The sequence below is a fragment of the Cyprinodon tularosa genome, unplaced genomic scaffold, assembly GCF_016077235.1.
Source record: "Cyprinodon tularosa strain WSP-4 unplaced genomic scaffold, ASM1607723v1 ctg166, whole genome shotgun sequence".
NCBI lineage: Eukaryota > Metazoa > Chordata > Actinopteri > Cyprinodontiformes > Cyprinodontidae > Cyprinodon > Cyprinodon tularosa.
Window position 1 is genome coordinate 1,052,036 of NW_024038493.1, and position 57,006 is coordinate 1,109,041.

General features: G+C 39.5%; 1 protein-coding gene across 1 annotated transcript; it reads right to left on the minus strand.

Annotated features, from left to right (window-relative positions):
• Positions 1-15,104: 15,104 nt before the first annotated feature.
• Positions 15,105-48,298, minus strand: LOC119780786 (sodium/potassium-transporting ATPase subunit alpha-1). The gene is made up of 22 exons (XM_038280934.1): positions 48,072-48,298; positions 28,618-28,731; positions 28,207-28,266; positions 23,853-23,954; positions 23,675-23,776; positions 23,035-23,148; positions 22,808-22,942; positions 20,806-20,923; positions 20,463-20,731; positions 20,076-20,384; positions 19,796-19,930; positions 19,220-19,591; positions 19,004-19,140; positions 18,699-18,849; positions 18,360-18,528; positions 18,121-18,275; positions 17,908-18,031; positions 17,176-17,321; positions 16,963-17,093; positions 16,777-16,878; positions 15,566-15,657; positions 15,105-15,474 (listed from the first exon to the last, which is right to left on the minus strand). Exons 1-22 carry the CDS (start codon positions 48,081-48,083, stop codon positions 15,446-15,448), a joined length of 3,078 nt encoding a protein of 1,025 aa, XP_038136862.1. The 5' UTR covers positions 48,084-48,298; the 3' UTR covers positions 15,105-15,445.
• Positions 48,299-57,006: the final 8,708 nt, after the last annotated feature.

Here is a 57,006-nt window from a genome sequence, read left to right on the forward strand (position 1 = left end):
TTACGGTTGTTTATCCTGATTGTATGAATATTTTTCTGGGTCATGAGTGCAACTATTTCTACTGCCTTTTGGCCACTAGGGGTGCCAGACCTGTAACTGCCTGTATTTTCTTTTACTGACCATTTGTCATTGTCCCATGTTTTCTGACCCACATGCAAAACACACCAAGGAGACAGGTAGGGCAGATTTAAGATTGTTTAATTAGAAAAAAAAAAAAGGCAGGACGACACGCAGAGTTTCTTCAGGACGTCTGGAAACGAAGAGAGAGTAAGGCAAACTGCAACAGTGAGCGAGAGTTAATTGGAGTCTGGTACGATGAGAATGAGAGCACTAAAAAGCTTACTGCGTGAGACGTGAACGATCGGGGGGAGCTGCGGGGCTGTGGAAGTCCAAAGGTGGGAAATGCAGAAGCTTGCAAAGAGGAAGATGGCTGCCGGGGGGGAGGCTGGTCGATGGAGCGCTAGGCAGGACTTATCCGATCGGTCAGCAGTCAGGGTGGCAGCAGGGGACAGTCAGCTGGACATCGCACTTGAGTGCTGGCATGATAGCTTGAATCACCGAGAGGCTGCGGAGCGAATCAGAGGCTGATTGGCTTGGCAGAGATCTTGACTTGTGGAAGGTGCTCCGAATTGGGATTCAGAATCAAGTTTATTATTACTAAGTAGGAAGTGGGCTTGCACTTACAAGGAATTTGACTTGGTGTTGGCGGTGCAGACAAATTAGATATATATGCAGAATACATAATCTATATCTATATACAATATGCTATATACAATATATAGTGTATAGCTATATACTATCCTGTCTGGTCCGCCATTTAATACACTGACTATATGTAGGAAGTTAAGGAATGAGGTTTCCTTTGTTAAGGTCACAAAGGGTAATAACTAAAGAGTCCACGTTGCTTCGCTCCACACTCAGTATCTGGTCTCCGAGTGTGCTGTGTGAGAGCTGCACATTTGCATGTGGCACAATGTAGCCTCCGACCATAATGAATGATGCAAACTCGCGGGGTTAATAAGACGGGCAAAAACAACAGTGCACCAACACACCGAGGCAGCCATCGGAGGGCGCCATTTTGGTTGATGGCCTAACAACCATGTATGGCTAACAGGAGAAAGACAAAGACTGCGCCGGCACTGAAAGCACCCTGACATCATCAAAAATAACAACAAAGATATATGACTGTATACTAGGAGCAAAGTGTTAACTTACCAGTCTAATAATACATTTCAGAAAAGAGAATCGGTTTTACATCAGGCTTCTTCTTTCAGCCTGGGTCAACAATAAACTCCTTTCCATGTTTGACTCTTGTTTTTCCTCAGGCTAGATCCCTTTTATATTTTCTCTTTCAAGCCTATTCAGAAGGTTTATAATTTTTCCTTGCCTCAGCCATGACCAGTAGTCAAGCAGGCGGAGAAATAGTAGAGCAAAAGCCTTAGCTCCATGACGATATACGAGCTCGTGGCCATAAAGCGATATGTTCTTCCAGGTCACATGACCTTGCCAATGATGGTCCGTCATCTCCAAGCTTACATAGTCGGTATTTCAAGCTTGTACTTGCACCATTGATAGTGTCAAGTGCTGTATATCGGCCTGAGGAATGATTTACAACAACTCATATGCGTCAACTCTTTAGGTCACAAAGAAATCTCTACTTTCTGTTATATAACTTTATGCTAGGTAAGATCTAGAACAAAACAGGAACTTTTCTTTACACAGTTGCTTCTATTTATTTTCCTCAATAGACATTTATTTCAGTCAGGCTGAGACCTTGACCTGGGTAAGTCAATAGAAAGGCTTAATTCTTCTCCCTATTTAACCTTATTTAGAGATCGAGTCACTGAACTGGACAAGAACTCATCCATCTATTTCATGACAAATATACCTTGTAATACACAAAACGAAACAAGGAAAAGTGTCTCTCTCTTTGCTTTAGGACACATTTTCTGGCTCATTGGGTCCTTTAGAGAAGAGTTCGCCTGCAGTTAGAACAACAAAGAGGCCAATAAACCCATAAAAAGTCTTTACAGGCACAGTTGTACAGGTTTTTATCTAGTTGTGCTTTTGTATTGGGTCACTGGGCACCATATGATATTTCTGTAGCAAGTAGGAAAATGTTGATTTTTGTTTTCCCAAATAACCTCCTTGTTCAACATTTGGCAATGTCGAAAAAATCACAAAGGGTCAGCTGAAATGTAGGAGGAACCATTAAGGTTAATTCAGGTTGAAACCTTAAGGATTACATTATCCTCAATGGTCATGTTTTCCAGCCGTTTAATGTATTACTGCCAGGCTAATATCATAATTTACACATAATGCCCCAAGCCTGCAGGACTTAAGTAAGTTTCTCCTCTGTGAGATCAATAAAACAATAAATCAAACAATTCTCTTATCACCAAACAACTGGAACAGGACATGAAAGAGGACCATTAACTATGTCAACTTTGTAGGGTCACATCTTCGAGAGTTTAAACCCAACAAACAACTTTAAGATTATTAATATTGAATATCTTTACACTTATATTTTAGATTCCTACACAAACCACGTAAATCAACCATTTTAAGTTAGACTTCGATGCAGGCAAGTAAACCCAAATCACCTAAGCCGATGTCTGTGTCCGAACGTCTACCATAACCCCTAAATCCCTCCTTCATTATATAGAGCCGGGACTATATTGTTGACTTTATAGTAATCTCAGTTAACTTACCATTCAGACAGAAGATCACTATTTTTTGCTCCCCGTTGGTAACGTAACTCTGCCTCCCCGCATGCAATCTTTGTTATTAGTCTCTGCTGCAACAAATCCCATGGTGTTTTACGAGGAGTGCTCTTGCATAGCATTCCGGGATATACACTATATTGCCAAAAGTATTTGCTCACCCATCCAAATTATTGGAATCAGGTGTTCCAATCACTTCCATGGCCACAGGTGTATAAATTCAAGCACCTAGGCATGCAGACTGTTTTTACAAACATTTGTGAAAGAATGGGTCGCTCTCAGGAGCTCAGTGAATTCCAGCGTGGAACTGTGATAGGATGCCACCTGTGCAACAAATCCAGTCGTGAAATTTCCTCGCTCCTAAATATTCCACAGTCAACTGTCAGCTGTATTATAAGAAAATGGAAGTGTTTGGGAACGACAGCAACTCAGCCACGAAGTGGTAGGCCACGTAAACTGACGGAGCGGGGTCAGCGGATGCTGAAGCGCATAGTGCGAAGAGGTCGCCAACTTTCTGCAGAGTCAATCACTACAGACCTCCAAACTTCATGTGGCCTTCAGATTAGCTCAAGAACAGTGCGCAGAGAGCTTCATGGAATGGGTTTCCATGGTCGAGCAGCTGCATCCAAGCCATACATCACCAAGTGCAATGCAAAGCGTCGGATGCGGTGGTGTAAAGCACGCCGCCACTGGACTCTAGAGCAGTGGAGACGCGTTCTCTGGAGTGACGAATCGCGCTTCTCCATCTGGCAATCTGATGGACGGGTCTGGGTTTGGCGGTTGCCAGGAGAACGGTACTTGTCTGACTGCATTGTGCCAAGTGTAAAGTTTGGTGGAGGGGGGATTATGGTGTGGGGTTGTTTTTCAGGAGCTGGGCTTGGCTTAGTTCCAGTGAAAGGAACTCTGAATGCTTCAGCATACCAAGACATTTTGGACAATTCCATGCTCCCAACTTTGTGGGAACAGTTTGGAGCTGGCCCCTTCCTCTTCCAACATGACTGTGCACCAGTGCACAAAGCAAGGTCCATAAAGACATGGATGACAGAGTCTGGTGTGGATGAACTTGACTGGCCTGCACAGAGTCCTGACCTCAACCCGATAGAACACCTTTGGGATGAATTAGAGCGGAGACTGAGAGCCAGGCCTTCTCGTCCAACATCAGTGTGCGACCTCACAAATGCGCTTCTGGAAGAATGGTCAAAAATTCCCATAAACACACTCCTAAACCTTGTGGACAGCCTTCCCAGAAGAGTTGAAGCTGTTCTAGCTGCAAAGGGTGGACCGACGTCATATTGAACCCTATGGATTAGGAACGGGATGTCACTTAAGCTCATATGTGAGTCAAGGCAGGTGAGCAAATACTTTTGGCAATATAGTGTATTTGCTCATCTACTGACCATGGATGATCACTACTTTTCAAGGTGCATTGTGGAAAATTTCAAGATCACTATTGACTTCAGACTCTCATCTAAGCCTAAGCACTATATAGTGCCCTAGATAATGATTAGGGCGGAGGATCAGACACAGGCAATGTCTAAGCCTAACTGGAAAAAGTGTATATTGACCAGATTAAATTTAAATTTCTCTTCGAAAATGTTGATGATTAATGGAAAAAGTCACAGTTTTTTTCTAGATCTTAACAGATAAGAGAAAGTGATGATACAAAAGTTTTTAAAGAGAAAAAAATATATAACACTACGTTTGTTTTTATATGGGCAATATGGGCATTTGTCCAGGGCAGCAGTAAAAAGTGGCGCACCCCTGGTCGCATTGTGGTAAATTTCAAGTCTATCCCTTTTTCATCTGCTATGTAAGTGGCCAGTTTTTTGTTTTTTTTTTTGGGCTGTATGTGCCTTTGGTTCAAACCAGAAACCCCCCAAGAACACATTCTCCCAAAAAAATACTTTGCCTGATTTGCTATCATCAGTCCCATATTTTTTCCACCACAACATGTAATGTACTGGATTCAAGATTAAACCACCACAGGTCAGTGACATTTAAACTGTTTATTGAAAAGACAGGGTTATACAGCACTGGTTCTCGGAACGTCCTAGAGGCAGAGAGACAGATTAGAGGCTGAGGTGGCAGGTTAGTAATGAGGAATTGACGAGGGACAGGCTGGCTCAAAACGATCTGGCACTGGAGGCTGATCAGGACGGAGCTTATATGCAGGTGGCGACAGGTGAAACCAGTAGAGGTTAATTGCAAGGAGGGTGGAGACTGAGTGTTAATTGAGAACAGAATCAGCTCCACTGCCAGGATCATCATACAACAGGCATTTTAAATAGCACATCACCTACAGGCAGTCAGGAAGTGTTGCTGCTTTTGTAAATTTTTTAAGAATTCTATAAGTACCAGGAAATGGTGGTAAATGAACTATGCCTAACTGATAATTTGCTAACTCTGCATTAACATAAACACTGATACGCACAAGTGTCATGTGCGTGCCCCAACAAGAAAAAAAGGGTGCCTAATTAGCTGCTTTCTTATTTTATATTTGTTCTGTTCAGCAGTTGAAACTATTTTTTACTCCTAAAAAGGATTAACATCTTTGAAACACATACTTTAGAAGGATACGATATTTAAAATACCAGTTTATGACTCCATTCACCATGTCATTAACATGTATATTGTTTTGTTTGTTGTTTGTTTTTAGAGTTAATATTTAACTTATGAAAGAACCAGAGGTAAATGATGCTATTGAAATGTTCATGCGCATGATCATGTAGGTTCAGACCAAGACAAGACAGAGGGAAAATGCTGGCAATACCAAGGCGAACCCAAGAATCTGAAAATATGGTCTCGAGACACAGGCTGTGTGCGATCGTACACACTAAATCCCTCAATCACTATATAGAGCGGGGGATATATATAGTGGACTTCATAGTGAACTCAGTTAGCTGATTGTTCAGACAGTAAAACTCTACTTTGCACTGTCCGTGGATCACTCGACTCCACCTCCCCGCAAGGTGCCTGCACCATCTTTGTTCATCTCGTCCCCAAAAGAAATCCCATGAATGCTTGGCGAGGAGAGCTCATACAAAGGATTCTGGGATATTGGGATATATCTGCTCATCTAGTGACCATCGATGTACACTATATTGCCAAAAGTATTTGCTCACCTGCCTTGACTCACATATGAGCTTAAGTGACATCCCGTTCCTAATCCATAGGGTTCAATATGACGTCGGTCCACCCTTTGCAGCTAGAACAGCTTCAACTCTTCTGGGAAGGCTGTCCACAAGGTTTAGGAGTGTGTTTATGGGAATTTTTGACCATTCTTCCAGAAGCGCATTTGTGAGGTCGCACACTGATGTTGGACGAGAAGGCCTGGCTCTCAGTCTCCGCTCTAATTCATCCCAAAGGTGTTCTATCGGGTTGAGGTCAGGACTCTGTGCAGGCCAGTCAAGTTCATCCACACCAGACTCTGTCATCCATGTCTTTATGGACCTTGCTTTGTGCACTGGTGCACAGTCATGTTGGAAGAGGAAGGGGCCAGCTCCAAACTGTTCCCACAAAGTTGGGAGCATGGAATTGTCCAAAATGTCTTGGTATGCTGAAGCATTCAGAGTTCCTTTCACTGGAACTAAGGGGCCAAGCCCAGCTCCTGAAAAACAACCTCACACCATAATCCCCCCTCCACCAAACTTTACACTTGGCACAATGCAGTCAGACAAGTACCGTTCTCCTGGCAACCGCCAAACCCAGACCCGTCCATCAGATTGCCAGATGGAGAAGCGCGATTCGTCACTCCAGAGAACGCGTCTCCACTGCTCTAGAGTCCAGTGGCGGCGTGCTTTACACCACCGCATCCGACGCTTTGCATTGCACTTGGTGATGTATGGCTTGGATGCAGCTGCTCGACCATGGAAACCCATTCCATGAAGCTCTCTGCGCACTGTTTTTGAGCTAATCTGAAGGCCACATGAAGTTTGGAGGTCTGTAGTGATTGACTCTGCAGAAAGTTGGCGACCTCTTCGCACTATGCGCGTCAGCATCCGCTGACCCCGCTCCGTCAGTTTACGTGGCCTACCACTTCGTGGCTGAGTTGCTGTCGTTCCCAAACACTTCCATTTTCTTATAATACAGCTGACAGTTGACTGTGGAATATTTAGGAGCGAGGAAATTTCACGACTGGATTTGTTGCACAGGTGGCATCCTATCACAGTTCCACGCTGGAATTCACTGAGCTCCTGAGAGCGACCCATTCTTTCACAAATGTTTGTAAAAACAGTCTGCATGCCTAGGTGCTTGAATTTATACACCTGTGGCCATGGAAGTGATTGGAACACCTGATTCCAATAATTTGGATGGGTGAGCAAATACTTTTGGCAATATAGTGTATATTACTTTCCATATGCATTGTGGGAAATTTTGAGTCCACTACTTTTTCAGCCACAAGACATAAATTGGTGCAACCACCATAAAGTGCTCTATTGAGGGGTTTAGGCGGTACCTTAGGACAGAGTCCAAGACCGTTCTCAAGTACTACAACACTGGCATTAGAATCTGGACAGTGGATGTGAATGTGGGATGAATAGCCACAAGGTAAGTAAAAAGAATTAGAAAAATTGTCAACAAAATGTTAGGAATCCAGTTTGTGTGGGTTGTTTGTGTGTTTTTCCACCAGGTGGTGCCCTGTTCTCGTTTGCCTTCCTGCACACCTGCGGCTCGTTGGTTCATCACTGAAGAGTATTTGAGCGGCGGACTGTCACTACCTCTAGGTCAGTGTTTGCCAGTTTTGGGTACTCTAGCCAAGCTGAGTTTAGCTGAGTCTGATCTGAGCCTTTGTTTCTCTGAGTCTAACTTCGTTTTTGTCTTTTCCTTTTTCGGCAGGAAGCCTTCCTGTGTAACTGGATGGCTGGCCTTCTCCCCCTGGAAGGATTAACTGAGTTCACACTGAGCAGGGGAAAACTTCCACACGTGCCGTTCAAGTCCCCATCGGAAATCCAAGTGACAGTCGGCTCCATTGCTCCTCAGGGTCCAACGAATGTCTACCTGTCTGCTCTCTAACGAGTTCCCTCTTCTCTGGATAAACCCACACCAACTGGATCAAGGACAGACAAGAACCCCCTAAAACGTGAGCCCCGCTTACATTGTGCTAAAGACTCAATCAGTTTTTCCTACGGCACATGAACTGATCACTTTGATCTCCTCTCCAGACTTTCCAGTTCCGGTTCACCAGTTCTCTGAGTCCCTGATTCAACTCCTGTACAGTCTCCTCAATAAACCTGTCCACCTTTCCCCCTGGTTCTCTGAGTGGTTCTCTGCATGTGGATCAGATCTCTTTAATCGATCATGACACAAAAACTGTTTACAAAATATGTGTAAATTCTTCTTTTCTTTTTTTTTTTTTTTTTTTTTTTTACAAATATGTCTCTGCAATTCAGGAACACCATGTAAGAAGCTGAGAACCTACAATGAGCCAGCAAAGTTTTGTTGTATAGGTTTGGCCACCCATCTGGTCCTAAACCAAAGAGGACTCCACACTTATAATGTGAATAGTGCTTCCCCCAAAATGAATTATAATTACTATAACTAAACTATAACAAAGCAACCATCTACCAGGACATTTTAGAGCATGTCCTACTTTATGGAGGACCAGATTTTATTTTTGAGACGAGCTTGGTACCTTCCCACATGGCTAGAGTTACAATAGTCTATTGTCATTGCTGTGACTCATGGCTTGACATGATGTAGATGAGAGAAACCCGACCCAACAATTCAGATGACCTTAAGGCCACTTCATTTCCACCACAGCAGAAGATCAGCTGGTTGCATTGGTGTAGGGATTAATAATAGCCATAATAATCACTGTATTACCATTTTTTTTTAACAGTACTTCTATTTTATCTGGCCTTAAATTGCCCCACTGTTTCTAATACCGGTATTCTGATCATTGCATATGTTCCTAACATAGAACTCTCAATCTTTAGGTTTACTAGTGGTTCCTAGAATTTCCTATAGTAGAATGGGAGGCAGATGTTTTAGTTATCAGGCACCAATTACGAGTTTTAGTCAATGAGGGAGACACCCTGTCTATTTTTAAGGCAAGACAAACATTCCTTTTCTGATAAAGCTTATAGTTAGAGTGGCTCAGGTCTTTCTGAGCTATCTCTATAGTTGTGCTGCTATAGTCTTAGACCGCTGAAAGACGTAGAACCAGGTTTCCTCATTCTGCTGAATTGTATCTCCATTCTCCAATTCTGCCATATTTGTTAGTTCAACCTCTAACTCGCTCGCTCTGCTTTTTCTCATCATAGTAGCTTCATCTGACCTGTTCCTGTTTGCCTGTGACTTGATCCTGGAGAGAAATATCAGCTGCACTGCTGCCATCAACACCTTTGTTTATAGATGTTGGAGCTTGGCCTGTTTTTCAGTGTAGTCCTGTTTCTCTGACTGTGACTAACTGTATGTGCTCTCCTCATCCTCTGACATGGAAGCTGGCTCAGAGCTCATCTGCCTGGCTTTGTGTTTCCTGGACGGGGCCGCTTATGGAGCTGGTTGGCAGTTACCTTTTGTATATATAAATTCTTTCTGTATGTCTGCCTCTGTCCCCTTGAACCCCATGGCCTTGGCAGATGGCCGCTCACACGGAGCCTGGTTTTGCTGAAGGTTTCTTCCTTTTAAAAGGGAGTTTTTTTTCCACTGTTGCTACAAACATGCATGGTGTGAGGGATTGGTGTAGATTCAACGTCAGAATACAAGCGGATAGCAGAGGAGTGAATCCTCTGCTGAGCAAGTTAATGAATGGATGAAATCAGCTGAATTTCCTTAGACAACTTTGAATCAATCTGACTTTAGGATCTACCTGAACTGTCTGAAAAGACCCTTGAGATAACGTGTTGAGAATTGCCGCTATATAAATAAACTGAATTGAACTGAGTTAATCTTTGCAGTAAAGGTTTTTGTGACAGCGCTGTGTTCAGTTTGATGTGGATGTACCACAATTTGGCAATCTTATTGAATCTCAGGATTTTCATTTGAATGCTTGATTTCCTTTTTTTTTGTTAAGAAAAAAAAAGATCAACCAAATAAGTATACTGACCAAACTAATGACTTAGCACAAAGAAAGAAAAACCCATGCCTGAAAGCTGTCAGCTTTTGTCATGCTGCCTTTTTTTAACCACTTGAGTAGGAGCAGTCATTCAAAGTAACCATGTCTGACTGAAACTAAATCCTCAGAGAGAGGAAGAACGGGAGCAGGGCAAACTTTTCTGATCCCTTTAGCCCTTACTGTTCACACACAGCGTCAAAGCTGTCACTGAGGTCAGTCTAGAGATGCATGATATCTTGACAGAGCTGAGGTGTTTCCTGACAAACAAATTAGCTGCAGAGACACTAAGTCTGTCCCGTCCTATTGCCAGAGCATATATATCTATATATATATATATATATATATATATATATATATATATATATATATATATATATATATATATATATATATATATATACATATATACAAAAGAAGCATGTGGTTTCTGCATCCACATATTGGAATCTTGATTCATATTTAGACCTGTGGATAATAAACCCAAGATATATCATCCTTTTTTTATTATTATTATGCCTTAATACCTAAAGGACATGCAGTACATTAAGAAAGTATGTAAGAATATTCAAAAGAAATCTATAGTTTGATGATAAAAGTAATATCAAAGACAAGGGCTGAAGCTACTGAGCTGTACTGTTTTCAAGTGACATCCTCCGTTGTTGTAATCTTTGTCGTTTCAAGGCTTATCTTCTGTCACGGCTGAACAAGCAGCTGTTCAATGATACAAAACACGAGCAACACTGGCAGTATATATACTGACAACAATATTATTTACTTTGTAATCCTAAAATTGACCTGACTGCATTGAAAGCTATTGTTAAATTTCAATTATACACTCTTTATGATTGGACTGGACTGAACAATGGGTTGAGACACTAATGGTTGCGAATTGGAACTGAACCAAAATTTATATAATGCAATCAAAACTGTCTGCCTCTACAGTTAACACATAAAAAGAACACACAAACACTGATCCATATACTTTCTATGCAACAGTGTTACTTTAAACTAGCTTTACAGGTATTTTCTGTCTGCAAAAGAAACATTTAAGTAGATGAGTTATGAGCCAGTTTTCATGTCATATCAACTCTGTGATCTATAACCTAAGGTGTTGATATTAACAGCTCCGCTGATTCTTCCCTCTAAGATAATCTCACAGCCAATAAAGAACACACCGGATATAGCTACTATGCTTAATAAAAGGAAGGGACAGAAACAAAAAATACAATAGAAGTGGAGGATCAACATCAGAAAAAGTCCCTATGTCCTCCAGCAGCGTAAGCTTATAGCAGCATAGCTATTGAGATAACACAGGACAACCTTGGCTACTTTAATTATAAGATTTATCAAAAAGGAAAGTTTTAATACAGCCTAAAGGCCAATATAGACAGAGTGTCTTATTTCACGAGCTAAAACCTGTAGTTGTTTCCATAGTTGGGGAGCTGGATAAGTAAAGGATCTACCTACCATTCTACTAATTCTAGTACCTACTAGTAAACCTGCAGATTTAAAGTGACATACTTCGTTAGAGGAGCATAATAGTATTGAATTATTACACCTAAAGAAATCATTTTTGGGGTATTTGTTAAATTACTGTTATCTCTTTCTTCAAAATGTCTAAGATCCTTTTTTATTCTATAGGTTAAGTTTTGAACTGTTAATGTCTTCCTCAGGTGGGTTGATTTATGGAGTCAATTCCCTGTTTTTCTTCAGCGACCACAACTAACAGGATATTCCAGTGATTTCTGCAGTTTTTTTGACAAGATCGGAGACATAGAGGAAGCTGCGTTCCTAACGGAGTTCAGTTTGCAGATTTGGTCAGCATATCTTTCTCATTAAACTGTGACCTAGTTTCTACTGGCATGAATATGAAATAAACTGTATCACTTCAACAGAGATGGAGGGGCCTTCTATCTCTTTGCTTCTCATGGTTCTGTTTGAAATGTGTCCCAGTTTCATCTGTTCATTTTTAATGTTCAAAGAGCTAAAACAAAATGTTACTCTATAATACACTGTATTTAGTGAATGTTATTAAAGACTTTTCAATATCAAGGAGGTAATTACGCGATTCGTGGTGTTTTGTTTTAAGAGCTTCAAGAAAGAATGAGCCAGACAGCCTCTGCTGCAGCATTAATAGAGGAGTTATCAAAGAATAAGATGCCAAGTCTATGATTAAAAACCTGTAATTGTTACAATATGGGTCATTAAAACACACTACTCAGAAATTGGATCAGAAATGAAACGTTCATTGTAAAACTTTAGGGAATTTAAATGCATAATTATCAAATTCCCCAACTTAGGGTCCCTTTTGGGTTGACAGTAAACAATATTGAAAAAAATGTATTTTATACCTTATTAAGATTTATAATATTCGTACTTTCCTAACATTCAAAGGTTTTTTTTTTTTTATGTTAAACGTAGTTTTTTTCTTCAATTCTTTTATTCTAGTATTTTTGGGCATCTACTAAGCATGCTTGTAGTGACAGTGGAGAGAAAAAAAACTCCCTTTAACAGGAAGAAACCTTAAGGAGAACCAGACTCAGTGTGAGCGTCCATTTGCCAATGCCGACTGGGGTTCAAGGAGACAGAAGGAGAGATACAAAAAGCAACTGTCACACAAAGCCAGCCAGACGAGCTCTGAGCCAGCTCCCATGTCAGAGGATGAGGAGAGCACATCTAGCCAATCACAATCAGAGAAACAGGACCACACTGGAAAACAGGTCAATCTCGAACATCTTTATGAAAATGTAGTGATGGCAGCAGCACAGATGATATTTCTCTCCAGGATGGTTTCAAACAGGAACAGAACAGACGAAGCTATTATGAGAAAAAGCAGAGAGAGCAGAACGTTAGATTTGAACTAACAAGTTCTGAAGGGTGGGAGAATAGAGAGAGAATGAAGCAGAATGATGAAAAAGATGTCCCTATGTCCTCCAGCAGTCTAAGCCTATAGCATCATAACAGTGTCTCGCTAACTATAAGCTTTATCAAATAGGAAGGTTTTAGGCCTACAGTTAAAAGCACAAAGGTTGTCTTCCTCATTGACTAAAACTGATAGTTGGTTCCACAGGAGAGGAGCCTTATAACTAAAAGATTTGCCTACCATTCTACTTTTAGGAATTCTACGAAACACTAGTAGACCTGGAGATTGATTCTGGATTTAACAGGAAGCCAATGAAGAAACGCTAGCATAGGAAAGATATGATCTCTTTTTCATTTTCATCAGAACTCTGGCTGCAGCATTTTGAATCAGCTGAAGGCTTTTAATTCCGTAAAAATTCAAAAAATATCCACTGGACTTGGTTTTCAAGATTTGAAAACCAAGTCCAGTGGATATTTGAAGGCTTTTAACATTTTGTGGACTTCCTGATAGTAAAGAATTACAATAATTCAGCCATGAAGTAACAAATGCATGGACTAGTTTCTCAGACTCACCCTGGACAGAATATTTCTTTTTTTTTTTTTTTCTTTTTTGCGATATTCCACAGAGAAAAGAAGTAAATTCTAGAAACCTCTTAGATATGGGATTTAAATGACAAGTCCTGATTAAAAATAACACCAGGATTTTTTTATTTATAGCCTGAGATCAATTTAATTTCTTCCAAATTATGTGGCTGACTAATCGGCTTATTTTTCAAAGACTATAACTTCTGTTTTGTCTGTATTCAGGAGAAGAAAGTTTCTTCCAGGTTTTTATGTCTTCAAGACATGCCTGTAATCTAAATTGAGTTCTGAAAGTAACCCTGCATGACTACACCTGATTAAGTTTTGATTTTTTTTTTTGTGATTATTTATTTTCTGTCTGCAGACTAAATACAGCTATTGAAGATCACAAATTATGATTTAGGGAATCTGGATTTAATGTTGAATTACCAAGCCTTGATTAAATAAAAATTTGGTCTTGAAAGGGAGACTTGCTTGATTCAAGAAGCAATAGAAGTAATTAGATGCCGCTTACAGAGTCAAATTTGACCGTTTTTGCAGATAGCGAATGCTAAAGTTTTTGTAATAGAAAATTAGGAAGTATGGAGGAATATGGGAATAGGAGGCTTAAAAACACTGAAAATGCTGCTAAAGTCTTAAGCTGCTGGAGGACATAAAGACCACTTTTCATCATTCTGTCTATTCTCCCATTCTGCAGTCTTTGTTAGTTCATCCCCGAACTCTATTTTCTCTTTACCTTTTGTCATATATGCTTCACCTGGTCTGTGAGACCGTCCTGAAAAGATATATCAGCTGGCTTGCTACCATCAGCAAATTTGATTTTAAATTATATAGTTGAGCCTGTTATTTCCCCATGCTGTGGCCGTTTCACTCTTAGACATAGCTTTGGGCTCAGCCTTTACTGTAACTGTATCTGCTCTCCTTGATCATTCATAAAAATATACTCAGAACATGTCTTAAGTTTATTACCTACAAAGAACCACCTATGGAGCTAGTTTACCAAGGAAAAGTCAACAACACAATGTAAGTGAATGTCTACTATCATTACATGCTCATTGCGGAGTGAATCCTGCAGTAAATGACTGAATGCAACAAGCTGATTTGCTTATATAGAACACATTGACCCAATCAGACTGGTTTAATTGTCTTTGTTTAGTTCCTTGCTCAAGAACTTGACCCAAATATCAACCTGCTGGACTCTTCTATCAAAACTTACTGCAAAAGGAAATACAAATGTATCATATCCACATTAGATTTTCAAATATATAATTTTAAAGTATAAATAAAGGAATAAAACCAAATTCTTTTCAGAGAAAAAAAATCATTTTGCTTCCAAATCACCCCCAGAGATTAAAGATCTTTTATAATCCTGTGTGGAATTGTTCAAGTAGGCCTTCGATTGCATTGTGAGAATATCCGCCTAATACTGGAAGAAAATTGGAGGAGGAAGTTGTATAATTAATCTACTTAAATACTTTTCCTTTTGTAAACCCAGCCTGATTTAAAAAAAAAAAAAAGGTTTTCTATTCATTTTTGTTGTTGCACTTTCTACCCTACAGCATCTTTAGCATCGGTTTTAGCAGGATGCCTGTGCCAACCTACAGAGAACTATAAAAAAGAAAAATTGTAATCTTGTTTTAAAATAGTTACGTTACTTTCAAAACCTTGAACATCTGCTACACTTAAAATATATCAGTTTTTAAAATTTCACTTTTCAATAAGTCTGGGAATAAAAATGGCAAATCATTTTAGTAATTTACTGCATTTCTTGGCATTTGGATCCACTAAAACCTTTGTGGCACTTTTTATTGTTTCCATTTATTCATCTAGAAATAAGGACAACAAACAAGATAAAGAATAAAGAAATGAGAACTGGAGCCTTTCTGGGACCTGACTCGAGTGCATTTTTATTGAACGTTCATAACTGTTAAAAACACGTAAAAAATTGGTCCTGTTTCAGAAACAAGGCACGCAAAGTCATGTCAATGTTCAGTGTTCATGTCATTAGCATTACCATTTATCATCAACATCATCATCAGCATATTCCGTCTCAGTATTTATCTAATAGTAGTATCAAGCATTCCCTAATATAAAAACACGTTCCAATTTATTTGTCACAGAGGTTAAAATTTTTTTTTTTATTCCGAGCAGCAAGACAATATTCATGCAAGGACAGGAGGAGTGGAGGACAAGACGGCAGTCGACTGGACTGACGGGGTCTTTAGTAGTAGGTCTCCCGTTCCACCCAGCCTGAAGAGAGAAGAAAAAAAAAGATTTTAGGACGACCTGCTGATCAGGGAAAGAAAAAAACAAAAAACAAAAGCAGAGGTTCTAGACTCACCTCCTGGGCTGCGTCTGAGGATCAGTTTACGGATTTCATCATAGATGAAGATGAGCAGGGAGTAGGGGAAGGCGCAGAACCACCAGTTGGGTCTGAAAAACATCAGGAAAGAGATTTGATCAGCTGGTCTTTACCAGACTCAACTTGCTAGACCGCTGAATCCTTTCTGCTAAGCTAAACAAGCTGCATGCAGATGTGTCATCTGCTGAAAATAATGAAAAGGAAGGAAGAGAGGGAAAAAAAACAAGGTAGGATGAGAGATGAGGAAGGATTGAGGGAAAAAGGACAGAGAAAGTGAAGGAAGGAAGGAAGGAAGGAAGGAAGGAAGGAAGGAAGGAAGGAAGGAAGGAAGGAAGGAAGGAAGGAAGGAAGGAAGGAAGGAAGGAAGGAAGGAAGGAAGGTTTATACAGGAATGAGTAATGCTTTTTAATGCTCTTTTAATGCTATTAGAAATAATTTTGAAGTCATCAACAAGTACCCATGACTAAAACTAACATAAATAAATATAAATATATAAATATAGATTTGCGATATAATATATCTGATGAAATTGTTTTTATAAACAGTTTTTTTTTTAATAAAGCATTTTAAATGCCACGATAACCAGATATAATTAATTGTAATGCCAATTAAGGCCTTAATTTAAAAAATAATAATTTAATGACTTTTACTGATTTTTAATGACCCGCGGAAACCCTGGGAAGGAAGGAAGGAAGGAAGGAAGGAAGGAAGGAAGGAAGGAAGGAAGGAAGGAAGGAAGGAAGGAAGGAAGGAAGGAAGGAAGGAAGGAAGGAAGGAAGGAAGGAAGGAAGGAAGGAAACATAAAATTGAAAAGAGAATGAAGGATACAAGGAAGGAGAGAAGGAAGGTACAAGGAAAAGGAAGAAAAACAGACTTCTAAGTTGGCATCATAGTCTAAATCAGTGTTTTTCAACCCTGGTCCTAAAGGCACAATGCTCTCCATGTTTTGGATGTTTCTGAGCTTCAGCACACCTGATTCAGATGATTGCAGTTCAGCAAAGCCTGATAATCTGCTATCAATTGATAACAGCTGTGTGAAAGCTGGGAGACATCGTAAACATGCAGGGCAGTGCGCCTTGAGGACCAGGGTTGAAAAACACTGGTCTAGATAACTTCCAGAACTGAAACAAACTAAAACCAAACTCAATGATAAAAGATGTTTCTGGATCCTTCTATATGTATGGACTCACTTCAGAGGATACATTCTGAGGGCGACGTCCATGCCGGGGCAGTAGGACAGGAAGGCGGCGAGGGCAGTCTCCTCGAACAGTCCGAAGATCAGGATCTTGTTCCTGAAACGCAGCAGAAATAAATACGATGAAGCGACTCCGAACATCTACTGGTTCAATCCTGGATTTCTGCAGAGATCTGCTCACTTCATGCCCTGCTGGAAGACGGAGTTCCTCCTGGTCTTACAGATGATCAGATCGGCCCACTGTACGATGACGATGCTGACGAAGAAGGCGGTGTGGCAGGTGAACTCCACGATCTTCCTCTGTTCGTACGTCTGAACAGATTTCACAGCAGGTTAAAAACCGCAGCTCAGCGGAAACCTTCCTCTAGATCACCAACAAAGACGTGGGACTCACCCATTGCTGCCCATAGCTGTCCTCCAGGTCGTTCATGTACTTGTTGTCCCAGTTCACCCGGATCCCGATGAGGGTGGATGGCAGGAAACCGTTCTCCGCCAAAATGACGAAGTAGGTGAAGAAGCCCGCCAGAGCCTGGATCATCCCTACAGGAGCAACAGTCAGTAAAGAATGAGAGATTGATCGATCCGTCATGGATAATTGAAAAATGAAACCAGAATTTTTAATGGTCAAGAATAAAAATAGAGACATTTCAAACCAAAAATATGAAAATATTTTAAAAATAAAGCTGAAAATGACTAACAAAAGATAAAAACAACACTGAAAACAGCATTTGAGTCAAATTTGAGGTAAAAAAAAGAGGTAATTTTCATTCCTAAGAGCAATAAACTGTTTTCAAAAAGCTGAAAAGGTTTGCTTTCTTCACAGAGAAGAAATATGACCAAAGTTATTTGTGGCTTTAATTCAAATAAACTGTAAATCAGAAAACAAGCAGAAACTTTTGCTTCCCTCCTTTCATTCAATGCCACCCAGAGAACACCTGGGAGAGCAGCACTCCCTGATCCTAAACTTAGAACAGGAACACAGAGTTCTGGCTTTAGAAGAACTCAGTGGAACCGTCCCACCATCTAACCCCCCTTTTTTGTCCTCCCTGTGGTTAAAAACACATTTCCTTCTACGGTTCAACCAGACAGTATACCTCCCACATAAACCCAGGAAGTGTTTATTTACCGATCTGTCCATACGCGATGCTAATCAGCCTCTCGTTCACCAGTTTGTCTGTTTTGGGGTTTCGGGGCTGTCTCTTCATGATGTCGCTCTCGGCAGCTTCGTAAGCCAGGGAGATGGCGGGAACCTGAGGGGCGAGAGGTGAGAGGAGGCCGGTCAGGAGCTGCAGACTGCAGGGATAATTGAGGCAGAACAAAAAAGGCAAAGCATCCTCACCATGTCTGTTCCCAGATCGATACAGAGGATGGTGACAGTTCCCAGAGGCAGAGGGATGTTAGCGATGATGAAGAGGAGGAAAGGAGTGATCTCGGGGATGTTACTGGTCAGGGTGTAGGCGATGGACTTCTTCAAGTTGTCAAAGATCAGGCGACCTGGTGAGAAAATGAAATCCTACTTTAGGACCTCTGTATCAAGCTGCATCTAAAGAATCTTTTCTTTCTTTACTATGTCATCACCTTCTTCCACTCCAGTAACAATGGAGGCAAAGTTATCGTCCAGCAGGATCATGTCCGCCGCCTGTTTGGAGACATCAGAGCCAGCGATCCCCATGGCAACGCCGATGTCAGCTTTCTTCAGAGCTGGAGAGTCGTTTACACCGTCACCTGTCACGGCCACGATGGCTCCCTACAGAACAAACAAGGAGGGAGAGAGTTTGACGTTGTTTAGCTGAAATATTGACTGAAAATAAAAGTACAGATTTAATGTTTATGTGACTCAAAGACATTTTTGCTGCTAGATCTAAATATGGCAAAGGGGCAGGTTTTCCTTAGGACAATACGTCCTTCATGTTTTACCTGTCTCTGGCAGCCTTCAACAATGATTAGCTTCTGCTGCGGGGAGGTCCTGGCAAAAACGATTTCTGTGTGATACTTCAAAATGTCATCAAGCTGCTCTGGGGTCAGATCTTTCAGGTCGCCTCCATGAACAACACAAGCCTTGGCATCCCTGGAAGAAAAAAAAAAAAAAAAGATTAAATCATCCTGATACAATTAAAGGAACATTGAAGGTATATTTGAAACAATCTAAGGACCAAGAACATGACCCTGAGGTTCTCCACATACTTTAACGGATTTCTCGCTACACGGCTATGATTCTGTACCTTGGGTTAACCTCGTTGATAGGAATATTCAAACGTGCAGCAATGTCCTCCACAGTCTCGTTGCCTTCAGAGATAATACCCACGCCTTTAGCAATGGCCTTGGCTGTGATTGGATGATCACCTGTGACCATTATAACCTAAGAAAAGGCAGGTTTAAGTTGTTATAATTATAAAGTTAAATGACTTTTCTTAAAAAATACAGAAAATCTAACAGACCTTGATTCCTGCGCTCCTACATTTACCCACAGCGTCGGGCACAGCAGCACGAGGAGGATCGATCATAGACATGAGGCCAACAAAGCACAGGTTCTCAACGGGGAAATTCACTTCTTCTGTGTTGAAAGCAAAGTCCTCTGAGAACTGCTCATCAGGGAGGTTGAAATGACAGAAACCAAGCACTCTCTCTCCAAGACCCCCCAGTTCCAGGTAAGCGTTCTGGAAAGCATCTTTCATCTCGTCATCTAGAGGCTGCTCTTTGCCCTGGATCATGATGGTGGAACAGCGGTCCAGAATCCTCTCCGGCGCTCCTTTCATCACCAGCAGGTGCTTTGTTTCTGCGTCAGCTCCGGGGTTCTTGTGAATTGAGAGCTTTTAAGGAGAGAGGGTGAGAAACAGAGGGCGATATGAGCATCTTATACTCTGTATTCCTGCTTTTTAGCTTTGATACGAGATGAAAATGAAGACAACATCTACATCTTCAATTCAGATAGTGACTAGCAAAATGACCCCTTAAGGTCCTCAAAGAGCTTCTTGATGTGGAGTTTCAAGTTTAAGAGAGAACAGATTTAATACCTGGTACTTATTGGTTGAATTGAAAGGGATCTCAGCAATTTTGGGGTATTTCTCTCTCATCCCCGCCACTGATCCACAGCAAAGCTCGATGCACTTCAGTAGGGCAGACTCTGAAGCGTCACCAGCAACATCTCTCTTTTAGACAAAAGAGGGGAGACATGATTGGCTTTCTCAATTATTTCAAACAGAAAACAAACATTTTAATGCTGTAAAGTTCTCTTATCACCATCTTGGATGGAAGCAACTACTATTTGATTGAAAGAGGAGAGCAGAAACCTACCTTCAGGATGGGGAGGTTGCTCTGCTCGGCCAGGAAGACGGCCCGGTTGCAGAGTCCAGCGATTCTGGCCAGAGCCGCCCAGGTGGCAGAGCTCCTGTCGAAGGAGGTGCCGCTCTGGTTCTCGGTGGTGTCGGCTTCATGGATCTGATTGTCGAACCACATGTGGGCCACGGTCATTCTGTTCTGGGTCAGGGTGCCGGTCTTATCTGAACAGATGGTGGAGGTGGAGCCCAGAGTCTCGACAGCTTCCAGGTTCTTCACCAGGCAGTTTTTCTTGGCCATACGCTTGGCAGTCAGAGTCAGGCACACCTGGAGAGAAAAATTGATTTATAACAACCAATAAATTTTCTGAAACCCGACAAAGAAGAGATGAAGTCCTGGACTCACAGTGACTGTGGCCAGGAGACCCTCAGGTACGTTGGCTACGATGATACCGATGAGGAAGATGACGGCTTCCAGCCAGGTGTACCCCAGGATGAGGGAGAGGATGAAGAAAGACACACCCAGGAAGACGGCCACACCAGTGATGATGTGGATAAAATGCTCGATCTCGATGGAGATTGGCGTGCGCCCGACCTCCAGTCCAGAGGCCAGCGTGGCAATCCGGCCCATGACCGTACGATCCCCAGTGCTGATCACGACACCGCGAGCCGTTCCTGCAAACGGAATTTGATCTTTGATTGGAGGGCAAAAACGAAAAGAGTTTCTGGGTTTCATGGAAGACGCCTACCTTCAACACAGTTGGTGGAAAAGAAAGCAATGTTCCTGGTCTCCAATGGGTTCTCGTTGGAGAAGTCTGGAGCACGAGTCTGTGGTTCTGATTCGCCGGTCAGGGAGGAGTTGTCCACCTTAGCAGGAGGAAAACATTTAAAATGATGAATAACTTTATATGAATCTGAAATAACCAAAGTCGGCCAATTTTTCAATCCAACTAGAAATTTCCAGAAATGCAAACAAAAAAACACATATGCAAGTCAAAAATCTTAATTTTTTTTTACATTTTCTTTTCATATTCCATTTTCCATTTTTTTCTGATATCGTTTCATTCTACATTTTGCAACGTGAACGTTATCTTTAAAGCTAAAATCTTTGTTACAAGAAGCCATCACTGAACTCAGTTTTAGCTTCAAATGTCTCCAACTAAGACTTGAAAATGCATCCTGATCGGGCCTGCAGGTGGCGCAGTAGTTAGCACGCACGACGGAGTATGCATGTACGGAGGCCTTAGTCCTCGACACGGCCGATACGCGTTCGAATCCAACCTGTGGTCCTTTGCCGCATGTCTCTCCCCCTCTCTTATACCCCCTTTTCTGTCAGCCTACTGTTGAAAAAATGAGCTATTAGTGGCGTAAAAACTTAAAAAAAAAAAAGCAAAAATAACACCAAAAAACAGCATCCTCATCATTCAAATAGCCAATAACAAAACCCATGACAAACAGACCTAAGCGACCTAAGAGAACGGCAGGCGGGTCTCTGATTCACATCCATGTTGGATTAAAAAACACAACCACAACAATTGAGGTACTCTCCCAAGAATACATAGATGAAACCCATCAAAAGCAAAACATGCATAGTATTAAGCTTGACAGCGTTTCGTTGAACACCTGGAACCAAACTAATGTGGCTTTTACATACGAGTGTGTTTTTCTGTATAAGGTTTGCAAGTGTTCCTCAGCAGGAGGATGGGTTCAATAGCAGGTGTGAGGGGCACCAGACCCACCCCAAAGATCTCAACCACATTTTAACGTGACATAGTCAATTATTATTTCAATTCAGATACGCATGACCACACTACCACAATCAAGAGAAAGTGTAGCAGGAATCCCGCATCCTTCCTTCCATCCTCTCTCCAATTCATCACCGTTTATTCAGGTTCCATATTTAAAGCCGAATAGTATAAATTAGGGGTGGAACGGTTCACAAAATCCACGGTTCGGTTCACCGTTTCCGGTTCAGTTCGGTATATGTTGATTGTTAGCCTGACATGTTGGTCATGTTGCTGTCAGCATAAACAAAATGTGTTGCACAATGCTTGCACACTGTTGCACTTTTATCCACCACTTTCTTTCCTCCGTCATCGTAGGTCACTCTAAATGCAAAGTGGCCCCATACAGCAGACCTATAAAGTGCTGCTGGCGCGTCTTCCAACTCCTGTTCTTTCCCACGCGCCATTCCGACACAATTCTCCACAACAACTGATTTTTTTTCTGCTATGCTGCTTCGCTTCTTCTTCTTGTTTACTACTGGTGGTTGGCTTTGGTCGCAGTACCGCCACCTTCTGCCCTGGAGTGTAAACGCTTCGCCTATGAGAAAAAGGAGCAGCGCATGAACCGAAAGCAACACACGCGAATCGAACAGAGACAGTCAAACCGAACGGTTCGGACGGTTTTCATAAACTGTTCCATCCCTAATATAAATCTATTTCACATTTTGAGAATTGGTAAAAAGATCCTTTTATTTTATTCTCTCTAAAGCCTTCTGAAAGGCCGCAGACTGATATGGGTCTCATAAAAGCCTCCAGCTGCTCACTTCAATGAGAAAAAAAAATCAAAGCCAGCTTAGATGTTTTTCAAGCTCAGTTTCAATGTCACAAAGTGGTCATAACAAATGTGTACCAGTAAAAAAATTATATATATATTTTCTGGATTAAGTGAAAGAGACATTAATCCAAGATTTACTCCACTGTGTTTTTAGAAAAAAAATGCTTAAAGGGTTCCAGTGAAAGCGCCAACCTTGCAGCCATGAGCAGAAATGATTCTGAGATCAGCAGGAATCCTGTCTCCACCTTTCACTTCCACCAGATCGCCGACCACCACCTCCTCGGCGTTGATGCTCTTCTTCTCGCCATCACGGACAACCAGGGCTTGCTGCAACACCAGATATTTTTAGCTGATGGGTTCAGAAGATCATACTTCCATCCTGAATCAATGGATTCATTTGAATTTGATGGAGGAAGCACCTGAGGAACCAGGTTCTTGAAGGAATCCATGATCTTGGAGCTTTTGGCCTCTTGGTAATATGAGAAGCAACCAGTGATGATGACGACAGCAGAGAGCACAACACCAAGGTACAGCTGGAGACGGACAAACGGCAGGTTTATTACGGTGGAAATTCTGTTTTATTATTGATGCAAGCAAAGAACACATTTTATAAGATGAAAATTGTAAAAGTTTAATCTAGATTTGAAGATTTGAAAAATCTTTGCTGTTTTTTCCCCCTCCAAAATTCTGTTTTTATTTTTTCAAATTGCCTTTGGCAGGTCATATTCTCTTCCCTCTAAGCCGCTAAGTTTGATCAATACATCATTAATTATGTAAAGCAGACCAATAGAAACGCATCTTTGCTCCGCACTCCACAGGAAAATTATACAATTTGTAAAAATCTATGAAAAATAGAAATAAAAAGGGTGAAAATCTATGAAATTAGAAAAAGAAAACCAAAATCGGAGAAAATGGGATTTTATGCCGACCCTTTTCCCAGATTGCATTTTTTTTGCTTTAAATTTTAATTTCCTAAAGGTGTTCTTCATTTGCAACAATAATGGTTCATAATTTAACTCCAGAATGAATCAGAAACTTTTCTTTTTTTTCTCTCCATACATTATCGTTTGCAGGCTCATCTTCCATGGCGGCCTGAATCCCATAAGCCAGGAAGCAGAGGACGGCTCCGGTCCACAGCAGCATGGAGAAACCGCCAAACATCTACAAAACAGAGCAATCCAGTCTAAAAAAAGGAGCTCAACTCAAAAGCACATGGACCATTAGTGTCCAGTGTTACCTGCTTGCAGAATTTCACCCACTCCGGGGTGGTGGGAGGCGGCGTGAGGGCGTTGGGCCCATCGCGGGCCAGAATCTCAGCAGCTTTCGCACCAGTCAGACCCTGAAATAAAACAGATCCGATCACACGTGGTTAAATCCTCCTGCGGTTCAGCTTGCTTCGAGGCGTCAAGTTCTCAGTAAGTTTCATCATCTTTGTTTATGAAACGTGTTGAGGCCCAGAGGGGACGGCAGGCGCTTCCTGTCACCTGGCTACATGGTGTCTACAGAAGAAACGCAGCTAAGGGAAGGATCCAGAGGGGAAACAGCATCACACAAAATAACTGCACTGCAAATACTGGTTTAAAATAGGTACAAATGTCTTCATTTAAGCAAATTAATAATATAATATAATCTTATCTACTAATGAATCAGTACTTTTGCCCTTAATCTTAGATGCTACCCACTTCAAAGCAGATCATTTACTTTTAACACATTTTAAATCAACTTATTTCATTTGCAAATTGTCCTACCTGCTGAAATTAAGAGGAAAACTCACTAGTTTAAAAAAATAATATAACATACCTTGCACTGCCAAACATATAGACTTTAATTAGAGGCACTTGATCAAGTAGTGTGCATGCTATTTTGGGAAGGACACCTTTGGAGTTAATCAAGATGTCTCCATCTTTCCTGTACCAGAAGTACAGATGGCTCTTCAGAGAAAAGGACAAAAACAGCCACCAATTGGCTTAAAAGAAAGGTTGGCTCTGAAACTATATTAAAAAAAAAGTTCTGAATAAGATACATGATTATTATGATTTACTAAAAAGGATCAGAAGTGAAATAAAAACATTGATTTTTGCTTTATTTTTTTCTAATGTTGATATTTTAACAAGAATTTTGACAGCAATTAAATACTTGCATATCTAGTTGATCTTTTTTTTGTACGTTTCTTTAATGATTCAGAGCAGCGTTCAACTCCTTTATCGTTTGTGTATTGTTTTTTAAAGTCTTTCATAAAGAGGCACAGTTTTCCAGCATTTTCTTTATGATGGCAGCTCATGAACAAAGCAAAGAGCTCAGTCTGCCATCAAGTGGTTTGATTTCATTAAGAAAATAAGGATACCATTTAAAGAAAAAAAAAATGCTAATAATAAACATATTTCAAACTAATTCTCACTAGAGATGCACCAAACTGATATTAAAGTTTGGATTTGGAAGAAAACCCTTGATTTTCCATTGGTAAATGATGAGCTCAAATCAAAGGGGCAGATCTATTGAGTCTTTTTCTATAAAAGTTATGATAAAGGTATAAAGGACGGTCTTTTATTTCCAGGTGGATCATCTAAATAAGTGGTCCTCCTAACTGTCAATCATTCTGGTGATATTAGCTATCTTTTTCTGTGCATGTGCACTTTCAGATGTATGTCTGTGGTGAGCTGGGTATTTTCACCAAAGCCCTAAATGGATTCGATTTCGATTCATATGGTCCTAAATGGATTCGATTTCGATTCATACGGTCCTAAATGGATTCGATTTCGATTCATGCGGTCCTAAATCGATTCGATTTCGATTCATACGGTCCTAAATCGATTCGATTTCGATTCATACGGTCCTAAATCGATTCATTTCGATTCATACGGTCCTAAATCGATTCATTTCGATTCATACGGTCCTAAATCGATTCATTTCGATTCATATGGTCCTAAATCGATTCATTTCGATTCATGCGGTCCTAAATCGATTCATTTCGATTCATGCGGTCCTAAATCAATTCATTTCGATTCATGCGGTCCTAAATCGATTCATTTCGATTCATACGGTCCTAAATTGATTCATTTCGATTCATACAGTCCTAAATCGATTAATTTCGATTCAATCTGTTTTTACAATAATGAAAGTGGTTCAACTGTGTTTCAAAATACTCATGTATTTTATTTTTTGCCCGTCATATTAGACACAAAGTGCAAACTTGTAAATCAGACAGTTGAAACTTGAGATGTGAACAAAAGTGTCTCAAAAGTGCAAACTTGTTTGTGAAAAATGAAAAAGTGAAGCAAGCAGACGTGAGCTGCATTATCTTCACTGCCCAAACCATATTTGCAGTGCTGTCTGTAACAACTACAGGGTTTTCGCTGGTCACCCCCATTTATTAAGGTCTTCAGTCAACCTATTGGCTACATTTGCAGCCGTCTGGCTAGAAGTCACCTTGAATGCATCTTTCCTGCTCATTTGAATGTGAACGTCACGCGCGTCACTTTAAAACTAATCGATCTCTTTCCCTAGACATCGATTTTGCAAAAATGTAAAGGAACTGATTAAATCGATTTATTTAGCCAGCCCTATTTCAGACTAACCTGACTCCGCCAGATGGATTTGCTCCGCCAGATATCCATCTGGAAACCTTCCGTTGAAGTAATTTTGGGAAGGGGCGAAAATACTGGTTAGCTGATTGGTCTATGTTGGTGATAGACGGGCCAAATAAACCAATCAGATCAACGAAGCATATGACGTACTAACAGAGCGACGACGAAAACACAACCACAAGCCAGGCTACTCTTGCTGCTCTTGCCGAAACCAGTCGGGAGAAGAGCAAAAACATCTTCCAGAGCAGTGTTTTGCTCTTCTTTCAGTAAAGAAATACTCTGTAATTCCGATAAAACTTGCTCGATAGCCACGCTAACGCTAGTTAGCTGAAGCCGCCATGTTCTTTAGACTGAACTGTCGCGCTTCTCGTTGCGTCACACCTCAACCCGCCTCAAAGCCAACGCTGATTGGACGTTCGTTTGGTGAACGGCTCCAAATTTTCTTTAACGGAGAGTCTCCAGACTGATCTGCGAGTGAAACCTTGAAAGCTCGCTAGATCAGGATGGTCTCACGAGGCCAATTTCAGACTGTCATTGAAGCTCACCTTTCTCATCGCGGTTCTTTGAAATGGCAGAGGGTCGTAAGAGAAAAGGTGTCTACAAAGTGTATAAGAAGAAAAGAAAGGCCTCAGAGGAGGCCGATGTATCCAGAAATGCTGTGCGTGGAGAACTGTCCTCGCCCTGCATTATGGGATTTGCTGTCAAGGCGGCCCAATGTCACCAAATGCTGCCGCTATCTGACAGTGGCGACTAATAACAAAGATGGTGCAGGCAACTGTCTGAACGGTAATTTGACTATAAAATTCACTATATGGTCCCCGCTCTATATAGTGATTGAGGGATTTAGGCATTAGGGCAAACGTTTGGGCACAATAAGCTTGTATGAGCTATGAGAACAGCAACTTTTAATCAGAGTGAACACCAGGAGAAATGGGCTTTTCTTTTTTAAGTGGAGAGGGGAAAATTCGATAAAGTCCTCCGTAATACCATTAATTACAACATTACAGCTGCACTTCCTCCCACATAAATAATTTATCCCAAAACTGCCATAACTCACTGGCAGTTTACAGCAACACAAACATGGCAGCAGCTTTCAGATCTCTCTTCACCAGAGATGGTTCTTCTAAAACCAAACCAAAGTTAAGGTCTTAAGTAAAAGGAGAATGGGAGACAGATATTTGAGTTATCAGGCTCCTCTCCTGTGGAACCAACTACCAGTTTTAGCCACCCTGTCTACTTTTAAAGGTAGGCTTAAAACTTTACTTTTTGATAAAGCTTAGAGTTAGAGCGGCTCAGCTGTACCCTGATCTATCTCTATAGATATGCTGCTATAGGTTTAGACTGATGGAGGACATAGGGACCACTTCCCCTCCATAATTATTTTATTCTCCAATTCTGCAGTATTTCTTATTAAAACCCCAAACTTTCTGTTCTCTTCTTTTCACAGTAGCTTCATCTCTTTTAGTTTAGCCCCGTTTCTCTTCTAGACATAGCTATGGGCTCAGCTTCTACAGCGATTCAGTGTATAAGCTTGCTTCTTTTTGCCATTAAAACAGGTTTAGAGCTCATCTGCTTTAACTATTACTTACCAAGACAAGAGTTTGCTGTTACCTTTTTAAACTGATTTTAACAAGCTAAAACAAAAAATTACATCTATAGGTTTAAAAAAGCTACACTGTTGTTGTTTTTTTTTGCAATCTCATTTTGAGTCAGAAAACAATACAAGCATTTATTTAGATATTTTGCATTTCTCTTTTTTTTATTTATTTCCACTTGGTTTAAATATTTTGTTTTATTTTCGTTGAGAACTTAAGATTAAAAAGCCCATTTTGCTTTTTTCAGGAAAAAAAAAAGACAAACATGCTTTGAATCTCAGCTGTCAAACTAAAAAAGAAAGCAAGCTGCTAAACCTCCCTCCCATGTCAGTAACAATAACAATCCAACAAGCCGCAGCTCCAACTTTTCCATGCTGACGCTGCAGCTGTGATGTTCATTGCTCTCACTCACATTGTTGAGGTCTGTTGCATATTTGCGCTGGAGCTCGTCCAGATTCAGCTTGTGATCATCCTGCAACGAGAGCACAGAGACAAAGTGTTCAGGTCGTACGTGTGGACCCAATATGGCCGAAGCCGGTGACATTTACAGCCTGTTGTGCGCCGACCTTTCGTTCCCCCATAAGCACCTCTCATATAATAACATTTAGAGCTTTAAAAGGACAGAAAGAGACGAATGGAACAAGCGGCAAACTAAGAGGATGTGATGCGTGGAAAAGAAGCACTTTGAAACTTTCTTTTCTCTCCAGTCAGATTTGTAAGAGAAAGTAGAGAGGATGTGAGGAGCAAACCCAGAGAGACGTTAAACAATCAGAGGAAGGCCCCCTGAGGCGGCGAGGGGAATTAAAAAAACAAAAACCCTCACCATGTCCACTTCCTTCTTCAGTTCATCCATATCCTTTTCTTTCTTCTTCGCCTTTGCCTTCTTCTTGCTGCACTGCTCCGAGGTCGCAGCCAGCTCATACTGCTCGCGTCCTTCCTGAAAAGAAAGAAAAATAGGGTTAAATATGAAGATATAAAATAGAGAGATTTCTCTGTGTTGTACGATTGACAGAGAAACACCCCGTCTTTCTCACTGTCGCCCTATAGCTGGTGGTCAGAGATCCCGTGTTTGTTTGCTGCCACATAGAAGGAACGCTACTTTTCCAGAAAGTAATTATTTATATAGAAAAATCTGAGCAATGCCTCCAGAAAAGGGGAGTGTGGCCCAGTTATGTTTGGAATCCTTAGGTTGTGAGCTCAAGTCCCACTCCCACGGACTGTCACTCTGGGTCCCTGAGCAAAGACCCTTAACCCCACACTTATCTCCGGGCGCCGCACAATGGCGGCCAACTGCTCCCCAAGAGGATGGGTTAAATGCAAGAGAGTTCATTTTATTTCTCTCTACTTGTGACAGTGGAACGACAATGGAAAAAATTTAAAAAAAAGACTTGTCTGCACCTTCCACACAAAATTTTTTTCAGTATTTGGATCATAACTGTGGTAGTTTTTAGCTTTTCATTTAATTTATACTTAATATCAGGCGTTTTCAACGTTTTCCAGGCCAAGGACCCCCAAACTGATGTTGAGATGGAGCGGGGACCCCCAAAATTTATATATCGTTTGAAATTGTGTTACATCAAACTGGTCCTATAGTCACTAAAGTATTTCTGATTTGTGTTCCTCGTTGATGGGACAGGTGTTGTGAATGAAACGATGAAGAATTCATGTTGAATTCATGTTAATGTGTATTTAAAGACATTTTAATTAGTGGAAAAAAATGCAGGGGGGGAATATATATATATATATATATATATATATATATATATAAAAAAAAAAGTAAAAAAAATAAAAAAAAAGAAAATTTGTCAACCCCCATGCAGTACCTCTGTGGACCCCCTAGGGGTCGCGGACCCCCTGTTTAAGACCTTTGCTTTATATGGTCCAGATCTAAAGAATGCCAAAAATATAAATAAAAACTATTCCATCGGATTTAAAAGAACGCAAAATTGAAACATCGTCCCTCGTCTTTATCTTTAAGATATACCTTTATTTTACAGGTCTATTGCTATTTCCCAGCTAGAAAAGGTCCTGCCTCAGTGGAACTATGCCAGCGCGGTTTCTTTCCTCTCAGTAAAAGAGATATTGCTACCTTTCTATTCTTTTTCTGGTTTTTGCCTCTATATTATTGCATATATTCTGGATGAGGTATTGCTGCAATATTGCACACTTGAAATAACAAAACTACTAGGGATGCACGATATTGGGATTTTGGCCGATATCCGATATGCTGATATTTTAAAACTCATGTAGCCGATGACCGATATCGATACCGATGTTAAAGCTGGACAAAAATAAGTAATCATTCAAAATAGCAGTTTTGTTATCCATTTCTGACACTTTGAAAAATAATAAACTCAAATATATATATATTTTATATAATATATACTGATAAATTGATTTTTAAAAACGCGGTATTGATCTATTTTACTTTCAAAATCTTGTGAAATTTCATCGTTCTGTTACAAACTCTCGTGATATTTTGCAAATTCTTGTGAGATTTTGTCATTAAAATTGATCGATACCACGTCAATATATCAACATATAAAAATATGGCAAAATTTCGTGAATTTTCGGGGGATTTCGTAGCATAACGATGACATGTAGCAATATTTCATTAGTAAAAGAGATTGATATGGTGTTTTTAAATGGCAATATATCAGCATATGAAGATATTGTGATATTGTAATGTATCAATATTTTTTCCCTCGTCTCTAGAAGTTTTTAAGTCTGTAAAAAAGAAGTTTTTGAGGAAGAAGAAGAAGTAGTATTTTTTTTTTTTTTTTTTAGATTTTAGAAACTCAGAAGCTGATTAAATATCGGGTTAAATATTGGTGGGGTGGCCGATGTCCGATATTCAGTTTTAAGGCCAATACCGATAGGGGGCCGATTATATCGTGAATCCCTAAAAACTACTGAATTTAAATGTATCATATTGACAGAATTGAACTGGGTTCAATGTTTTTGATGTAAATGTTGCACATATTTAGGAAAACATTTAAACCTGTAACCTTTCTTAGCTTTTTTTCCCTTTTTTTTACATCCTAAAAATTTCCGACTCCTTTTAAAAAAAAAATCATCTGTTTTTGCAACATTTTCTACTAATTGTGAACAAAAATGACAAAACCCAGACAATTTATGACTTATTTATATTTATAAGTTTGTAGTTAAATCATTTCTTTCAAAGCAGCTATCGGCCAATAAAGGTGTCATAATGTGATAAAATTTGGACCTGTTGCGAATTTCGATTCCAGTCGAGATGAAAAATTCTTTAATGTCTTTGTAAAGACTAAAAAATGAAAAAATGTGAACCTTTAGTACTAAAAACACACTTTAGATTAGTTTGCGTCACTGGCAATCAGCTCTGGCCCAAAGTGGCGGTCGGCGGGCCTCTCGCCTGTCCCTATCTCCCGCTGTCTACTCTGCAGACGTTCTTTCTTATCACCAGCAGTCTCTAACAGAGCAACAAAGGCTGGAACAGATAGTTTCCGCCAGGCAGCTGTGAGACTGTGTGTCAGGGAGCAGAAAAAAAAAGAAACCCCTCAGAATTATCTGCTGAACTTTAAACACTAAAACTAAGCAGCCATTTTAGCTGCTAAAGGTTTCCTCACTTACTGAACAGGAAACCCCCCCCATCAAGCATAATTTAGCTCATTGTGTTTGCCTTAACACCTCCAGCCTATCCGATCCCTCGCAGGCTACAGTAAGACCACTATAATGAGCTCATGGTTGGTTTTAAAACGGCAGCAGATGGTCGGCCAAAAATCTCATCCTGTTTAAGTAGCCGAACAATCTGGAGACGTTTTTAAACCTCGTTATATTACGTCTTAAAATGGGAAACCAGACCTGGAAAACTAAGGAGTGGATTTTATTCTCTACTTGCTGCAAAGAAGCAAATGTTTTGTAAATGGAAATGTGAAAAAACAAAAATTAAATTCAGAAATAAAACTTTGAAAAAGAAACTCTGAGGCTTTAAGTAACTTTGTTGTTCTTATTAGACTTGATCAGGGCTGAAAGGATTAATTGAATTAATCGCGATTTATCGATTATTGAAATAATCAACTCATTAAGTAATCAATTAGTCATTAACTGGAGTATAGAGAATCTAAAACATGCCTTAAGCTGACAGAGAAACCCACTTAGCTCAGTAATTATACCACAATTGTGAACAAAATGTATAAATATTTTGCTTTAAAGATAAAAAAAAAAAAAAACTTTCCTCTCTCAGAATATCTTTCCAGAACTCCACAAGTGGAAAAGTTTTAGTTTTCACGGGTTTAATTCTGTAAAAAATCTTCTTTAATGAACCTTTGTTTCTCTGATTATTAATAAATTAATAAAAATAAAAAAAAAATCAATTGACAGATTAATCAATAGGCAAAATTATAATCAGTTGGAGCCCTAGATTTTAGAATTTTTAAACTTTAGTTTTTTCTTGAATTTTCTTCTCATTTTTAAGTTTCTTAAACTTTTTCTTTTTCATTCTTTAAAACTTTTGAAATCTTTTTTTTATTTATTTCTTTTTCAGATTGAGTTTTACCAACTGCAATACTTTTCAATTTTGAGGGGAAACCTGCAAAGTTATTACCATCCTTATTTATTTTTTGATCAAAAAGTTTTTCAAAATGTATTTTCTGGATTGCCTTTTCTTCTCCAACTTTCATTTCTTTTCCTGCAAGATAATGGAACAAAATTCACTCCAAATAAAAGATAAAATTATGGACTGGACTTTATTTTGGGCATTTTTATTTTTATTTTTTCTGCAATTATGGTGATGAAGCTGAAGAAACCAAAAAGATCAAACCAAAAGGTAAAATAGGATCCAAATGTGGGACATTTAGAACAAAGTGTTCTGCAAGTTTCCACAACTAAATTTAAAAAAAGCAGTGAATACGACTAAATCAGATCAGAAATGAATACAAACATCATGTTGTTAAGGTTTTTATCATGATCTTATCCCCCTTATGAGTCAGTAAATTTAAATGTAACCTTATAGTAGGCATCATTGAGATACTGATATGACATTCAGTTTTATACAGTAATAGACGTCAGAATTTGGTAAAGAGAGTTTAGTTAACTGCTGCAGATCAAAGAAACAGTCGTGTATTTGCTTCCATCCTTCATTTTCCGGTTGAGTTTAGCCTTTCTGTTGGTCCGCCTCTGCATAGGGCTCACTCCTTTGAAAGGCTTTGCTGCGTTTATGGTTTTTAAATATTAATACATTAAACATTTAAAGTCCAATGCGTCATTGACAGCAATGCTGATACAAACACCCCTGCCCCCCGGCTCGACTGTTTGATCAGATAGCTGTGAATGAGCGCGCTGTTCTTTCTAAAACACCCAAGTTTGCTTGTTTATCAGACGCATGTTGAAGGTGTGGCCCAGAGCAAATTTTTTAAAAAGCGAGGAGAACGAGGAGAACGTTCAGACTAATGTATTCGTGGCAATGAAATTGCTCATTTTATTTAATTTCTATTTATTGAAAAGAGAAAAACATTATCATTCCAGACTGTTTTTGCTCCTTTGTTTTAAAAAGATTCACCTTTTTTAAGGATGGTTCTCAATTTTAATCTTCAGTGATTCAGGAAATGATGCAGCTTGCCTGTTTCTTGCTTCTTTTGTACACATAATCACAACTAGGCAACTTTTTGACCCTAGTTAAGTCTGAGGAAGGAAGGAAGGAAGGAAGGAAGGAAGGAAGGAAGGAAGGAAGGAAGGAAGGAAGGAAGGAAGGAAGGAAGGAAGGAAGGAAGGAAGGAAGGAAGGAAGGAAGGAAGCTAACAAAGAAACAAAGAAACAAACAATTAAACAAAGAAACAAACAAAGAAACAAATAAAGAAAGAAAGAAACAAAGAAAGAAACAAACAAATAAACAAAGAAACAAACAAATAAAGAAACAAACAAACAAAGAAAGAAAGAAAGAAACAAACAAACAAATAAACAAAGAAACAAATAAACAAAGAAACAAATAAAGAAAGAAAGAAACAAAGAAAGAAACAAACAAAGAAACAAACAAACAAAGAAAGAAACAAACAAATAAACAAAGAAAAAAAAAATAAAGAAACAAACAAACAAAGAAAGAAACAAACAAACAAAGAAACAAACAAACAAACAAAGAAAGAAACAAAGAAAGAAACAAAGAAAGAAACAAAGAAAGAAACAAAGAAAGAAACAATAAGCACATTTGCTGGTTTTACCAACAGCAGGAACTCCTTCACCTTAAGGCTGAAACATTTAATAAGATTAAATCGGTTGTTGAAATAATAAATGTATAGAGACTCTCAACCATCCCTTTAGCTGACAGAGCAACCCGCCTAGAGCAGAAATTATACAAAGATTGTAGGAAAAAAAGATTAAAAAAAAAAAAGTGTCAATATTTTCAATCCAGAACTCCTCAAGTGGAAAAGTTTGAGTTTCAGCTGGTTTAATTTAATCAAAAGTCTTCTTTAAGGAAGCTTTGGCTCTCCCATTATTAATCAGAAAATTAATCGGCAGATCAATCGGTTAGCAAAATACTCGTTAGTTGCAGCCCTACTTCACAGGTTGAGTGAAGCTAAGGAATCGCTGCGTCGGTAAGAGGCGAGGACAGCAGCAGATAAATATCGATCAGCAGTTACAGCTCATCAATAATTCAACATTTTCCATAGAGCTGAGGTGCGAGTGTGATAGGAGAGATGAGCATAAGATGAGCATAAGATGAGCATACCCCATCAGACCAACATACCCATAGTCAATACGCATGCGCAAAACATCAGATTTGCGTTTATCTGTTTAGTTTTGTACAAAAAAATACACTTTAAACTACTTCAACAAGCGTGCATCCCTTTAGTCATGTACCAAAAAAAAAAATTTAAGGTCAGATATCCATACGCTTCATAAAATACCAAAAAGTAAGTAATAAAAATTTTTTTTTAATACATGACAAAAGAAATACACGCTCGTTGAGGTAGTTTAAAGGGTATATTTTCGTACAAAACTAAAGGGATAAACAGGTTGTTGACTATGGGTATGCTGGTCTGACAGAAGCACCGAGGCCACTGACTGCTAATGACTCTAATGCAGAACTACGGTGGCCTCTGGCATCCCCGTGGCTTCCTCTTTTGTTTTTCTACGAAAAGACGGACCCCAAACGACCAAACATGGACATCCTGTAGGCGGCCCCAGTCATGGAAAAATGCTAACTAATATTGTTTTTCTACGGCTTCAGCTGACCAAAGTTTCCCAGAGCGCAACAAGTGATCCAAGCACATGTTATTGTTGCTCACCCCCAACCCCCCACCAGCAGGCTAAGCTGGGAAAACACTCAGCCTAGTTCACTGTGGCTTGATCTTTGGCTATAGGCCCCTAGGGGCCCCTGGGGCCACCAGGCTTGGAGGGAATAAGTCCCATGTTGAATGGATAAACTCATCTACATCTGCAGCATCGTTTGATCACTGTCTATTAAAGGACTGTCTGTCTTTTATGAGGAATAAAGTTCAGGATTCAAAACTATATATATGGTTTTAGTAAAAGATAAACGACATATTTTTTAACTCAATTTCAAATTTCTCCAGAGCCAGATTATAGAGAAGCGTCTTTTCTGGCTATTTTAAAGTATTAAAAGAAATTTTCTAAATAAATAATGGCCACAAATGTTCTCAAAGCTGACAAAAAAAAGAGGATTAAGACCATTAAAAAAAACTTAAATAAAGTAGGAATATTACAAGAATAATTCAGAGATTTAAGTCAGAAATCGAAGGCAGGGGGTTAATTATAAACATAAACGTCTTCTATAAGTAAACGATCCACTCATGTCGCTTTTTGATTACAAAAATCCCGGTATAAAAAACAAAAAAACAAGAAGCTCTCAAATGCAAAATAAAAACTAATATTTTGAACAGATTTCTGTAAACTCCGACATTCCCAATTAACCCTAAAGCAAAAACAGAATCCTACAAGTCCATATGCTAATGCTAATGCTAACTGAATACCATCCTTATACTATCCGGTAGGGTTGTCAAAAGTATCGAAACTCAAAAAAGTATCGATACTGAAATGTTGTATCCGGATACAATACTCGTTTTTAAAAGTATCGATACAGTGCCGTCACCAGTGGCACCTAAGCAGTCATTCATCTAAAGTGCAGAATAGAGGACAATGCACTTTCAGAACACTGTGTGATTGAATAATTCTGTGCTCTTTTCAGTTTCAGACTTTTTTTTTTGTAACAGGTGCAGCTGCTGAGAATTATTTTTGTTTCTTAACTGGTTTGGCTAGTGTCATTGTTATGTGTGCAAAGCATAGCCAAGGAAGGAACACTTAATTTGAATTTTATAAGTTTTTTATCAAGCTTGCTTAATATTATGCACAGCATACAACCTTTATTGTATTTATTTATTGTATTTTATTTATTAATGAAAATATTTCTGTTGAATTTTGGAGTCTTTGTTTTTATCCTTGTGGTATCGAAAATGGTATCGAGTATCGAATATTTTCCTTAGTATCGGTATCGAGTTGAAAAGTTTAGTATCGTGACAACCCTACTATCCGGAATGCTCTTACTAACGGGACATACACTATATTGCCAAAAGTATTTGCTCACCCATCCAAATTATTGGAATCAGGTGTTCCAATCACTTCCATGGCCACAGGTGTATAAATTCAAGCACCTAGGCATGCAGACCGTTTTTACAAACATTTGTGAAAGAATGGGTCGCTCTCAGGAGCTCAGTGAATTCCAGCGTGGAACTGTGATAGGATGCCACCTGTGCAACAAATCCAGTCGTTAAATTTCCTCGCTCCTAAATATTCCACAGTCAACTGTCAGCTGTATTATAAGAAAATGGAAGTGTTTGGGTACGACAGCAACTCAGCCACGAAGTGGTAGGCCACGTAAACTGACGGAGCGGGGTCAGCGGATGCTGACGCGCATAGTGCGAAGAGGTCGCCAACTTTCTGCAGAGTCAATCACTACAGACCTCCAAACTTCATGTGGCCTTCAGATTAGCTCAAGAACAGTGCGCAGAGAGCTTCATGGAATGGGTTTCCATGGTCGAGCAGCTGCATCCAAGCCATACATCACCAAGTGCAATGCAAAGCGTCGGATGCGGTGGTGTAAAGCACGCCGCCACTGGACTCTAGAGCAGTGGAGACGCGTTCTCTGGAGTGACGAATCGCGCTTCTCCATCTGGCAATCTGATGGACGGGTCTGGGTTTGGCGGTTGCCAGGAGAACGGTACTTGTCTGACTGCATTGTGCCAAGTGTAAAGTTTGGTGGAGGGGGGATTATGGTGTGGGGTTGTTTTTCAGGAGCTGGGCTTGGCCCCTTAGTTCCAGTGAAAGGAACTCTGAATGCTTCAGCATACCAAGACATTTTGGACAATTCCATGCTCCCAACTTTGTGGGAACAGTTTGGAGCTGGCCCCTTCCTCTTCCAACATGACTGTGCGCCAGTGCACAAAGCAAGGTCCATAAAGACATGGATGACAGAGTCTGGTGTGGATGAACTTGACTGGCCTGCACAGAGTCCTGACCTCAACCCGATAGAACACCTTTGGGATGAATTAGAGCGGAGACTGAGAGCCAGGCCTTCTCGTCCAACATCAGTGTGCGACCTCACAAATGCGCTTCTGGAAGAATGGTCAAAAATTCCCATAAACACACTCCTAAACCTTGTGGACAGCCTTCCCAGAAGAGTTGAAGCTGTTCTAGCTGCAAAGGGTGGACCGACGTCATATTGAACCCTATGGATTAGGAACGGGATGTCACTTAAGCTCATATGTGAGTCAAGGCAGGTGAGCAAATACTTTTGGCAATATAGTGTATTTCAGTGCTGAATTTATGGAAGAACATTGTGGCCAAAAATATGTTGGCCGTTTTGTACACTTGTATTTGTAGCATTTATGTGGTCGTCCTGCAGTTATTCTAATATTTTATCTTTAGGGAGTAAACAAAAAAAAATCGCTGGTTAATAGATTACTGGATTCAAATTTCTTTCATCTAATTAACTGATAATAAGCAATTAAATCAACACTAACTTTTCAACCTTGCAGGAATAGTACAAAATATTTAAAAAAAAAAAAGTAAAACAAAAAAAAAAGTTAAAAGTTTCTTATTTTCAACATCTTGTGATATTGTTTCAATATCATCAGATAAATTAGCTCATCATTATTCATCTTTAACAAGCACTGAAAACAGAAATGTAGTTCAATGCAGCTGCAGGCGACCAGGACTTTTCCACTCTGTTATTCAGGAAAAACAATACAGCTTTTGTCCACTGGGGGAGCCAAACTCGACCAAAGCTAAAAGTACTTTGGAACTGCTTTAACATGCTAGAAGACATGCTAGCAGCAAGCAAGGTATATTGGGAAAAATTGGGATTAAATGCATTTAATGGAGTTTAGCTTTAGTCTTCCTCTCACAACCTGTTCCACAGTGCTGTTAGTTGCATAACGTCTCTCCCACATTGTTGTATTTCACAAAAAAACGGAAAGCTAAATCACGGGTAGCGTCCATTTCATTGAAACAAAGCAACATGTTCTCTGTCAACATGTCAGAGCAACATAGAGCATCTGTTAATGATAGTTTTACACCTCTGTATATTGGAAATAGCCAATTACCCAATAGCTTTCTGCTTTTTAATATTTTATAAATATGCCTTAAAATGTGCAAGAACATTTGTTTGTTAAATCAGTATTTAATACTGCTGAAACACTAAATTGTTTAAATATATTGACTTATTATTTTTTTAAATCGGCATATGGGGGGAAAAAACGTAACACTTGGGCCCTACTAATAAAGAATAGAGCCTTTTGATACAAGCAAAAACATTTTAAAAGTGACAGCTTAGCCATTAATCCTTAATTGCTTGACAAGATCAATCGACTAACAATCAATTCAAAATCCATTAACTGCATCCTTACATTAAACACAGAAAGCACAAATGGATCTTTGCTGCTTGAGCACCAAATATTTCTGACTCATATGTACTTCTATAGATTCCTTTCAGCACCAAACCTTAAGATCCATTTAAAGCAAAAGTGTCACCTTATTTAATGACCACCGCATGGGGATAAAGTCCATTGAGATGATTAGTAATATTTTTTTACTGCGCTCCTCCCTGGTGTGAGAGTAGTTTGTGTTGGAATCATCTGTGGGAAGTTACAACGTTGAGGTCTAGATATGGTCTCTACAAAAGCCTTAAATAACCAATCTCTATCTGATTGGGCACTTTACTCTCAATCTGCAGGTTTGCTAGTGGTTGCTAAAAGTAGAATGGGAGGCAGATCTTTTAGTTATCAGAATCCTGTCCTGTGGAACCAACCAGTCCATGAGGCAGACACCTCATGGGCGGCTGGTTGTACTCCTGCCGCAGTGTGTTGTAGTGAGCTTGTCGCAGGTATTTTCGATTTATTTTGAAGCGTGGTCTGCACTATGTTATTCCACGCCACAACGCAAGAGGGACAATCACAAACTAGTTGCCGGTCTAGATACGGCTGAGGCAGTGAGGAAGTGGAAAAACGCAAGGGGCAAGTTTGTGCGACAACGGAAGGACACGGGGTCCCAGCGTCCTTGCGCACCTCGCTCTTCTTAGCTGGTCCATCTTCACAGATTTGCGTTATCTGCATTAACTGCGACACACATGCAGACAGCCTGATTTCTGATCATAAACCAGCCTTTAAACTTTTTGAAAAAGCTTATAGTTACAGTGGCTCAGTTTCTCCTGAGCTATCTCTATAGTAATGCTGCTATAGCCTTAGGCTGCTGGAAGACAGAACGAAGAAAAGGCGTCCCTATCTCTATTCTCCCATTCTGCAGTATTTGTAAGTGCTCTCTCTGCCTTTTCTCATTATAGTAGATTAATCTGGTCTGTTCCCGTTTGGTTGCGACATCATCCTGGAGAGAAATATCAGCTGTGATGCTGCCATCAAGGCCTTTGTTTTTTTAATTGTTGGAGCTTGGCCTGTTTTTCAATGTAGTCTTGTTTCTCTTACTGTGGCTAACTATGTGCTCTCTTCATCCTCTGACATGGGAGCTGGCTCAGAGCTTCTGCCTGGCTGTGTGTTTCCTGGACGGGGCCGCCTATGGAGCTGGTTGTCTTTTGTATCTCTGCTTCATTTTCGATCTGCTTCTGTCTCCACTGTCACTACAATCATGCTTGGTGTGAAGGATTGCTACAGAGTCAATTAGTTGATGCAATCAGCTGGTTTTCCTTAGATGGAAAACGTTTAACCTGATCTGACTGTATGATCTGGTTGAACTCTCTCTCTAAAGTGCCTTGAGGTGACATGTGTTGGGAAATGGTGCTATAGAAATAAACTGCACTGAATAGATTCAGGGATATAAAAAAGTAATACAATTGAAAAGCAAAGAAAAGGATGCTTTTTGGCATTAATGGTGCGTTGGATTATTTATAACCAGCACTGGTGAAGCCTACTGTACAGCCAACAATGGCTCTTTGTTCTACTTTCCACCCGTTTTGCAGCTTCAACACAAGCAACAGACTCTGAAACCATTTCATGTGACTGTTAAGACCTCCAGCACCCAAAAGCCAACAACAAGTTTTATTTTCCTCCAGCCGTTCGGGAGATTTGGAGGATGTGAAAAAAAACAAACAATGAACAAACTGCCGCACGATGTGAACGAGCTTGATGACGCTCTGAGTGGAGATTACAGTTTGAAATCCTTCTCATTGTGACGTGAGTTGAGAAAAACTACAGATTTGTCGGGAAACTTCTGCGATTCGTGGACCACAGTCATCGCTCTTCCTCGCCTGAAAGAACAACCTATATTGGTGCAAGGGGATCTGAAAAGAAAAGACCCCGCCTGATTCTCATTCATGTTTATGAAGCACCTCACAGTTCTTCCTGGTGCCAGAAAAACAAGCTGCTCATTGAACTGTACCCCCCCTCCTTTCTCCAAACCCTGGGACTTTGCCCGGTTACCACCAACAACTATTCCCCCTTCCTCTCGGAATCTGTGAATGGACTGAACCCTGTTCCCACATCTCTACCTCCATTATTCTCCCACTTCCTCCATCAAATCTTTTCTCTGACTAAACCGGGAAGAAGGAGTGTGTTCATTTTCACTTTTTAGCACTCTTCTCACGTCACCCATCCCTTAAAGGGAACAAAAGGAAATCCATGAGTTTGACTGCATTCTGGAAAGTTCTCAAAGAAGTTGGATTACAAAGATGTGAAAAACGTCACTCCCCAAAGTGGGTTGAACAGTTTACTCAATCCTAAACACCTTAAAAAAAGAAAAGCGGACAGTTTATATCAAGGTTCTTTATCTACATCATAAAAATGAAGTCAAAAATACTGATCTGGCTCAATATCGATGCTAAAGACAGATTTCTTGATTATGCTTTAGACACTGAAAAATATTATGAAATTGTTTAAACATTAATTGAACCAATCTTTCGTGATTCCGTCTTTTTTGGCTGCACTAGGTATTTACCAGTAACCTCGCCTCCCCATAAATAAATAAAAAGCTAAAGCAAACAGCTGATTTGTTGGTCAACCAAAGCTAAACAGTTGGGATTGGTTAGAGGATTGAAAACCCCAAACTAGAAATAGAGCAAAATATCGTCCAGCAGATATTTTTGGCTGATATTAAAAACACAGTATTGGTCGGTATTAACTCTGAGCCACCAGTTCCAGAAGTTCTTAAAAAAAAAAAAAAAAAAACGGATGTATGAAGGTAGAGTCCATCCAGAGGTACGATTCCTTTGGGTTTTTTCTTGACAAATCCAGTCATGGGGAAGGCTACAGACTTCTGCAACCGCACACATCAATTGTCACCTAGGTCTGGTCACGAACCAGTTTTACTGGTATGTTTCCGCAACGTCGGTCCGGAATTTCTAGGGACGCACAGCAGTTTCCTGCCAAAGTGCAGGAAACTCGCAAGAACTTTGCCGGATGTTCACGAGAACCTTGGTGGCACCGGAGGGAGTGTTTGTTGTGCCAGACATTGAAGAGGAACAGGTTCTGTTAATGGAGTTTCACGTTTCGTCATAGTTGTCCATTGTAGTCGTTTCTCGGTTTTTAAAAATGGCGCGCCCCGGCACTGATTCGAGACGGCCGGAAAGGCATATCAAGGACCAATCACAGCTTCTTTTTGTCTGCGCGCTTCCGTTTCAGGTCTGCATGGGTATGCGACCGTCCGACATGTAGTCAGGATTTCTTTTTTTAGGTGCACGACAACAGTTGCAGAACCTCTGCGCGGGGGGCGTGGTCACGCACAGACGGTTGCACAGGCTATGCGTCAGAAGCATAAATTGGCCTTTAGCATTATATCTGCGAGATATTTTGTGAAATGGTGTTTAGATTTAAAGTAAATATCAACAGATACCAGTAACAAGCTCCCTGGAGCAGCTGATCATCACAACACCTCTTTAATAAAACTTTTTTTTTTTTTTGTTCAATATTTGCCAAAGGAAATATGTTAACGCTTCTTACAGCCATCCATTTATTTGCGTGTTTAGCTTTTAAAATAAGTAAAAAGATAAAATGAATGTACATGTTTTCTTCCGTAGGATATTATTTGATGTAAAATCTTCAAGATAAATATATAAATTCAAATATTTTTTCAAACACTAAAGGCTCCAACATGGGTATTTATTATTTTACTACATTAGTTAACTCTTTATATCATTTTTAGCCGTGACGGTCCTATGAATGACTAACAACTCCAGAGCTGCACAGTGTGTAGAGTAAATTTATTCCATCATTGTTGTAAGCAAAGACATTTTAAAATAGTTTTTAGTCAAAAGAAGGTTTTTCAAGTAACTTTGCTGATTACATAGATTTTACGCTTTCAAGTAATTTTTTCCATATTTCCTTTTTCTTTTGGAGATTTTTTATCTTTTAAATTAAGATTTACATTTTAAAACTGTTTTACAGTTCATATTCTATTCATTTCTACTTTGATGCTAGCAATACATTTCTTTCTTTTTAAGTAAGAAATAAGATTTGAAAAAATACGTTTGAATTTTCTTTTGATAAAATACAATCTCAGAAAACAAAAAAGTTACTTTTAACACTTTTTTTTAATTCAGTTTTATTTTTATATTGCACTGTTTCCTCATTTCAATTCAACAAACTTTGTTTTTGCTTTTAACAATAATGGAGCAAATTTTACTCCATATTCCTTAGTTATTTCTAATCAATGGAGTATGATAGGGGGATGTTGGAAAGCAAAAAAGGGGATTTAAAGGTTACCGAGAGGATTTCGAAGATAAAAAAAGGTAGTTACTCTAAACGAAATGCAAATATTTACATATATATACTTAAAAAACAAGATGCAGAAAGAAAAACTTTTTTTATGTGGAATAAACTGGGCATGAACATCTAAAACTATCATTTAACCTAGAATTTTTGATGTAGACATCATAGTTTGATCAAAAGGCAGATGTTTCTTCTTAGTCACGCTGCCAGTGATCGCTCACAGCTTTAGATGCCCCGCTTTGTCACCTTTCAGATTCGTCATGGAAAATTCTTGAACATTTCATTCAGCAGAAGAGGACAAGGAAGAGGAAACACGTGGTTCTGACAGTCTGAAAGGAAACGTTCCACTTTCTGACTGGGCATCGAGTTTGTGGAAAAACTTTTACAAAACAAACAGAAAAAAGAACTCTACTCTGAGTCGAGAAAAACTAAAAATGAGAGGAATGATCTCTGTAGATGCAACAAGTGGCAGCTGGAGCAGCAGATGAAGGTGGGGAGGGGGGGGTTACATGGTACACGGTGTTCTGAAACAGACGAGGGGCAGCGTGCGACCAAAATCCCACTAATACACGATGACTGCGGAGCGGAAAGAATGTTAAAACCTTCAGAAAGGGGAAGTGTTGGAGAGAGGCGGAGAACAAGGGGGAAACGGACTGAAAACTAATAGATGTGAAGGTCCGGCCCGGTCCGGTGCCCCTTTGGCTCAGATTAGAGCCTCAGTTGGTTCCCGCTGGAGAAAAAACAAGCAGCTGAAGAGCTTTAATCTGGAACATGTTGTTGTTCTGATGCTGTTTTGTTCTGTTGATTCTTTATTTTTCTTCCCGTTAACTCTACCATTTAAAAACAACAGTTTTCTTCCAGGCTTAAATTAAAATCTAAATCTGTAAAAACACAAAAAAGATGTATCTTCCAAACCTGAGGTCTACAGGCAAGCAGAGTTTTAAACCAATTCAGATTTGGAGGATCAACACAATTTTTATTTTCTATTATTATTATTTATTTGGGGATTTGCAATCAGAAGATATCTGGATGTGAGATAAATGATCAATCTCTGCAAAGTGCTGAAAATTAGCTTTTAAGCTCTAAACTTTTCAGTTTGACGTTTTTCAAAAATATCAGTTCACTGAGAAATATCGACACTTCTAATCTGTATCCGGATACCTACTAGTCCTGCATCGTTATGGATAAAACGACAAGTGCTTTTTGCATATTTTGGCTTTTCTTTGCACATTTTCAGGATTATTTACACTAGGGCTACAACTAACGATTATTTTTGCTCATCAATTAATCTACTTTTTTTCAATTAATAATCGGATAGCCTAAGGGTCCTTAGAGAAGATTTTGTACAGAATTAAACCAGGTGAAACTATAAGTTTTCCACTTCTGGATAGAGCAAATAGAGAGATCTTAAATGAAAAATCTTTTGTTTTTGTTCACAATCTTTGTATGATTCCTGCTCTAAGTGGGTTACTCTGGCAGCTAAAGGCACGTTTTAGAGTCTCTATACTCCAGTTAACGATTAATTGATTACATTAGTTATTGATTATTTTAATAATCCATCAATCCCATTAATTGTTTCAGCCATAATTTACACATTAAAAGAACAATACCACCTTAATATGTTACATGTAGGTTATTTATTTGGGATTTATTGAACTAGCGTCTGTAAATCTGCTGAGAAATCATTCGTATAATTATGTCAAAATTTTGCCCCTATGTATTTGAATATTATTCAATTTTTATAATTCTATTCCATTTCTATCCCAAAGGATCATCTTAAGCATTAAAGCCAGTTTTTAATCATTTTAGGTGTATTGTTAATTTCTTGTTCCCATCTATAGAATAAGATTGATCAGTATCTGTTAAGGCTTTTTAAAGATCGGTGATTGGCTATAAAACTGCAACCAGTGCAGTTTCAATTTCAAAGATATCGCCCATGAAGCCAATTGTGACATTGATATAGAACAACCTAAGTAAAAATGGCATCACTAGATTAACAAAAACCATCAATCCAATTAAAGCATGGCTGAAACCTTCCACCTAACATTAGCTTTATTTGACATATTCAGCTATTTTTCTTCTCAAAAAAAAAGTGTTTTTGTAGTTTAAGATGGCCGGATCCGCCAGTGATCCACAGCGCCGCTATACTTGAGAGCTCATTAAGCTCAAAGTTGTACTTAGCCAACAAAACAGACATGAAACTGAAATAGAGTTGCTTTAACCTCAGAACTAACTAGAATTAGACTACGTTCACACTGCAGGCCTTGATAGTCAATTCCGATTTTTTTGTTAAATCCAATTTTTTTTTGCGTTGCCGTTCATATTTCCAAATATATGCGAACTGCAGTCATACAACGCAAGCGTCCCGCATGCGCAGTAGAGGACGCAATGACGTCACAGGACAGCGTGCTCTGTGTTTACGGAAGTAAACATGGATGGTAGTGGCGGCGCACATCTAGCTCTCTGCATCATTTTCCGCCATGGTAGTTTTTTTTCTTGCCGCTTCTGCGTAGCAAGACGCAGAATAGTGACCTTTGTCGGGTATTAATGACGTTCAGGTCGGATGAATCCGATCTGGCCGTTCAGACACAGGTCGCATTTGAAAATATCAGATTCGTATCGGATTCAGGACCACACATCCAAGTGGCCTGGGTCGGATTGGAAAAAAATCGGATCTGTGTTGTTCAGACTGTCATGAAAAGATCAGATCCTGGTCGCATATGGGCAAAAAAATCGGATTTGGGTCACTTCAGGCTGCAGTGTGAACATAGCCTTTATTTAGTTGCTTTTTTTCAAAAGTACTAAACAGGCGAACACCAACAAAAACCTCTGCGAACTGTTTCCATTAGCTCCACAAGTTCTGCCAACTGATTCAGAACAGCCAAGCAATAACCTTTAACCTCTTCAGAAAAACAGTTTTCATAATAAAAAACAAGTTTATCTATTAAATTTTTTTATCATTCAAATGTAGGAAGGAATCGGCAGCAAGGATCGGCCCAAAATATTGGCAGCAAATACCGGTTTGACGTCAACATCATTGGTATCGGCTTAAATATAAACCTGCATCAGTTCAGCTCTAGTTCAGAGGATTGGCCCGATTTTCAGATCTTCACGAAGGGAAATAAGATTGATTTCACGTTTAACGAGGGGGTGGGCATTTATCAGACCTGTAACAGTTATCCCGATAAATTAATGATCAAAATCAGTTTGATTAATTTTCTAAACAATAAACTACAATAAGTTAAAAAAGTTAATATTTTTCTTATTTCAGTTTATTTCTTTTCAATGTTGGACCATTTGAAGAACATGAACAAACGTGGTTATATGGGATGTTTTGTGGTATAAATCAGAGTTTTTATGTAACTGTTGTAAAGATGAAGCCCATTTTTAAACATAATAGCACACCCCTACATCCGAAAAATCGATCATCGATCTAAAATCGTAGTTTTTTTGGGGTGTTTTTGGACGATCGATCGTTTCTTTCCCCAAGTTATTCTGCAGGAAACGCCTCATCAGTTCCCTCATCCTCAGGGCTGTTTTTTGTGTCACCCTGCCCCTTTATTTCTTCTCTGCGTTCCCGATCTTATCAGCGTTCAGCTCCATGTCCTTCTCAGAAGAAAAACAGTAATGATTAACAGGAACGTCCAGCTCCTTCTGCTCCAAACAGCCAACTTTAATCAACGCCTTTTGATCCGCAACGCGCAGAGAAGGTGCGTCTTGCTCCCCTTTTCAAGTTTCTCAACATTGGCAATGCGGCAACTGGTACCTCAACTCCCCCCCCTCACTCCAATGCTTCACATCTCCCATTTTTACCCACAATTCCAGCTTCCTTTAGCGTTTCCTTTTTGTTTTGTTTATAAATCGACTTGCGCTGAGAAAGAGATGAGGTAAAACAACCCCTTTTTAAATTCGTAATAAGATGGAGGTCTAGATTTTGAGGTGATGGGGGTTAGATAGAGGGAAGGGGAGGTGCTCTTCACCCAGAGCTTCTCGTTTTCATACCTTTACACCCAATAAACTCAGCAGGTCTCATCAGTTTTCCTTAAACTGGACCATCACCTCATCCATGTTGAAGCAGAAGATGTAAAGGAGGGGGAGCAGAGAAGGAGGCGCAGGGGGAGAGAGGGGGGTGGGTGTTGGATGGGGGCAGGGCAGGCAGGGCTTTTATCACATATGGGAGCAGAGAAGAGGGGAGAGGAAGAAAAAAAAAAGCAGCAGCGGCCAAGAAAGTCAAGATGAAGCCCTTTCCTGAACCCGAACCCCATCCTTTCCACCAGGGCTGAATTTCTAACAAAGATTTCTGTTCTGCAGAGCTGTGGGGCGGGGCTGCAGGCCAGCAGCTTCATTCCCTCTCTCTGGAAAATTCAACTTTATGGAACATTTACAAAAAAAAAAAAATGTTATGCATGGGATTCTAAGTGAACTAATCTAAAAAAGTGAAGGAAACTACAAGTCAGGGAAAAACCACATAAATCATTCAAAGAAAGAACATTACATCTCTTTAACTGTCATTTTTGTTTATTTAAACATTAGTTTTGTTTTTTTAAAGCAGCCAATCAGTGATGTTCTTAGAAATCCTGCCTCCAGCTGAAGTTGATTTCAAAATAAAGCGATTCCTCCTAAAGTAATACTTAAAAATATGCTTCAACAGATTTCTTTAATCATTTTTTTTTATTTTAACACTTTTAAAACACCGCAGCACTAATAGTTCCCTCCCTCCACCGTTTTTCCTCCCCTTTATTTGAAAAGCTTTTAGTCAGACTTAAAAAATAAGAGTCCAGCTAAGTTTGACAGCCCCAGGCAGCCGTTATGTAAGCGGACACCGAGCATCTCTGCTTCATCTGAAGGAGAAAACTTCCACATTACTGCAGGCATCTCCTCTGTTCACCGAGGCTGAAAACACGGAAGCATCTGGAGACAAAAAATAGCGGCTTATCTTCCAACACGTTGCTCTCCACCTTCAGCGAATTACATACTTGTTTGAATCGTTTTTCTCTCTCTTTTTTTTAAGTTTAAAAACCAACGTTTTTTTTTTTTCTTGGGTCACGCCATTTGAAAAGGAAATAATACTCACCCCTCTTCCCATGGCTGCGAAGATTTATTCTTCCTCTTTTCAAGTAGAATTAAACAATACTCCGCCTTAAAAAAATATATATATATACAATAATAAAAAAAAATCTATGAAAATAAAATTTTATGTTACTCCTGCGTGGGGCTCGTTTGTTTTTTTATTCGGTATTTTTCTTATTTTTTTGTTTTATTTTAATCTTCAGCACGTGTCTCTCCTTCTCAGCACACATACAGGCTCGCGAACCGCCGCAGCAGAACCTCTTATAGTCGGCGTTCCTTCCATTATGACGTCGACAGCATTTGCCATGGTAACCCCCACGGAGAGAGGCCGGGCTTGCGCCATTTTTTCTTTTTTTTTTTCGTATCTTTTTAAGCATTCAACGCATGGCACACGTGACACATTATACTACTACAGGTTTTAGTGCAAAAAAATCACCCAAGTGAAGGGAATTTACTTTCAATATTTCTCATACTTAAAAAAAAAAAAAAAAAAAAAATTTAGAATTTTTTACTATTTTTCAAGGCTGCACTTGAAAAAATTAAATTGTCCAGAGAGCTGTTCTAAATTTATTTTTGTTTTACACTTGTGTTAACAAAATGACAAATAAGACTAATTTTCAGTATTAGCATACGTGCTAACACACTTAAGCACTGCATCCGGTTTCTCCATTGTGATGTTCATATTAGTTAAATAAAATCTGTATTATTACTTGGTTAATTTTTTTTAAAAACACACTTTTTAAAAACCTGATTAGCCGTGCATCTGAGTAAACTACTAAAGCAAGTTTGGTATATATGGAGTGAATTTAGTTCCAATATTGTTCAAGCAAAGAACGCCTTTTATAAATAGAAAAAAACCCATAAAAATACAGTCTAGAAATGACTCTTTGACATACAGTTGTGCTTGAATGTTTACATACCCTCCCATTGAAGAAAACGATTAAACTAGTAATTCAAAGAACACAAAACTTAAAAAAAAAAGTAATGCTAAAGAAAATAATTTAGTAAAATAAAATTTTGATTTTGATTTTCTGTTTAAAGATATAATTTAAAAAAACAAACTGTTCCAGACAACTGAAAATACCTTGATGAAGAAAGAAAACACCTGCCAACAGGCGCACAAGTTGCTCGCATAAGTCTTGTTTACTTGTTTCGTTTATTAATATATATCCATATGTATGTCAAAATCACTGTAACAGTTTTCATTTTTTTAAATAATTTTTATAATTACTTTGTTAATTTCAATTTATTGAAAGCAGATTTTTTTTTTTCTGTGTTTAATGTAAAGTCATGTAACTTTTCTTTATTTTTTTAGAGTAACTTAGAGGGGTCATAGAATGATTCAAAAGGGTATTTGGTGCTGGTCCTTAAGGTCCCTGAATAGGGTGTGTAACATTGGTTGGGCTCAAAATGGCATATTTGCTGTTCAATGAGCCCTAATGCAAGCCTTGTTAAAAGCCTTAGAATATGGATAACGAATTAAAAATCTGCAGGGTCCGAAAAAAGAAAATCAATAACCAGTAAAGGTCCGGAGACATTTTTAATTATAATCTGTTTTTTTAAACAGAGTTTACCACTGAAACACTGAAATAAAATGAGGTTTTTATGCATCCATGTTATACATAGATTTAAAAAAAAAAAAAAAGAAAGTGCTTTTTTGAAGTTGAGAGCAATAATCGTTCAGTTTGGTATATAGACAATTTCCTGATTCACATATTTTAAAAAACACCTGAAGTGACCGTTTGTTTTTTTCTTTTTCTTGGCTTAATGAGAGCAGTAGGCTTTAGGCTGACCTGCAAGGCTTTAAACCTGGGTTTGAATGGCAACAAAGCCATTCTCAAGCATATATGAGCATAAGAGCAGCCTTTAATGCTATCTTAGACACTATTGGCTTTGTTCAAAATATGAATAGTCCCACACATTCTCATCTTCATACTTTGGACCTTGTGCTGACAAAGAATGTGAAGAAATAACAGTATTTCCTCACAACCCTGTCCTCTCTGACCTCTTTCTAATAACCTTCAGGATTACTTTAACAGAGTTCTCCTCCCCAAAAGAAGGTTACATTTTAGTAGATCATTATCTGATAGTGCAGTTATACATTTTAAAGAATCTGCTTCACTTTCTCTCCTCTGTGTCGCTGAGCAGTGCAAAAGCATAGCTTATTCCCCTTCACAGGTTGATGATTTTGTTGATGGGGTTGCTAGTTCTCTGCGTACTACCTTAGACAATGCAGCTCCTTTGAAAATGAAAACCGTTAAAAATAGAAAGCTTGCTCCTTGGTTTAATGCAGAGCTGTGCACTTTGAAGCAAAATGCTAGGAAACTGGAGAGAAAATATCGCTCCACAGGCCTACGGGAATCCTATCTAGTCTGGAAAAATGGTTTACTGCTGTATAAGAGGACCCTTTGTAAAGCAAGAGCAGCATACTTCTCCTCATTAATAGAGGAGAATAAGAATAATCCTAGATTTCTTTTTAATACAGTTGCCAAACTCACCCAGAGCCATAGCTTAGTTGAACCGTCCATTCCACCTGCTCTTAGCAGCAATGATTTTATGGGATTCTTTAAAAGTAAGATTGATCTTATTAAAAAAAAGATCATAAGCACTCCTCTATCCGCGATTGTATCTAATGTGGTCATGGAATCTGAACCTGGTTTAGACTGCTTTGATCTAGTTGAACTTTCAGAGTTAGCAAAATTATTGTCTTCATCTAAGCCTTCAACTTGTATGTTAGATCCAGTTCCAACCAGGTTATTTAAGGAGGTATTCCCTTTGATCTCCTCCTCCATTTTAGATGTGATTAATCTATCTCTGTTACAGGGATATGTACCTAAAGCTTTTAAGGTTGCTGTAATTAAACCTCTGCTTAAGAAACCGTCTCTTGACCCAGATGACTCGGCCAATTATAGACCTATATCCAATCTTCCTTTCTTTTCTATAGATCATCACCAAAATGTAATAATTTGTTGCCTGTTGCAATACACACCTTCTTTGAAATTTTCAATAAAAAAAAATCCATACGTTTTTTAGGTTTTTTGAAATCGGACAAACCAAGGCCAATGAAAATATAACCTCCTTGGCAGGGGTAACAATTCACATTCTAAAATTCAGTTTAATAAAAAGTAAAGCAAAGTACATCTAAATGACATGTTGTTAATTAATGCTTATAAAAATTAACTGAATAGAATTGAAAGCTGAGGATGACTATGAAGGATGAGAATTAGTCCAAAGCTATGGATCTGGTTGTCGACCAGAAAAAAGTCTCCTTCAGGTTAGAGAAGAGTTCCTAGGAGATCAACAGACAGATCTACATCCCTACTCTCACCCATGGATATGAAATCTGAATCATGACCTAAAGATCAAGATCCTGGATACAAGCGGCTGAAATTAGCTTCCTCTACAGGGTGGCTGGAAACTCCCTTAGTGATAGGGTGGAGACCTAAGAGATAAGGGAGAGGCTTGGAGTGGAACCACTTCTTCTCCACATGGAGAGTAGTCAGCTGAAATGGCTCAACATTTTTTTCAGATGCCCCCTGAGCGCCTCCCTCTGAGGCGTTCCAGGCACCTCCCATTGGGAGCAGGACCAGTGGACGAAACAGAACAGGGAGAGTGGTGGCCCAGCGGTTTGGAGCATTGCGCGTGGATCCCCGATGTTCTGAGTTCAAGCCCCACTCACTTGTACTGCCACTCTGTGTCCCTGAGTAAGACTCCACACTGCTCCCAGGGCGCCACAAAATGGGATGGGTTAAAGGGGAACGCCGTTTTTTTTACATTGAGCCCTTGATTTTACGTTATTACATCATGTTCTACTCACCTATATGAGTTTTGTGTCATTTGGAGCCGTTCTGAAGATATTCTGTTAGGTTATATCCAAGTAATGTCTTCCAATGGACAAATGACTTGAAGGCACAAACTAAACTGTTCATAATTTATTCTTTATGGTACGCCGGCATTAATAACATGTAGGTGAATCACTGTCCCCCAGACATCCGTGGTTCTATTTTTTATGTTCATATCTTTTAAAAACAAAGCTGAGTGTGTATGATGTCATCGTCACCTGTCATCATCCATCCATGACTTTTTGGGTCTTGTTTTGTCAATAAGGACCAAAACTCACAATTTTAAGGCCAAATGGTGAAATGCAATATTTTTTCTTTCCATAAAGTAAAAATAAAAAGATAGCTCCGAAACAAAACCCTTTCCCAGATGTCACAAAGCCACATTTAAAACAAACAGCTGTAGATAAACATGTGGAACATCTGAAAACGAACCTACAAGTTCAACAAATACACTTTAAAGGCTTTTAAACCATGTCAATATAAATAGGTAATACTTTTAAAAAAATATTTATATCTACAAAACTTGATATTTTGAAACAGCAAAAAAAAAAAGGTTTGTGTTCAACTGGGATGAAAAACAAATGCCTTCACTGTTAAGGTGGGTTTCACTCTGTGGCTAGGGGTAGGCAATTCCAGTTCGTATGGTTCAGTATTCAGCAACTTTTAGATTTTTCCTTGCTCCAACGCACCTGAATCAAGTAATAAGATAATTTATTGGACTCAGGTGAAATTGACTGTACACTGAGGAGGTTATTTAGTGATTTGATTTAGGCGTGTTATCTTAAAGCTACAGTGTGTAATAATTAGAGGGATATACAGTCAGAAATGTAATATATTATACATAACTATGTTTATTTATCATCATCTACGAGCTCAGCCTCTTAATCTTAATATTTGCGTTGCCTTAGAATTCGTTATTTATAATTACATAGGAGCGGGTCTCGCAGCCATGGAGGCAGACATCTTTGCGCTATGGCAGCGCAGAGCCAACAAACTAGCGATTGCGAGATCGCCCATTACGCTCGAAAGTAACTACGGCAAGTTGTTTAAGTCTACATGAAATCTATACCCTACACAGACTAATGAAATACTATCTGTAAAATTATCTATGTAAACAAACCTCATCACTTGAGAAGGTAGGTGATGCGGACGTCGTGGAAGACATTTTGTCCTGTAACGCTCGCCGTACTGTTGGGGGGAGAAGCGGTGGGGGGGAGATGTTCATGTTGCTGCGGTCTGCAGTCTGGACGTTAGATGTCGCTAAAAAATTACACACTTAAGCTTTAAGAGCAAATCTACTGCAGCTTTCCTACTCAAATTAGCAGGTTAACATGAGTTTTTCAATCTCAAGTTGTCCTGCCAACAAGTAGTATTTGGCCCCAGCTCTGACCCAACCGCGGGCAAATAGCTTGGCCTCTGTCACCTGACCTCTGTATGTCCCCATCACGCTGAGTTAGAGTTGAAGATGTCCTCATTGGTAGGATAGAAATCAGGAAAGTAAACAATGGAAAGCAACATGGAAGGTAGCAAGGGCGTAGTTAGAATGCTTTATTAATCTCTCTCACCAGTGCTGTGCCCTGTTTATTGAATGCAAGCAGAGCTGTTTTGGCTTGTTAGATCCGACTCAACTGGCAAATGTGACGTACATAATTTGCGCTTAAGGGCATCGCATAAAATAACAGGTTGACACGGATTTGTTGTTTCCATCATATGCTAACCAGAGCTGAGATGATTGAAGGCAGTTATAGCCTGCGTCACTTGCCAAGTCGTTTGATGCGGGTCACTCAGGTCACGAGCCGTTCCCACTGCCACTAAAACCCTAATGTCCGTGGTATTAAATGGATATTTTTGCCAGTAGGAAAGAAGTATATTGGATGTAATATACCAGCTCTTGAGGAGTTACTGACCCCGTTCCTAGAGAGACTCTTTGGGAAGGCGGGACAAGGTCAGAGACCTCACACAGAAGATCAACAGTTCTTACTTAGACATAACCCTCTGTCACTGTGGACCAGAGCCATAGCCAAAACATTTTTATAAGGGTGGCCAGGCAATAACCAATCAACACTGAGGGGTGGCCAAAAGTAGATAGGCACCAAAACCTCAGGGTCAATCTACACTGTTCCAACAGGAAAATTAACGAGCAAAACGTCCATATTTTCTAAATAAAGACAAACTATACTTTACTACAGCCTTTCCTAACAAATAGATGCATATATTCAAACATCTGTGCTTTCTAAATAAAAGGTATAGTGGATAAAATTCTTTCAGAATTGCGTTTTGGGCGAACATCTTTTCCATTGTCATTACTTACCTAGTTTTATCAGTAATCATTCTGCATAAAATTGATATTTAAAAATACTAATATCTATATAAATTGATTATTTAATAAGTTTTCATCAAAATAGTTATTTATCTATGATTTCACTGAAGACTCCTAGATGACTTTTCTATCTATTTCTGCTTGAATTCTGTATGTATCATCTTTAATGTTACTATATTGATGTGCAGTATTAACCACAGGGTTTTTGTATCAAGTAATTGTTAATATGTGAAAAATTTAATGTTTTGAATATTCCACTTGAGAGTATTACTGTTGCTAGCATCTGTATTAGAGGGAAATGAAAGGTAGGGGTGGCCACCGGGGTGGCCGATGATTGGGTAAGGGTGGCCAACGCCACCCCTGGCCCCCCATCTAGCTCCGCCCCTGCTGTGGATGGTGATGGACAACTGTTTTTGACAAGGATTATTCAAAAAATATACATGATTTAAGCAAAATACCCCTTTGGCCTTTGCCCTTTTAAAGAGCACTTACCCTTATAACACGGTCAAAACCTTTTAAGCATTATGATGCTTGAGACCATCTGGCTTTCTTCAGCTGACTACAAAATCCACATGAATTAAACCCAGTTCAAAGGATCTCTGTATGCACAGTCTTTATGCATCTATCTTCTTCTGGCAGAGCAGCTGAGTGCACTGACATCCCCTCCCCACACGGTGTAACAAGTTAGCTGTGTGCTGAAAGCAGACAGCTAATTTCTGCAACCTCTAAGCTCCTAAACCCAGAGCTGCTGACAGACATGCCAATTCAACCCATCAACATGCAGCCCCGCCCTTTATGTTTCTTTAACATGCATCTCTTTCTTAGCTTAAAGTGGGCTGCAAATATTTCCTATATCCCCTCAAGAATACCCATGAATCCTCTCTGCAGGTGCTGAAGAATCCATGCTGAGGGCCCACATTGATCAAAGCGGAGCTATTCTGGGCAAATCTGCAGTACAGTCCACGAGGGCAGCATCAATGCCCTAGCTGCCATTGGCATCTGCTCCAGAAGCTCTTAAACCCACTGATCCCTCAGAACAAAATAGAGATCTATGCTCCCTTTCCTGGATTGGCTGTAAGCCCAAAAGAAGAAGCACTCTGCCACTTGTTGCTGTTTGAACAAATAGGGGAGAAGTTCTTGAAGATTGCACTTACCGGTATTCTTTTTAATCTCTTGGTAAATCTTTTCTCGCCCTTCACTCCTGCCTGCTGCTTCAAATAGACAACCTGCTTGGACTAGTTGAGCCCTCATCCGGAGCTCTATTGTCTCCTGATGGATACATATGTCATTCAGTGTGGGCCTCTCTAAGACATAATCAGCCGGTCAAGATAAACCCAAAATGGATCAATCACCAAAAGATAGATTTCACTGTCACTCAACACTGATTTATGGTGTCTTTTGTTTTGTGCAGACAAATCAGAAGCAAACTATAACCACAGATGGACCTAACGGACATACAGTATATATATACTAACTTTATCATTGTGTCTACTTTGTAAGTCTTCTAAATGCAAAAACATTAACATGACGTAAAAAATATAAGCTAAGAGTTTGGTTTTTTTTTTCTCTGTTTTTTTTTTTTTGCATTCTGTGGACAAATTTATCTCCATTCATATTCATACTAACATCAGAGAATTTTCTCTTTTGGTTAAAGTCATGAATGTGCTGTAACTGTATCTTGCGTGTCGCCAGCGTCGTTCTATAAATAACCCAGATTTTATTTAGATGTTCAAGAGAGGAGAGAATGGGGGGGTGCTCTCAAATAGGGTTGCGATGGCAACAAGCACGTTCAGCTGAGAGAAGGCAGGGCAAGGAAGGGTGGGGGTGCAGGGGATGAAACCACGATAATGTCTGTCTGTCGCCGTCTTCTTCCAGAGAAGACAAATCCGCAAACTGCATTTTATGACTTCAAAAGGCATTGAGATGATTAATTGAGGAAACAGAGGAAAGCCAATATATCTTACTGATGTCCCGCTTCCACTCCCTCCTTTCCTCTTTATCACATTCACTTGCTTCCTTTACCATCAATCAACCGCATTCTCTCCCTTCCAACTGTTCCTCTCAGCATCCCTCCATCCTTTTGTCTGCCTCTACTTTCTCGTCTGTCTTAAAGCAGCTCCCTCTGCCGCGGGAGAAAGAAATCTGATTGCCTGCTGGGGAATTTCAAATGGAGCAGAAGGCTCTACTTTTTTTTGTCTTCCGCGAATGGAAATCTGTCCAATTTCGAGGAATAATCAACATCAAAAGTGTTTGTCTCAAGTATGTGTCTACTGTGAGGTCAGCCATTTGCTGCCAGGTTGGCTTGATAATAGAAAACTATCTAAGAGGGTGAAAAGGGGTATTCATAATAGAGCAAGCATTAAGTTAGAAATCACTACAACAGTCTCAGTTAACTTTTAATTGGGTTTCTTTGCATTTGCATTCATATGTGCAAATCATTGCAAACACCTTATCAGCTCACTGGTCCTTCAGATAATTACCGCATGCGGACACTCGTATACGTGCACTCTGCTGAGAAGCTGTGGAGGATAAAGATGTGATCAGGAGAAAAACATATTTCAAGCAAATTATTGTAGCAGAATCCATAATTTGGAATGAATGGATGGATGGACGGACGGATGGATGGATGGATGGATGGATGGATGGATGGATGGATGGATGGACGGACGGATGGATAGATGGATCATTGGGAATAGATGATGGATGGATGGATAATTGAGGGGTGAATGGAGAGATGGAAGGATGGATGGAGATGGATGGGTGGAAGGATGATGGAT

Bases quoted from the DNA above. Each gene is read 5' to 3' on its own strand.
- LOC119780786 (XM_038280934.1), bottom strand. The intron at 19,141-19,219 runs GTCTGTTAGATT...GCCTTTTCTTAG, and splicing joins GTAGGAGCGCAGGAATCAAG to GTTATAATGGTCACAGGTGA. The intron at 18,529-18,698 runs GTAAAACATGAA...TTTGTTCTGTAG, and splicing joins TTGAAGGCTGCCAGAGACAG to GGAGCCATCGTGGCCGTGAC.